This window comes from Phyllopteryx taeniolatus, chromosome 18, assembly GCF_024500385.1.
Source record: "Phyllopteryx taeniolatus isolate TA_2022b chromosome 18, UOR_Ptae_1.2, whole genome shotgun sequence".
NCBI lineage: Eukaryota > Metazoa > Chordata > Actinopteri > Syngnathiformes > Syngnathidae > Phyllopteryx > Phyllopteryx taeniolatus.
The window spans coordinates 5028580-5100668 of record NC_084519.1 but is presented as its reverse complement, the minus strand read 5'-3'; positions in this window follow the sequence as shown (position 1 = coordinate 5100668).

The following is a 72089-nucleotide window of genomic DNA, read 5'->3' as shown; positions in this document are numbered from 1 at the left end:
GTGGCTAGGACTTGCATTTGACAACTTTTTTTATTGGCCGATTGCCCTATGAATTTTGCCTAGCAACCAGTTGCGGTGTGACTTCAACTGGTTACTTTAAATTGCATTTCAGTTGTGAATCAGAAATATGTGTACCGTCTGTGTGGTTTATAACATGGCTGCGTGAAGTGAACAAAATATTTAATATGTAACCATATCCATCCATCCATTTTATCCATTTGTTGTCGTTATGGTCGTGGGTGAGCCAGAGCTTAACCCTACTGACTTTGGCTGAGAGGCGGGCACACCCTGGACTGCTTGCCAGCCAGTTGCAGGGCACAGAAAGACTCACTCACATTCGCAAATATGGACAATTTAGTCTTCAATTAACCTCAGAATCATATTTTTGGAATGTCGGAGGAAGCCTGAGTACCCAGAGAAAATCCATGCAAGGACATGGGGGGGGAAAAAAAAAAAAAAAAAACATACATTCCAGACATTCCAACAGCTTCCTCCCTCTTGCCATTAACCTCTTAAACAGTTAACTTACAATTCCATTGCAACATGCTGCCAGTTATGATAATCACACCTCAGAAGGGTGGGGCAGGTGTGCCAACCGTTAGTACACCGTGCTGCCGCAATCTGAACTACAGAGCAAGAGACAAGGATATCCAAAATGTTTATTCTCTTAACTTGGTACAGTAACCCATACAATGTTGGTACAAATTCAGATTAGCTGCTGACTGGCCAAACCTCTCATCCGTTACGTATTTAAACCCACCAACTCATATGTAAGAGATACTTAACTCTTGAATGCAAATCTGCTACTTTAAACGACACACCCATCAGTTTATCTGCTTAATCGTTTTCTGCCTTGCTCTATGGACCTCGGTACGACACATACACACTTAACAACCGTCCATTAAATGGCACACTTAGTCATTGCTCGCCCACACACTTCCATAAACACACATAAAGACTATCAGCACAGCACACACAACCCGCCTCACCGCCAATCCATTTCTCATCGTCCCCACTCAACACGGGAATATTGGACTAATGGGTCTGATAGCACGCCCACCGCCAGTGCAAGAATCAACGAGTGTAGTGGAATAAAGGATGATGTGCATGTGAGGAGAGCAGATGAAAACGCTGGTTCAGAAAGACAAGAAGAGCGACTGATGAAAGTAACGCTGAGAGCTCCGTGAGAGAGGCTGGATGACGAGAAAAGGATCGGGAGAACCTAAACCATCTCATTGTAGTCACGCAGCGCCGGTTAGTTGTCAGCACTCCTGATGTACAATCAAAACATCAGCAGCCTTTGATTTGGACTTTTTTCAATCTCTTCATGCCTTTTGTTTGAGCTCAAAGTAAGTGCTGAAGGATGGAATGAAAGCAGCTGAGAGAAACTTTAAAATATAGTCTCGACACTTGAAGTAAAACAAAAAAAAAACACTTGTCTGGATGGATTTTAATGCTAAAAAGTGTAAATCTCTAGCGTGTGAGAGATTTATCTACATTTCACCCGTGTGCAGGTCAGATATGAAAAAAAATGCCTTGGAAAAGAAAAGTTTCTCACTGAGGCCAGAGATATTTTTCCTTCAAAATTCCTACAAAAGGATTATTCAGTTGAGCTCATGTAATATGCACTATGGGCCATAATCGTTCATGTACATAAGAGGGAAAAGGCAGACAGTTTCGCATTTCTCTGGATGCGCAGATTCTCCCATCCACTTAAGTCTGTCATGTACTCACCGTCATGCCAAATATGCATTCTGGGTGGAGCAACCCTAAAATGTTCCCTGTCAGATCTGACCTTATGTGTATTCTCCCGTTGACTTAAACACTTTTCCTCCTCCGTGTTTCAGAGGTTGTACTAAGTCGAGGACCGGAGAAGGTGTAACATCAGATGGCACTTGAAGTTTAGATGCAGTTACAATGTATGCCATACGTACTAATAATATTGTAAAAGAGAGCTATCAAATGTATTTGAACTGCTGTTTGAGTTCAAGTTCTTAAATTTTTTTTCAGTCTTACGCAGTTTGCCAAGGTTGGCATACACCTAAGGCTCAGCTCTCCAGCTTGACCAATCACCCCCTTTTTTAATTGTGATATTTATTGACTGAGAATATCTGCGAGGAGCGATTTTGCTTCAAACGTTCTCGGCCGGCATTAAAAGATAAGCCTTTGGAGTTTTTTAGATGGAACCGGCTCGTTGAACAAGTGCAGAGCACCCAATAATAACTACATTCATCGTAATGGGAGAATGATGAGTTGAATATTTAACCATTTCTTTTTATTTGTTTCTATGCTGGTTCAAAATAAATGGAATTCTGACGACTAAACTCTGCATGGCTGGGTCTGATAGAGGTGACAATGTAGATAACATTTGATGTAGCATTTTTTGTAACAGATGCCTGGACGTTTTTGTGTTAAACTTGTGTGGTATTTGGAAGTAAATAAGACTCGCGTTATTCAAGACCAAATTCCAGCATCTGAATGATGGGCTTAACTGTGTTAAATAGTAGAGCTTGAAATATTACCCATCTTTCTATTTTGAACTGCTTATCCTGTTCAAGGTCGAAAATGACCTGACTATTGGCGAGAGGTGGGCAACACCCTGAATTGGTCACCAGACAATCAAATGATACGTATAGTCTGGATTTACACTGCAGGTTATTTACATTTTATATTTCAAGTGACCCACATTCGATATGCCTGCGTGTTAAAACATTCCCTGAACACATGAAATATCCCGCAGGTGCAGATGTCCCAAATGCAACTACACAAGTAAACATTAGGCAAATACTGCATTATTCACTAACTAGAACTAACAAAAATACAATATTATTAATTATTACATACTGTCTGTTTGGCGTACCCCATTAGTTTGAATGACTTTATCAGAAATCATTTGTGGGCTGCCATCCATAATTATTTTCCTTATTTAATGTTTGATACACCTCTAATGTATCATATTTAATAGTCTGTGGCTTCGATGAAGTATAGATTTACAGTAGGTGTTTATTCATGTAGTTTGGGCACACACAGGTGTGTGTGTATGCGTGCGATTGCAGTATTTTGACGATGTTTCCAGAATGATAACATTAAAAAATGTCATAATTTTGAGCAGACTCAATTCAAAATTTATTTGTCATGTTTGTTTCTGATGATGTCTTCTACTCCATGTTTCAGTGAAAAATGTCCCTGTTTCTGATTAATTAGAGATCTTTTATAACTGCATGGAGCCAACCCAAATGGAATATTGACTGTGCTTTTTACATGCATTAAAATGTATTTATACGCAAATGAAAAACAAATAAAGAAACAAACCAAATTCAAACTGGTGCAAGCACCTTTATCCGCTTGTGTAGTTGATGTGGAAAGGTTTTTCAAAAGAACATGCATCACAACAGTGAAACACATTAACTTAACTCCAACAGCTGAATTACAAACAAATGCTCTTCATGGATGAATTATGTTTGTATGCTTGACTTGATTGCTGAGGGCCAAACAATACACAATTTTCCCTTCTGTCTCATTTGGATATGCGCATGTTCTTTTTCCAGCATAGAAACGTCCATAATAGTTTAATCTTTATGGCTGTTTGATGCTTTAATATACAATAATTAGACCTAAACTTCTGAACAATTTACAATCCCACTATCAAATATTATTGCTTTGCAATTGTAAAGAAAGGTTTATGGACAGGAACATTGTACTTCTATCAGTGTATTTACTTATATTACAGTACTTACATTACAATGGCTTTATTTTGTGGCTCGCTTGATGTAGGACAAATTCTGCATTGTCAAATTAGTTTCTCACATTTTCAGATTATGTGGACATTCCATATAATAGATTCAAAGGTTAGCTTGCTGCACAGCTTGCTCCACTTGAGACTCTTCTTTAAATTGCTGGTATTCATCAACTTAAGTGATAAGTCTGCATGATGAATAGTCGCCCATTAATATCATTATGCTATTAGGTTGCATCTCGCTCACTCCGCTCTATCAAGACTGTCTTGGTAATAGATTCATTTTCTATTTTTTCGCGTGCACTTTTTTCGCTGAAGATATTAGTCTCTCATTGTGTATTACACTGTATCCTGGCAGTTGACACATTTTTAATCGATTCCACACTTTCTTTGAGTGTACATACAGTCTAGTGTCGTCCATTCCAGAAAACTTGTTGACCACCAATTTGTTCAGATTTTGAATTTTTTTTTCTTCTTAGGAAGTAATGGAGACTGATGTGTGGCAGAACAAATATAAATACAGTTGTGGCTTGACATACGAGTGACTTGATTCCTGTTTTTTTTTTTTTTTCTTCAATGCCCTCATTTGGATTATTTGTTTGTTTTGACTTGCAAGCGCAGACTTAAAATACAAGGGCTCTATGGTGGCAGTGAATCTAACACATTTTCCAATGCAGGTAAGCAGCACTTTGCCAAATAGTTAACAATTCTTCAAAAAGGAGGCTTGAAGCTGTTTATTGCCATTCCCAGTTAAAGCTTACTGACAAATAAAACAAAACAAAGAAAATTAAATCTTGTGTATTTAAGACAACCAGATAGCTAAGCCTTTCAGTCCGCGAGCTTAATGCTAACGCGAAATAGTATCTACGTTGCAATGCAATAACCCTTGAAGCAATGGATTGAACATAAACAGTGCAGCAACACACATAGACATAAATATATATTGCCAGATGCATTGCCAAAACAACTATAGAAACATCTGCAACTTACCACAAGGTGTTTTCTCAAGTTAGAAGTGGGCTGAAATTTCCAGGTTTGTGCAGTCACAATTTAAGAGCTGCATGACAAAGCTGTTGTTTTTCAGAGTCTGTAAACACTTACACGGCTGTTTTTTCTCTCTATGATTAGTCATTTGATTGGCCTGCGAAGGGTTTGTGTGCCGTCATGTGACTGCCTTGTGCTGTCTAATTGGTGAATTGGAGTCAAATGACACTAGTCATCACGTTGGATTGGCGTTACGGTGCCCTCTGCGGAAGTCGAAGACGAAGTCTAAAAATAGATTGTGCATGCAATAATGGATGAATAAAAGTAGCGAGCGGCATGTCGAGCTTTGTAACAGAGTACAAGTATCGATTCTTCTTCTCATAAATCCATCCATCCATTTTCTGAGCCGCTTCTCCTCACTAGGGTCGCGGGCGTGCTGGAGCCTATCCCAGCTGTCAGCGGGCAGGAGGCGGGGTACACCCTGAACTGGTTGCCAGCCAACCGCAGGGCACATAGAAACTAACAACCATTCGCACTCACAGTCATGCCTACGGGCAATTTAGAGTCTCCAATTAATGCATGTTTTTGGGATGTGGGAGGAAACCGGAGTGCCCGGAGAAAACCCACGCAGGCACGGGGAGAACATGCAAACTCCACACAGGCGGGGACGGGGATTGAACCCCGCACCTCAGAACTGTGAGGCTGACGCTCTAACCAGTCGGCCACCGTGCCGCCCTTCTCATAAATACTCAAGTAAAAAGTATGGTGCATTCAAATTACTCTGACAAGTACAATTTATCCCAAATGTTGCTCAGGGTCATTGCTTGACAACCTGACACAGAGGATATGTATATAACTGGATGTAAAAAAAAGTTGAATGGCTGCTGAGAACAGCGGTGACATTTTTACAGTATACCCCCGGCTGATTATATTCAAGTGGAAAACTCACGGTTTTTAGTTTTCGTTTGAACTTTTGTGACACCAGATCTGTAACTTTTATGACACACTTCATATATTTTATTTTATTTTTTTCATCTTTTGCATGTAAAATGTAACTCAATACAATTTTAAAAAGTCTTTGTAATGTAAACACTCTTTACAGATTAGCCAGATAAGGTCACACTGTATTCTGAGTAAGCAGTAACATTATTTCAGTAACAACAAATTTTTGTTGGTTTATTGTAAATACAAAATTAGAGTTTTAGTTTTAGTAGCATATTGCAACATTACTTTAGTTGCTCAAGCCAAGATGACTCCAAAGAGAACCTTTGATTTAAGGACCTTAAGTGGGCTTAACAATGTTCTGCAATATCTAAACAGTGAGTTGAATATGATTTTACATATTCATTTTATTTAGGGGCGGCACGGTGGCCGACTGGTTAGAGCCTCAGCCTCACAGTTCTGAGGACCCGGGTTCAATCCCCGCCCCCACCTGTGTGGAGTTTGCATGTTCTCCCCGTGCCTGCGTGGGTTTTCTCCGGGCACTCCGGTTTCCTCCCTCATCCCAAAAACATGCATTAATTGGAGACTCTAAATTACCCGTAGGCATGACTGTGATTGCGAATGGTTGCTTGTTCCTATGTGCCCTGCGATTGGTTGGCAACCAGTTCAGGGTGTACCCCGCCTCCTGCCCGATGACAGCTGGGATAGGCTCCAGCACGCCTGCGACCCTAGTGAGGAGAAGCGGCTCAGAAAATGGATGGATGGATCTTATTTAGGTGAACAGTTCAGTTGTTTCTGTAAAGGTAATCTAGACAGTATACATGCAGAAAGACATTGCTGATTGACTAAATATGATAAAATTCACAATTTGCTTTTCACAGCTTTTTCTTGTGTTATGTTTTTGTGTATTTCATATTCTGAGTTAAAAATTATAAGCTTTTACAGAACATGGCAAAATGTTAAGAGCCTACAAACCCAAAGCCCTAAAGTAGCCTGGCATTTCAAAGAATGACTATTACAGCGAAAAGGAACATTGTGTATCACTGATGATCAATATGGCTTGCAATACGGGTTGGAAAGATGGAAGATAGAGCAAATCATATAGGGAATGTATAATGGATGTAATGCTCTTAGTAATAGTCCTGGAAAAGATAGCCTTTCTTCTGAAAATAGAAGCTGTGAGTTGCGTATGTGAGGTGTTAAGGACCAGGGCTCAAAAACCTTCAAAACTATGATGTGATTTTTAACATAACCAGGTAGAAATGGGAAAACTGATCTACAACTTTATTTTGGAAAATAGAAATGGAGGTTGCAGATGGTTTTGGGCCACAATGGCAATTCTCTCGCGATAAACACTGAATACGTTCTGTCTGAATCCAGTCTGGTCTTTAATAACCGAGCATTGCTTCAATGCCGCCCCATCGCTTTCCCCTCATCTAATATTCTGACTGTGGTTGTTTGACATTCCTCAGGGCATGTGGCTGACATTTGGAAGTAGACTCCTATAGATAGAGTAATAATGTCAGAAGGGCTCTGGGAGTAGTTTTGTCTGAAAACCCTAGTTTAACAACAGATGGACATTATCTAATGCGGTGAATGATTAAATCTGCAGAGGCAAGACAGGCAGAGACGGAAATAACCTCAGACTTTATTGATTTCTCTTCCCACCTTTATTGCGTAATACTATGCATATATTAACAGCAAAAGTCATCTGCAAAATGTGGACTGGAATAATAATCATTCTATAAAAGCCAAGTTAATTTTAACATTTCTTTCTTCATTTCTTAGTTTACTGTCAGACTGTTAAGTAATTCTTCTGAGCTTAACGCAATCCCCTATAAAGCGACACATGTATATACCATGTGATTTGTACGCTACACATCATTATGACAACGTGGATTAATTCTAATTTAGCTACAGACCACCAAAAACCAAATGACACATTATGTTGGGATCTACGTGGGTCGTACTAATTTTTATAAAGAATAATGCTAATGTGAATGGACAGACATATTACGTGCCTTTCATCCAGACAGAGAAGGCGGGGTATACCCTGAACCGGTCGCCAGCCAATCGCAGGGCACATAGAAACAAACAACCATTCGCACTCACATTCACAATGCAAACTAAAACTAGCAGACATTCCTACAGCTTCTTCCCTCTTGCCATTAACTTCTTAAACAGTTAACTTACAATTCCTTTGCAACGTGCTGCCATTTTTTTGTCTTGAGTTTGTTTTTTGTTTTTTCTCAATGTCTTTATGTCTCAAAAGTACTCTCTGTCAATTGACTGTCTGTTGTCGTACTAAAGTGGCTCCAACTACCGGAGACAAATTCCTTGTGTTTTTGACATACTTGGCAAAATAAAGATGATTTTGATTGTGTATAGACATTTAAATGGCAATAAGTATGTAGCTAAATGGCCAGACAGATGTTTACACTATGTATGCATATTAAAGCAGAGCTCCCCAATGACCGGGCCGGGATCATTTAATAGGGCTTGGAAACGTGTCTCCATGCCGCATTGCATCATGGGCATAATCGCCATTTCGATGGCAATGGTCTCTTTTTTTTAACAACTGAAGACGTGCTCACTACCTCACTCTTTGTATTTTGTCATTCGAATTTAAGTATGGTGAGATGTTGCTGTGTTACAGGGTGCAGCACCTCGTCACATGATCGCAAAGGGGGAAAAATCGACAATGGACTATCTTTTTACAGCTTTCTTGCTTGGCGGCAAGAAAGAGGCAAGTACTTTCAGAGCTCACAAAGAAAGGTCGGATGGCTTTGATGTCAGCCGTAAGATGAAAAAAAAAATCTAACCATCCACAATATCACGACAGCAAAAAGAGCGTGCTCCTTACATTTTCATTACGGTAAGTGAAGTAATATATAATATCTGCACCATGTTTTTACATGCAAAACAGAGTGTGAGATGTGTTGTTATCTGATAACTGCCTTTATTGACATCTGAATCATTCATTCGCAGGATTAATGATTAATATCTGAGAACGTTTTTATATATATAAATATATATATATATATACAGTGACGACATATATACAGTGTGACAAAGTATACAGTGGCTACAATCTCGTAGCCAACAAAATAGCCACTACAACCCACAATGCAAAGCGGTTACCAAGCCTGATACTGTGCCACAGAGAAAATAGAGTCAAAATGTAAATTCAATAACACACAGCACATTAGCCAAAAATTTTAATTTGAAAAATTACTTGTCTCACCCGTCAGCTAAACAGAACAAAATGACCAAAAATAAAAAAAATAAAATAGAAGGGAGCTTCTACGAAAAGAGGGATTGTAAGCTTAGTGTCTTTCGGATTCACATGTTCCATGTCTGCTCTGTTTGAAGTGGTGTCTGGCTTTCGGGTGTGACCTATGACCTCCACATTGGACCGTCATGTAGGGTTCTCACTTCTCACTGATTCTGGATGAGGATGAGTTGTATTATAGTCAGGGGTGCAGATATTAACATTGGTCTGTTTTTCAAAGATTTGTTTGTTTGAACAAGTCATTTGCGAATGGCACAACACTAATTGAGGCCTGTCTATACTGCTCTGCTCTCAAATAAAAAAAGCCCTACAAAATGCTTGGTACGCAAATGTGCATTGACACACTTGAACCAGGTGCACTTTTAATATTTTCAGTCTGCATGCACCACTTATGTACAGCCCTGATTATAGTAATTATACTGTATCATTGCTGTTTATTACAAACAGCTGTCATTAGACTCACTGTACAATATTTAGCAGAGATATGGTCGACAGTATGTTTTCACAGCCATCGCTGTAGGTTTCTTCTTTTCCTACACATTTTCCCACTAAACTGCAGGGTTGACTGCCCTCGTCTTTATCTTGAAGACATCATAATTTATAATTGTAGCAACGGTTTTCTGGTTGGACGCCCTTCCTGACACGGACCACACTTTCACCCTATGGCCTTGGGAATTCCTAACCCCACACATGAGCTTCCCTTCTCTGTCTGGATGAAGTTCAAAGTCATACCCAGGCTCACTGTGTATTTTGCGTGCATATTACAATTATTATTATTATTATTATATGTTCATTTCCCATGTCTGTGTAATCTCTATGACAAAACAGATATTGTATGTTGCTGTCAAATTGTTTTTATTGGTTTGACCTCTTTTAACAGTACCCTAGAATGTAATCATGTTGAGTTGAGGTTCAAAATCATAAAATGCAGAGAATTTCATTGGGTTTTCACATATTGTTTTTGTGTAATCCAAGTGACATAAACTGTATTTAAATGAAGCTATAAAAATCTACATTTGGATTATGATAATTAAGTCATATACAGTGGAATGTGTTTTGTTGTTTAGTGCATGGGTTTAAAGGCACACACTCACCCCACCAAATCACACACACACAGACACACACACACACACCCACACACACACACGCAGGTCTGTACAATTATTTGTGTGTGTGTTAATAATCCACAGTGCAAGAAAGATCCTAGAACCCTACGCGAAAGAACCGATAGATGTTTATATTAAGTATATGAATAGACTAAAAAATATTACGTGTGAATGTCAATGGACAGATGTTGACATTATGTTTATGTGTGTTTAACGAGGTATGCCAAGTTAGTTTGTCATTCAGTCTGTGTGCATTGCATCCAACAATTTTTCTGTCAAAGCTCTTTTGGGAAATAAATCAATTCTCCATGTTTCACTGTGAATAAATCAACACTCCAACTGTTTCACTTTTAATGCATTCCTTTCCATACATTAGATTGAATGGGGCAGAAAGCATTGTATTTTCAACAACTTTCTCCTCAGGACAACCCAAAAAAATAATTTCGTCATCTCAAGTTTGCGTAAGCCTTGTTCTTCTACTCTTGAATGTCGTGTTTAAAAAATCTGCTGCCGTGATGTTTGAAGATAGCTACGCCTTGGTACACATACCAGATACACTTAACACAAGTTAACTGTCTATTAAACACGGCGGCACGTTATTCAGCCTGTAGCTCACAGTACAGACATTTGAACACATATTGAATGAATGTATTTGATTGTATTTGATTGAGTGAATGTTGAGTGGGTCGTGTTTTCAGCGGAATCACAGCGACCACAGCGACCTATTTTTCACCATTTTGGAGCCTCGTTTCATATACTTGGTAATTTTTTTATTATACAAATTCGGCAGGCTTGTTAGGAACACTCTTCTCTGTGATGTGGTAAATTTGACAAGTGACTTTAAAAACCTTTTTGTGCGCCACGTCTGGCTTTGCAGGTCTGTGTGGGTTTCCTCAAGAATATTTTGTGTGCGTGTGTCTTTGTGTCTGTGTGTATGTGTGTATGTGTGCATGTGCATACGTGCGTGCGTGTGTGCATGTGTGCGTATGTCTCTGATAACGTACCTGGTAAAAATGTGCATATGTTGCTGTCAGCGTTGGTTGATGGCTAGGGTGAAAATATCATTTATTGACATAACGTCTACATTTCAATCAGATACAATGCCCTTCTACAGCTGTAGATATGACCATCCACACACACGCACGCACACACACACACACACACACATACCTGATGAATGCTTTTATACATTTTCTCCCAATAGGCATGACCTTCATCCATTCACTCACTGGCTTTTAACCTAAAAGAATACATGTACGTCTTTCAAAAGGACACTGCCCTATCAGAGTCTGGAGAGAACATAAAATGCCAAGAAAATGTCCTGTTGTGATTGGAATACTAGAGAAGGTTATCAGTCTTCTTGTGGCCTTTCCATTAAAGCAAAAGCCTCAGTTTAAAAAAAAGAAGGGAAACGATGGAATACGCTTAATACTGAAATGCTCGTGTGTAGCCATTCAACCCCACCAACCCCAACTATTTTGTGTCAAATAAAATTCCAAACTGTAACGTTCTTGCTTTGACACATGGAATATTAATCCCTGGAAGTAAGTTGTACTATGTTTCCACTTGTGTCAGAATTTTGATATTCACTCACTTCAAGTTACACCGTATTTTTTTTACTATTAAAGCTTTGTGTGTAATGTCAATGTGGCCCTAAGACCCCTTCCTAATATGGCATCATTGATACTGACATTACAAGGTGCTTCACTTGTAGTCTTCTATAAACATATACAGTACATGTACAGAATGGATCAACATACTGTACGTGCACACTTACCCACACACACACACACACACACATTTTTTCCATGGTCCTTTTACTTGAAAAAAATGTGTTCATTGTGTAGGAATGAATGTGTGTGTGTGTTTGATGTTGGGGCTACAGACCTCTGTTCGATTTTAATAGTCTAACAGCTTCCGGAAAGACGCTGTTCCTCAGCCTGCTAGTCCTGCATCAGATGCTCTGTAGCCTCCTGCTCGAGGGGAGCAATTGGAAAAGAGGGTGTGCGGGATGGGTTGAGTCTTTTATGATGCAGGGAGCCCAGTTTGGCACGTCACAGCTTCTGGAGGAAGCAGAGATGTTTGTGTACCTTCTTCAGCAGACAGGAAGTGTTTCAGCTCCAGGTGTCCTCGGAAAGGTATATACAGTATGATATCGCTTTTTCACCCACCCTTGTGGTATCTCCTTCAAGCATGGGTCCTCTAACAGAGAGCTTGAGGGTTCTGCGCAGGATCTTAGCTGTTCCCAGTATTGTGCTCTTCTGGACGGAGACATCGGATGTTGTTCCTGGTATCACCATTCACATTTTCTGTCGTTCTTCCTAGGTATTTCTCTAGCCTTTGTGTCAGCGTATTAGGGTCGCCTGCTGAGAGAAAAAACAACAGACATGATTTAAAGTTGTCATGACGACATTTAAAGTCTTAAAGATGAAACTTTCAGTCATAATGATGAGATTTTAAGTCATCAATTGACCAGAGGATCCCGGTTAACATAGAGTTAACACACAACCTCAACAACTGACGACTGGCGGTTACGTAGGACTCTGTTAACTGGGATCCTCACATAAATTGTTGACTTTAAATCTAATCACGAGGACTTTACATTTAATCTTGACATCTTTATATATTATTGTGATTACTTTATATCTTATCAATTTATAATAATACATCTATACAGTATATAATGTTTGATGGACAAGGTCAGAGAGGTATTCATTCAACATAAAAGGAGGACCAAGTCCTATTCACAATTGCAGTGTTTTTCTTGGCTCAGTGCAGCTCTTGGTTTAATTCCCCACGACTTACCTGAAAGCCTGTGTTAAACCCAGCATTAACCTTGACAAGTCCACTTTCTTTGAGCACAATAAACTCAAATATAAACCAGAGTAACGTCAAATTCAGAGTTGTCTCTAACTATAACCAACCTCCACTCTTCTGGGAAGACTTTAGACAGGATTTTGGCTGTCTGATTTTGCGTGTCTTAGGGAAAAAGTCAGAGAGCACTGTTGTTGGTCAAGAGGCCCTGTCGCAATGTCTGTTGTAGTTCAAACCACAGGTGTTTGACTGGGTGGAGGTCAGGGCTGAGTTCTAACACAAAACCTATCCAACCATGCATTTAGGGACCTTGCATTGAACAAAGCGGCATATCTATACACAGAAAAAAGCACACAAACACACACACACACACACGTGACAATATACTGTATGATAGCTCTTTCTTCAGTTTTGAAGAACACTAGAAAGGCCATTAACTGGTTGGTGTACGCTGACTATACTATTAGATTGTTTTTGTTAAGCATGAACTTTAATGTACCTTGACATATACAACACAAACAATTAGAGAATGCTTAGTGGTATCTTGTGGTCATCCACAATTAAGCATTTCTAATCAGGGGAAATATGGGGTTTAGCCCAAACCCTGATTGATGAATTAACCCACTGAGATGTATTCCTCCAAATTTTTTGCCCTTGTTACAGTGGGCCTTTTTTCACTCATATCTTTGCTGTGATTTCCTTTGGCTCTCTACAGTATCTCCATGTCTGCTGTCTCGCAGCACACACACACACTCTAAAACAGCCAAGAATTGTTTCACCACAATAAACCGACGAATAATTCCAGCAAAGCAGAAGGACTGTTGCCTTGCAAGCTTGCTTTTTTTTATCAGGATATCAGGTGAATCATTTATCACAGAACTTTGGCAGTACGCATATTAAAATATGGACCACACTTTTACTACAGCCCTCCCCCCTCCCTTATTCCAAAAGGCTTGTCTTGATGATCTGCAATCATGTGATTGTGAAGCATGCCACAGCAACGATGGAATACATTTTTCTGCTTGCTCCGGGAGGAGAAAAATGGAGGCAAATGAGGGAATGAGGCAATGACTGTGGAGGAAATAGGAAGGAGCTGGAGGTCCAAACAGGACATCAGGTTGTAGTAGACGTCCCGTTTGGGCCTCCAGCTTTCGTCCTCGCCACATTAGGGCTAATATGAGGCTGGTGGCACAGGGATATGGTACTGTCTGGGGATCTCAATGGCGTAATGATGAGGGGCCTGTGGCCAAGGGACCCAAGGGGGAGGTTTGTCGGGGTTGATTCCTTGCTACTTATGTAGACGCCACAGAGGTCATACACACCCATACACACCCACACTTCTTTCTTGATGCACTGTTTGGGAGGACAAATGGAGACGGAAAGGAGCAAATAGCAGGGAGTATTTGCGCAGGCACACTCCAAACCCCATCCATCTCCAAGTCTATCCCCAAACCCACCTACCCCCCTCCAACAATACTTGCATCTCCCTCTTGCCACAAAGACACAATCATTTCTTCCTTCACTCTGTGCCTCAGTTCTTCCTTCTTCCTCCTCGGGTGTATTGGTCCAGTCTCAGTTCAGTGCAGATATAATCCTTTAACGCCTTTAAATGATCCAGAGGTTGAGTGCTCCTCCTGGATGCCAATGGGACCTGCTGGGCTCACACCTGCTGAAGCAGGTTAAGATAAATGCCAGTGGCCATTCGGGCATCTGGCCCTGCATTAATATTTAACAGTCCAACTCTCATGTCTTCCATGTGAAAGGTGGGAAGGTGCCAAACCCTTAAGACATATCGCAGCTTAATATGGATTTGTGCAAAGAGGAAAGGACATGGAAGAGTGGTGATCGCATAGCGAGAAACAGACTGCATGTTAAGTTTATGGCTGTCAAGATGTACTAAGGTGAACTTCATTTTTGGAAAAAAGAGTGAAAGAGCAGGGCGGGGTAAATATCTTTGCTTAGACAGTGGCAATAAGTACCATTTACCCAAATACAGTGGAAACTCTAAGAGAAAAGCCATGAGGCTGTATTTAGAAATCACCTAAATTTTGCAGGAAAAAATATGCATGCAGATGCACAAAACTCAAAAATGTCCAACAGTCATCATTGTCACGGACGGCAATGCCGTAAGGGCAGATCCCAAAAAAGAGACTCCAGGAAAGAGGACTCAATTTTAATTCAATGACAGAGCATGTGATGGCGAGACATACGAAAATAAAAGGACTCACCAACAGAGAGAATCAAAAAACAGGTAACGCAGGGAGACACGACAAAAGGTCCGTGTGGTATAATCATATAGAACCTAACTTTTGACAGCGGTCAGAACGGCGGCAAACACGGGGCAAAACGAGGGAATATTCCGACGCCCACACACTGTCACGGTGCCCCCTAAAAAGGCTGATGATTACAATGGATGACAGGTGCGTCACCGATGTCAACGCCCACCTTTGCTCACACAGACACTGCAACACAAAGAAACACAATTTGAAACACAGGACCATGACAGTATCCCCCCCTCAAAGGGCCAAATGCAAATCTCGTGTGGACAACCAGACCTTCTCACCAGGACAGTAGGGGGGAGCTGAGATCCGATGACGATCAGCTAATTGCCGGTTGCGAGGCTCAGTACGGGACAAGGCCGACTTTGCATCCCGCCACACCCGATGAGCCCTTCGGAGATGGACCTGTACAGACGGGATGACCACCTCCCTCTCCTGAGAAGGGAACAACGGCGGCTGATAACCGTATGCAGTCATGAACGGCGACCGTCCAGTGGCAGAGCAAACGAGGGTGTTATGCGCATATTCCACCCAAGGCAGGTGAGAAGACCACGAGGAGGGATGCTGATGGCAAACAGAGCGAAGAGCAGCCTCCACATCTTGATTCGCCCTCTCAGCCTGGCCGTTGGTCTGCGGGTGGAAACCGGATGAACGACTGGATGAAGCCCCCAGCGCTTTGCAGAACAACCTCCAGACCCGAGAGACGAACTGCGGCCCCCTGTCAGACACGAGATCAGCAGGAATACCATGAACTCGGAAGACATGGTCGACAAGGAGATTAGCAGTCTCAAAGGAGGACGGCAGCTTCGGCAGAGCAACGAAATGTGCCATCTTGGAGAATCTGTCGACAACACTCAGGATGACCGAGTTCCCTCCGGACAGCAGCGGAAGGCTCGTGATGAAGTCCAAGGCGATGTAGGACCAGGGGCGGGAAGGAATGGGCAGTGGACGAAGAAGACCAGTTGGAGGACGATGGGACATCTTGCTACGGGCACACACTGAGCATGCTGAAACATATTCCTTAACGTCCCTGCGCAGTCCCTGCCACCAGAACTGTTGGGAAATTAGGAAAAATGTCCGACTGACCCCAGGATGGCAAACGACTCTAGAAGTGTGTCCCCACCTCAACACCTCTGGACGTAAACCAACCGGAACAAACAAGTTGCCATCAGGAACACCTCCCGGAGCCTGGATGTCCCTCCGCGACTCCACCACCTTCTTCTCAACCTCCCACTGAAGCGCTCCCACCACCCGGGTCCCAGATAGAATGGTCTCCACAACAGGCTGAACAGCAGACGGGCCATGCAGCTAAGACAAGGCATCAGGTTTGCCGTTCTTCAACCCAGGGCAGTAAGTGATGATGCAATCGAAATGGGTAAGGAACAGGGCCCAACGTGCTTGACGGGGGTTGAGTCTCTTAGCAGTCCGGAGGTAAGACAGGTTCTTGTGGTCGGTGAAAACTTGAAAAGGTTCCCTAGTACCCTCCAGCCAGTGCCTCCACTCCTGGAGCGCCAGGACAATAGCCAGCAGCTCTCTATTTCCCACATCGTAATTGGCCTCTGCTGGGCTCAGGCGCCTAGAGAAGAAGGCGCAGGAGTGCAGCCTCTGGTCGACCGGGGACCTCTGGGACAGGACCGCCCCCACACCTGAATCAGATGCGTCCACCTCGACAACAAAAGGAAGGTCAGATTAGGATGATGTAACACAGGAGCCTTCACAAACAATTGTTTAATATGATCAAAAGTCGCATCTGCCTTAGGGGTCCATACAAATGGTATTTTATTGGAAGTAACTCTAGTTAGAGGTCCCACCTTAAGGCCGTAATCACGTATAAATCACCTATAAAAATTAGCAAAACCCAAAAACCTCTGCAACTGCTTCCTAGATGTTGGAGTTGGCCAATCAACCACAGCTTGGATCTCGACTGGATCGGCCCGAAGCTGGCGCCTCTCCACGATGAACCCCAAAAACTGTACCGACTCCGCATGGAACTCACACTTCTCAGCCTTGATGTAAAGACGGTTTTCCATAAAGCGCTGCAACACCATGCTGACATGTTGGCGATGTTCATGTAGATCACGGGAAAAGATTAAGATGTCGTCCAGGTACACAAAACAGAATACATTTAACATGTCCCGGAGCACATCATTAATAAGACACTGAAACACAGCGGGTGCATTCGTGAGTCCAAAAGGCATGACTAAATACTCAAAATGACCTAATGGAGTGTTGAACACAGTCTTCCACTCATCTCCCTCCTTCATCCTCACCAGGTGATAGGCATTGCACAAATCTAATTTTGTGAACACCTTTGCATACTGCAAAGGGGCAAACGCCAAGTCCAACAGTGGGAGAGGATACTTATTCTTTATTGTGATGTCGTTGAGACCACGGAAATCGACACAGGGTCGCAGGGTCCCGTCCTTTTTTTCGATAAAGAAAAATCCGGGACGAGGGACGAATCAACCCGGCAGCTAGCGAAGTCGAAATATAAGTCTTTAATGCCTGTTGCTCTGGCTTGGAAATCTGATACAGCCTCGCACATGGTAGTGGAGCCTCAGGAATCAACTCTATGGAACAGTCGTATGGACGATGCGGAGGCAAAGACTGGGCGCGATCCTTACTGAACACTAGTTGCAAATCATGGTACTCAGCCGGTACATTAGCCAAATCGATGTGCTCATCTTGAACACAGGGGGTAGTAGTCAACATGGCAGACTGCAGACAATGAGAATGACAAAATAGGCTCCAATTGACAATCAGTAGGTGATCCCAATTAATATCTGGATTGTGAAGGTGTAACCATGTTAATCCCAGCACAACTGGAGCAGATCGACAGGGCATTACAAAAAATCGCCGCGATTCAATGTGGTTACCCGAAAGCTTTAAACACAGTGGAGCCGTAATATGTGTTGTAACCGCCAGGAGACGCCCATCCAAATCAAGAACTTTTCTCTGTTTGCTAAGTCTGTACAGTGGACAATTTAGAGTCTCTATCACACAGGAGTCCACAAAACACTCATCAGCTCTGGAGTCAATTAACGCGGAAACCTTCACACTGCCGCCAAATCCCGAAACTTCGCCCGGCAATTGATTGTTGTTGTTCGATCCAGTTCTTAATTCACTAGGTACCATGTCTTCATTAAAATACTCACACGATGAGACGTTCTTTCCGGAGGCAGAAGGCGCTGTCACCACCACCTGGCCGCTCTGCTTGGAACGCGTAGAGTCACTTCCCCGTGAAGGTCTCGCCATGCAGGTGGATACCTTGTGTCCAGGTCGGCCGCAGTACAGACACGTCCCCGCTCTCATGCGTCTCCGATGTTCCGTCTCCGTCAGTCGGCCCCCGCCGAGTTGCATCGGCTCCTCCACGGGCAGGCCCGCTCGCGCTGCCGTTCCCTCAGTCGATTGTCCAGTCTAATGGCTAGTCCGATCAACTCCTCCAAATTAGTGGTCTCGTCCCAGGCCGCCAACCCATCTTTGACGGCAGGACAGAGTCCCCGACAAAAAATGCCGCTCAACGCAACATCGTCGAATCCACTCTCTGCTGCCAGGATGCATAATGAAATGGAGTATTCGGCTACTGACAAGTCCCCCTGGGAATGGCGCCCTCTTGGCCGATTGTCAATGGGGTGTGGCGGAGATTTTGGTTTGTGTTCAATATAGCAATTGCAAGTTTATGCGCCCTGTGCACCTCCCTACGATTGCGCACCCCTGGCCCATCGTCAAAGGGGAGCTAATGCTGCCTCCCACTGGATGTCATGCTGGTGGGGCGGCTGCCCGTATCGCCCGTGATCAAAGGATTAAGCCAGGGCTCATGTTTTGTTCGTTTTTTTTTGTGTGTTTGTGTGAAACGCACATGTAACAGTTAAGGATGTTAAAAAGAGAACATCTGCAACTTACCTAGGGATCTTGTTTGATGTCCGTCCCGCATCTGAGACGCACACAAATGATCAGAGATGAATCAAGCATGCTGAATCTGCGTCCACAGATGCACAGCATTGCTTACCTACGTATATGTGCATGGCTCCAATTAGTGGTCTCGCATCGCAGTTTGCTGCACATTTTGCGAATTTTACTGCCTAGACAGTTGCGAAGACAGAAGCAAGCAGGGACATGCGTATCAGAATCAGAATCAGAATTATCTTTATTTGCCAAGTATGTCAAAAACACAAGGAATTTGTCTCCGGCAGTTGGAGCCTCTTTAGTACAATAAAGCCGTTGGACAGAAAATACTTTTGAGACATAAAAACACAGTATGGGAGTCACTGAGCAATGAAAGGGTACCAGTCATGTGGTAATGCCGATACTTTCTTTTTTCCTTTTGACAATGTTGCAAAGGATGCAGAGTCCTCTATTAATTTGGAGCAGTTTGAAATGACTACTAGAGCAATAGTGACCATTGTGCAAATGGCGCAGACTTCAATAAATTTAAGCATCTTAAAGTGACTAACAGTGCGATAATCTGGAACAATGTCCATTGTGCAAATGGTGCAGATGCTACTCAAGCACATGAGTGGCCAGTATTGGTCAACAACAGATATGCAAATCTGCAAAATGTTTAAATCTTAGCATGTTACAATTAATTAAGGTAGGTGTTTATGGTGGCAGTTTGACCCTGCAACTAACAGGGATGGATGGATGGATGGATGGATGGACGGACGGACGGATCGATCGATCCTATTTCATTAGCTTACTGATGATCAAAGATTGATTTCTGACTGGTTTGTCATGATGTGCTGAGCTTCATCTTCATAGAGTTATTTTATGCATTATGGAGTTATTGACTGTCAGTCTTCAAAGGGGAACAAAAAAGATGCCAAGCATATATAAGCATAAAATGGACTATGTTAAGAATCCAGTCTGACAGTTTCAACTTTCTGGAGGTCAGCTTGTCTCTTTGAAACACCATGTTGCCTGATGTAGCTAATTGCCAGGAGAGGCAAGAGGGATTTTAACCTCCCTAACAGGGTTAAATGATTCACATATTTACTTCTGAAGATCTCAGAGAACCATCTGTAACAAGGATCAGGTGTTGTTGACCTGTAAAGCTAACCCTTATGAATGCAAGTCAACCACAGGAAAGAACATGTTCCACCTGTTTAACATACGTATATTTGTCACATTTGACAACTGAAACCGGAGATTGCCATTATTCCTATAACCATTATAAGAGCATTTGAAACAATGCCCATAGGAATATTTTCTGGTGGAATAGTGCAGCTAGAGTGTAGATTCCACAAAGCTATTACTGTTTAGGAATGGGGGGAAATGGAATCTGTACAGGTAGCTGAAGTAACCTGTTTAATCTTTAAGGTAAAAGCACGTTTTGGCATAAACAGACTATCGTCGTCTGCCCGTGGATGTCCCCACAGTGAAGGAAGTACAGAGTCTCCTTGATTTCTGACACAACACACCAATGTGGTTGTTTGGTACACATGTAGCAACAAAACGTAGTATCAGCAGAAAACGCACCCTGCAGTACAGTTAAGCACGGTGGAGGATTCATTTTGTTGTTGGGCTCTTTTGCCTCCTCAGGCTGTCTAGGCTTTGAATGTATCGAAGGAACTTTGAGGACTACAAAGGAATTCTAGGTTTAATATATTGGGTTATTTAGAGGCATAAAGCCCATGCACCAAAGTACACAAACTTGGTTGAGAATTAATATAGAATGTTTCTAATCTCAATCCCATAGTAAATCGTTAGAAAAAGATTAAGTCTGCAATTTGGAGTCTAATAAAACATGCAAGCATTCAACAACTTGAAACAAGAAAGAATGGGGAAAACTAGCTATGAGAAAAGTTTTTATACCGTCATTCTATTGTTGCCAAGGAGTATACAGATAAACCGCAGTCCAAGCAGTATTCCTTGCTTAATTTTAAGCAACAAAATATTATGCAGGGGTGCATTTACTGTATGACTGTCCAAATTTTTCTAGTTTGTGTTTAAAATGACTACATTAAACTATAAATATTTTTAATTAGTGTAATGTGACAAATTTGGCAGAATTGTATTTATTCTAGAAGATATTACTTAATTGGATATATTGTACAAATTGACTATTCCACCTCTTTTCTATAATGACAGTGATTGTAATCAAATAACTGTGTACAGAATATGCCACCTGCCTTTTCCTTTCTCAACCACAATCGACTGATAAAAGTGGATACTTAGTGAATTTGGATAATATGATCTTCATAGGGGTGTCTGGACTGATTGATTTATCTTGTTTCCTTTATGAGGCCACTATGTTCATAAGTAAAGAAATGAGGCAGTTGCATTTCCAGCAGGCTAAAAGTGGATGCAGCGGGCTAGCTGTGGAGTCTGATTAGACACCATCATACCTCACTACAGGGATCAGAGCATAAGAACTGGGCAAAACATCATAAGGTCAAACTGCCCTCACATAATTTCCCAAACCCATTTTCAAGCTGAGAGTTTGTTTTTCAACACACTTCATCGTGACCTTGATCTTAGAAAGGGTTAAAGATAAGCCTGTTGTAAACCCTTTAAGCTCTAGTTAAAAAAAGAGGGAAAAAAAACATGAGTAGGTTGCTGATATTTTCACAGATTAATGCACAAAGATCAAATTTTTTTTTATCTCCTCCAAGTAATAGCTTCAGATTGTTCATTTTAAGCTAATAGTGCAAACCTCAGGGGTGCCTTTTAGTGCCACTGTCTCCTTCCTCTGATGGTCTGTGGCCTGTCATGCAACAGCAATATCAGTTCATCCCATGGTAATGGCTAAGCGCCTTGGAGACAGCTCAGATTGAGATCACTTTGAATTATTTATACTCATTCTCCACAAAGGGCCAGGCAGGGCACGGCTCGCACTCGTCAACACAGCCCAGTGTCCAGACTGTCACAGAGCCAGTGTCAACAGTCGGTGTCTTCCAGACACATGCGCAGATTCAGAGTGTGCATGCGTAACCTTCAATAGTAAAATAAGGACGCCAAGAATGCAATTACAATGAGCCTGATATGTGTTCTTAAAACCTCTCACAAGGATATCAGTGATGATGATAAGGAAGTCTCACAGCAACATGGAAATAATGCCATAATCAATAGTAAATCCATTATATCATGTTGGAGGGTTGACGAGAGGTAAACATCAGTTTTAATTGCCCATTATAATGCTGTCATTTACAAGATGAGGACCACCAAAAGTTCTTTGGCAATTTATTTTTTTTCTCCTGCCTGAGATGACCAAAAACCTCCCCGATAAAGCAGATGGTATAGAAAACTGACTTTTTCATTTCTTAAAAAAAATGATCTATGGAGTGCGTGCCCACCCTTCATGCAATAAATTTCACAAACAGGTAAATATTTTGTTATCTTCCATAAATGTGTCTGAGAATTAGCCGTTCAGAATTTTGCTCACTGTGACATAACGGCGGGACAGAACCTTCGCCCGAGAGGTGACTAGAATTTAGACTGGGTGAAGATCCGTCTCTAACATGGCGGCTCGCCTGTGTACCGCCTTTCGCACTTTTTTAGACTCAGGACTCAACATAGTAGCCCCATAGTAATGAAAGTCATATACTCTGGTCTCACAGTAAATTTGGTGGGGTGAGTAGTAGTTTATTTGCATAATACTGGATGCAAAAAAATAAGTATAATATTTAATCCTTTGGCTAGTCTGACTAGTCACAGAAATGTTATCAAGACACCTGGGAAATGTTTGAAATTTTGACAGAAAGCATAACATGTCTACTTTAAACGACATTTCAAACTAGCATATTGTATCAACATATGTAAATCCTTCAGAATTCTGATCACCAAATTGTCATGAATGTTGACACTTCATTCCTTTTCAACTGCTGCAAAATAATAGCAAAGTAACACAGTTTTTTGGATGAATTTTGTGTTTTTTTTCTTGTCACTCTACATGTATGGGCGAGTTTAGCTATGTAAGGTACAATACAGGGAGCATGGGTTGCACAGCATGAGTAAAAAGTTGTTAAATGCAAATACTGACAACAGAAATGGCTCAGTTCTAGGACAACCATTTTTTTAAATATACTCTAACTTTCTAAGTTCATTTACTTAATGTACTGCAAATCCTTGAAAAGTACTGGATCTTCGCAGTTGAATAAGCATCTAACATTGTGTGTATTCTGTGTTGTATGGGTTTATGGTGAATTGAAGAGTTGCTAGGTCAGGATGTGTCCCGAGGGATGAGGTCAACACTTTTTCAATATGATGGCACAAACAGATGAATGCCGACATCTTAACATCAACAGGAAACACCGTCCAATGTTTTTTTTTTTTCCTGCATTAATGTGACATCAACAAGCTGCAGTTAAACCTTGCTTCATCTCCCAAGAAAAACACAGTTGCTTCAATGAAGGCCAATAGCATTTAGATGAACCTGGGCCTCCAGAAAGAAACTTTATTTAGCTAAGCACTCAATACTGTGGATGATTCAGCCCTTTTACATAGAAATACTGTATGATACAAATGTTGGCTTGAGATGGAAACCAAAATGCCATGATCTTTGCCAAAGAATACCTGGATGACGCGCAGTCCATCTGGGGAAAATCTACAGACAGGCGTAAGCAAATTAAGTTTGTCAATGCGTACCAATGCGCGCCAATGATATAATCATAGCAACAAAATTAGCCCAATAAGGAAAGTAAGACCCAAACTACAGTTATGCATGGTGGAAGATCCATTTGTTGTGGCCCTTTAGCTTGATTAGATACATTTAGAAATCGGTGGCACGGTGGAGCGTGAAAATGGTTGTCGGTTTCTAGATTTTCCCAGTGGTTGACTGATATATATCTTTTGGCCTCTCGCCAAAGATAATGTAAGCAAGCCACACATTTTGATAAATTTATGCATTTGTTTTATTCCTAGATTATTTTTGTTTCTTTTGATAAAACACATTTAGCATCAGTGGTATAGTATACATTTCTACAAGTCCTTCATTTCATAGTTGCATTCTTGCATTCTGCAAATGCTAACTAGTGTATTTACTTACAAATTTTAAACAAACGTATTTGTAAATACTGGCTCTGTTGAACATGTGCTTTTCAACGAGGATTCAAGAGCCTGCTCCACATCACTGCCATGTTTTCTACACAGTACCCTCCTGTGCAAACCCAGACTATGGCACTTCCTCATGCCAGCATGCAGATGTCATGACTCAGTGTCCTCCCCAAATGAGCCTTGCTATTGTCTCAATGAAAGCCCGCTGTGTCTATATCATGTATGACAGCATGTTTTCCCAATGCGGCACCTTCGTCAGCAACTACGGAGGACAGCACGAGTTGAGTCTGGCTGCTGACACTCCCTCTTGGGACAGCGTCAATATCTTCACCTGCCAGGCAGCAATATGCTATACACTCAGCTGTCCATCAATCATCAATCCTGGCACACCAGATGGTGCCCACTGTGATGTGGCTCAAAGATTACCTGGAAAATTACTAGAAGGGAATGAAAGAATGTTATTTTTTTTAATCTACTAGAGCTTTTGTAGACATAGCCCTAACAGCTGTGAAAGCCTTTCTGAGCAGATGCTCATTGTAATAGTGTGGGTGGTAATGAATTAAAACACTGTGTTTTCTCCTGTAGGTTAATTGTGCTGATTTAAGTGAACAAGGGCAACCATTTTTTAGTGGTGCACAAGAGCATGCAATACTTCTATTGCTGCTATATTTTCCAGAACATTAATTCAGTGGGTTATTATTATTATTATTATTATTATTATTATTATTATTTCAGTATAACACGGAAGCAGAGCAGTAGTGTGCTGTGTGAAAGTCATTTGCTAATGCAAGCTCATAAATAACCTAAATGGCAAGGACCAATGTGATTTTGGGTTGAGGGTACATTTACATAGCTAGGTCATGGCAGGAAATTGTTTTCCCCACAAAGTCATTTTGACTCTTTGATTTTTACAGCTGCCTCTGTTTTTATAGTACCAGTTTTGGGGGTTTACATTTCATCATTATCCAGCAATAAATAACTTGATTTAGTAGTTTCCATTGCTTTTGGAGACTACCTGGAAAGCACATTTAAAATTTATTTCAGGGGGGAAAATAGGCACTCAGATAAAACCTTTCTAGGATTGAGAGTGAGCACAGATGGATTCTACTGTATAGGCATGTGTCATGCACGGCAGTAATAGTAATAAGAACATCACATGGATGTGGGGTCTAAAAAAAAAACAAAAAAAAAAGGATGCCTGAAGCATTTTTAGTATAAACAGGCCATGCAACAAATATATGGGAGTTCACAGGCAGACCTGGGAACGTGTGTCAAATCGCACGGAGAGTGTGTCACAAACAGAGTTGAACGCACTGCAAAAAGAGATAAGGTCAAAGGTGCATATGAGTCACGAGCACATGCTGGTGTAAATTCACAGACTTTGTTGAAAGTGGGACAAACTGAGGAGTCTCTCACTTGTGATTCCATTCCAATAAATACAACTATTCCCGCAATAGCCAGATATCTAGTCTTACTGAAGACCTAAATAGAAGATTACTCATTCAGGATTGGCAAAAAATAAAAGGGGAGTGTCCAGAATTACATCCTATCGTGTATATAAACTTGTGTTTTCTGGCTGTAATTTTGTAAAAGTTGTCTCTCCAGGGGTGGCCCGGGTTGTTATATAATAAACTATGTGCTGAACTTTTCCTGCACCCCTCTTTGCCATTTTTCCAACAGCAAGATTTATGACGTAAAAAGAACTTAGCCAATTATTCAACACCCAAGGACAATTTTAATACAGGACGAATTAGCCTATTTTTACTTCAGCTCAAGAGTCTCAATTGGAAATTTCAGCACCAGAGGACCTTTTTGAACTTAGCCGATTTGTCCACAAAGAAAAACCTTTTAATAATAAAAAAGGACATTTTTTTCACATTGAAAAACTTAAATCAGCAAACAATGGTGCTTCCCGATGGAACTACATTCGTTGACGAGGAGGCTGTGGGTGAGTGCTGGCAGACTTTTTGTCTGATAGAAATATATTCGTCAAAGGTGGTGTTCAATGCCCAACCAAAACGGTTTGGATGTCCCCCGTGTTAGATGTCTGCGGCCACCGGCCCTTGCGCCCCTTTTGCACGCCACTGTTCACCATGCTGCCTTATTGATGAATAGTCCATTTGTAATCATATTTTCAAGTTACAGTAAGGCAATATTATGACACATTATTTCCTCACATCGTATGCCAATCTCCCCAAAATAAACTATCCATTCCTCAAAAAACTGAGAAAAGCCGTTTCTCCCTCAGCCCTTGTTCTTTTGTATTCATATTGTCCTAGACAGACAGGAGATAAGACATTATCTTTCTAACAGCCATTAAACTGCAATTTAAACCTTGTCAACATCATTGTCAATCATTTAGTGTTTGTAGTTGAGATGGTATCCGTAAGCATATCAGGGATCAAACAATTTCCGCTCAGCAAGACACTTCCCTGAAAACAGTGGGTGCCATGCCTGCATAGGTCGTGTTGTGTTTGGCATCAATGAAACTTCAAAGTTGTGATCACTGCTCAGGTATTTCCCCGGAGAGGTAATTAAACCCACCCTTACGTAGTGGTAAGATGATGCAGGGGCATTGAAAAGCATCCAAGCCTTAAGAATGCTATAAATGGCTTGTTTTGAACAGACACATTATATTGTGTTATATTATGGCTCTCATTTCTTAAATTCCGCTATAATGACATTGAACACTCCTGCAGCACTTAACATGCATTTCATCTTTTTCAGCTCTTAGGCTTGTATACCGCTGACAAAGTATATCACTATATATTTGGGACACCTCACAGATTTTTTTCTGCTTCACACTGATGCGAGCAAGACAATGAGCAGTTATGTTGTGCACAGTGGTAAGAAAGAGCAGTTTTGTCTGCGGTTGCAATAATTCAAGATTTCCATATGAGCTGACCACAAGAGCTCATTGCATTACTTCAAAACAAATACAGAAAACAAATCAAGTATGAGAACAGCTTTAGCAGCATGACAAATAACTAGCAAGCATTTATTTACATTATCTATGTTGTCTTTAAATTATTGTTATTTCATTTTAAATAAAAGCAGTAACCACATGAGAAGCAACACGTGTAAATGGTTCGACAGTATTTATTGGTTCATGAAATTGCAAAAAATATATAAACATTTACCGGAAGATGGCATATCTACGTATATGTACTCGTGATGTCTGAGTTGTCTCTCTCTTTTTTTTTTAAACAAATGATGTAGTAAAAAATAAATTACATACCGTAAGTAGAAACTATGTTTTTTTTGTTCAGAGGCCGGGAAAAAACAGATATGAAACATGATACAATGTGGCCTGACCTCAGTTGACCTCACTCAACTCACTTATTTTTCTTTTTTCTTTGGCATTTTTGAATGTGTATCCCCTATCACCAATGTATTAGTCATAAGGCAAGTTTAGAGCTTTTCGTGCTTGCCACCACTGAAAGGTATGAAACTAAATCATACAAGAAAAAAATGGCACCCCAAACATTAATACTTGGTGATGGAGCTGTCAAGGATGTGAAACGTTTTTGCAGTGAGAAGAACACCAAAATACTGTGCTTTACCAATGACATGGTGTCTGATATCTCTAAAAAAAATTCCCGGAGATCACTAATCAGCACCCAACTGTGAAATATGTCATTATATACACAGGGGCCCTGTATGTTCTCAACCAGCAATCAGAGGTACTGAAGCGAGATTTCATTGATCTCCTAACAAAAGTGCAATGTTTGAATGCTGAGGTTTTTATTAGTGGACCTCTCCCACTTGTACGATTTGGAGGTGAACATTTCTCTAGGCTCAGTCAATTAAATAAGTGGCTCAAAGAAGTGTGTACTGCACTATCTGTGAGTCTCATTGACAATTTCTGCGGTTTTTTTTTTTGGGAGCACAGACATCTTTACAAGGCAATCGGTTTCTGTCTAAATAGACGAGGGATTAAATTATTGGCTGCCAACATTTTTTACTGTGTACGTCATTTAGCGGCCCGAAAAGAAAACACTGGCCTTGGTGACACGGCTGAAGGACGAAAAATGCAGTTGTTGCCAAACAATCGGAGGAACAGGAGATAAGGCGACACGAGGCGCAGACGGATTCATCAGGGTCATCCAAACAATCGGAGGAGCGAATGACAAATGAGATGAGCCAGCACGTTGAATATTCCACACCCCTCCCTGCCCCGTAGGAGCAAAGCCCAACGGAAAACTCACTCTCTACTAGCCTAAATTCTCTGCTACGTGTGACGGACAGGATGAAAACTATGGTCATTATTGGAATCCAACGCACACTACGCCAAGATCTTCCTCCCATCCCCCCTCGCCAGAAACCACCGTCCATTAAGATGCGAAGGGCCCCTCCTCCACCCATGAACAACCTTATCTGCGATTCTGACTGATATCTGCGGGGTCTTTTCCAGAATAGGTCAGACCCCTATGGAGATCAGGCATTTTTGATCCCTGTAATTAAAAGGGACAGAAAGTTGGTCAAAGAAATATGGCAGAAAAAAAGGAGAACTACAAACTTAGTGAAAAAATGTGAATCTATCAAACCATTGTCTCCAGTTATCTCTGCGAGACTAGCTCTTTTCAATATCAAGTCACTAGGTAATAAATCAATGTTGATTAATGACATCATTACAACCTATGATCTGGACTTTTTGTTGCAAAATGAAACATGGTTAACAGAAAGTAGCTCTTATACCATTTTAAATGAGGTAACACCAGCAAATTTTAATTTTATGAACAAGTATCGAATAGGGAAAAAAGGCGGTGGTATTGCTGTTATTTTTAAGTCATTATTTCATCCATCCATTTTCTGAGCCACTTATCCTCACAAGGGTCACGGGAGTGCTGAAGCCTATCCCAGCTATCATCGGGCAGGAGGCGGGGTACACCCTGAACTAGTTGCCAGCCAATCGCAGGGCACATACAAACAAACAACCATCCGCACTCACATTCACACCTATGGGCAATTTAGAGAAAACCCACGCAGGCACGGGGACAACATGTAAACTCCACACAGGCGGGGTAGGAGATTGAACCCCGGTCCTCAGAACTGTGAGGCAGACGCTCTAACCAGTCGTTCACCGCTCATTATTTCAGTGTAAAGAAATGATACTGGATTATTTTAGCTCTTTTGAATATCTCTGTTTTTGTAGTTAAAGGTGACCCAAAGGTTATTATTTTAATAATTTATAGGCCTCCAAGATACAATAGAAAATTTATGGAGGACTTTTCAGAACTGCTGTCAGTTATTTGTACTGACGACAACTATTTTGTCATAACGGGAGACTTTAACATTCATGTTGACAATAACATGGGGAAAAAAATCTAAAGAACTCTCTGCTATACTTGATCTCTCTCAACATATTAAGAGTCCAACCCACACTCAATGTCACATCTTAGACCTGGTCATCTCTAAGGCTGTTGAAATTCTATCAATTGACATTAAGGATATGGCTATTTCTGACCATTTTTGTGTATTCTTTCAAATACACATTCTTCCAAAGGTTCAGACGACCTCGATGTCCGTTAAGAAAAGGTACATAAATGAGAGTAGCGCTCCTAAGTTTATGGAGACCATTGCTGTGCCATAAATTGTGAATGCTGAGACAGTTGATGAACTTTTGGAAAATTTCACCTGTAAAATCTTAAATGTCATGAATGCTGTCGCTCCTATTAAAACAAAGACAATCCTGAGGTGACCTAGAACACCGTGGAGGAGCACAATGATGGTAACGACCTCTAAATGAAAGTGTAGGAAAGCAGAACGTAAGTGAAGAAACACGAAACTCCAAATTAACTATGACCTCTACAGACAAAGTCTTTTTAACCAAGAGTTAGTCAGGGCTAGACAACGACACTTTTCTGAACTCATCAGTAAGAACTTCAACAACACTTGCACAATGTTTGCTGTGGTTGACAAGCTCACAACCCCCCGAATCAGATAGCTCCCGAACTCCTAACAGCAGATAAATGCAATGAATTTGCTTGTTATTTTAGTGAAAAAAATACAATACATCAGGTTAAATATTAGCACTAATCAGCAAAGTGATAAAATGATACTGCATCTGAAGCCACCCAGGAAAAACTCTATTACCATGTCATAATTTTATACAGTTGACCAAAAAACTGTAAAGAAAATGGCGCAGCAGCTGAAACCATCAATGAGCTGTCTTGACTCAATATCATCTGACTTTTTCAAAGCTATTGCGAAGTCTTTTAGTTTGTAACCATTGGAAGTGTTCAATCTCATCGAATGGCAATGACCTATGGGGTCCCTCAAGGGTCAGTTCTTGGACCCCTCCTGTTGAGCCTGTATATGCTACCCTTGGGTCAAATTCTTCAGAACTTTAATTTTGACTATCATAGCTATGCAGATGACACGCAGTTATATCTAGCAGTGTCTCCAGATGGCTACAGTTCTATTGAGGTGTTGTGTCACTGTCTAAAACAGATAAATAACTGGAGGAGCCAAAATATGTCTTCAATTAAACCACAACAAAAGTGAGACAATTGTTTCAGCCAGTAAAGAAAAGAGGATTGCTGTTAGTAAATACCTGGAGTCACTCTCTTTAAAAACCAAGTCCGAAACCTTGGTGTTCTGATAGATTCCGACAGTCATATCAAATCAATTACTAAAACTAATATTCTCCCATCTGAAGAACAGAGTGAAGGCCTGCATGTGTCAAGCAGACCAGGAGAAGCTCATCCATGCTTTTATCTCAAGTAGACTTGACTATTGTAATGTTCTTCTGACTGGACTCCCTAAAAAGAACATTGAACAGCTGCAGCTCATTCAGAATGCTGCAGCTCTGGTTCTGACAAGATCAAAGAGGTCAGAGCATATTACTCCAATTCTAACTGGCTTCCAGTAAGCTTTAGAATAGATTTTAAAGTTCTGCTACTGGTCTATAAATCACTAAATGATTAAGGTCCTGAATACATGAATGAAATGCTAATGGAATATAAACCCAGTAGGGCTCTGAGATCGACAGACTCAGGTCAAATAGTGGAGCACAGAGTCCAAAGCAAACATGGTGAAGCAACATTTAGCTATTATGCTGCACACAAATGGAATACGTTGCCAACAGAAGTGACATCAGCCCCAAGTGTGCATGTTTTTAAGTGCAAGTTAAAAACTTTTTTCCCATGCTTTTTAGAACATTTCCACTTTTAAATGATATTTCTTGCACTGTATGCTGTTTTAAGTGTATTTTTAAAAAAAATTCTCTTTGTTTTAAATGTTTATATGCTGTTTTTTTTCTTTGTTTATAAATGCTTTTAATCATGTAAAGCACATTGAGTTACCTTGTGTATGAAATGCGTTATATAAATAAATTTGCTTTCCTTTCCTTCGCTTTGCTTCTGTCCCTGTGTGATGTATTTAGACAGATTATTATTATTATTTTTTTATTTCAAAAGTCCAAAGTGTTCACTGTGATGTATTTGGATCTTATTTTAACATCTGCTGTGGTTATTATGCTGCAGGTGTATACCCACTTAGTTTTGTTATTTTAATATTTTTGATTAATGTAATTAATGTCAAACGTATTGCCATTACTACACAGTATGTTAAAATGTCACTTGAAATTATTACATGAATAGTACTCATACGTTTCATGGTGAGAGTTTGACTTCTGGAGCAGACATGCTTTTTGCATTATTTCTTGGGGGCAAATTAATAAAAAAGTAAAAAGAAAAAAATTGGAGGGTCAAAAAGCCTCCTGGAATAGATCGTGTTTGACTTTTGACAGTCCACTGTGCAACTCTTTGGGACAAAGAAAACCTCCTGGTCCTATGTGGGGAAATAGCTTGAAGAGAAGCAGATGGGTGGATGAGTTCATTGGAAAATTAGATGGTGTCCCCTTGAGCAGAAAGGAAATCAAAGTATTTTTCAGCATCATCCACAAACTGAGCAGATCTCGGGTTTTGGGGTTGTGCGCTAGCATGATTCCAGAAACACAGCCCTGGTAATGTACAAACAGTGCTTTGCGCTTCTTGAGTCAAACCGTTCACTTTATATATATATATATATATATATATATATAGTCTACCGACAAACTTTGTTTTCAATGTCTACTTATTTTATCATTTCATGTCATCTGGTATGGAAGTGTGTCAGGTTACGGCTGCTAAAAATGCAATGTTTCCTGATGGTGCTCCTTAATGTGGCCCTGTAGTGATGGAAATACTGATCCCTCCCTGCTGTCTTGTGCTGTGCTGGCCTTAGCAAACCAAGCAAAGCCAGCACATATGTGTGGAAACTAATCCTATGTCTCCCATGCCACATAAATCTGGGGACCATGGAAATATCGGAAAGGACCCGGGTTGAAGTAAACGCACTGGCAAATAACTAAACTGCTTCTCACCGCTCTGTTTATTCTCTTACGTTTGAAGGTCGTCTTTGGAGTAACATGAGCACAAGTGATATATCACGTCTCCCTCCGAGATAATGTACACAGTGAACAGGTTGTCCATGTAACCTTGTAAAGGAGCTATAGAACATGTAGGTGCAGAATAAGCCACATGCATGAGCAGAAACTTACCGTCAGCTGTAAGATTTGTGAGCATTCTATGTTCTGAGCACAACCAAAAAAGCTAATATAGGTACAATATTCATAATCATTCATTCATAATCATTTCACTTTTATTATATATATCCTATATCCTATATATATATATATATATATATATACAATTTTATTTTATTTATTTATTTATTTTTGGAACGTGTTGCAGCCATAAAATTCGAAGTTAATTATTATTTGCGAAAAACAAAGTTTATCAGTTTGAACAATAAATAGCTTCTCTTTGTAGTGTATTCAATTAAATATAGGTCGAACATGATTTGCAAATCATTGTATTCTGTTTTTATTTATATGTTTAACACAACGGGCGGCACGGTGGACGACTGGTTAGCGCGTCAGCCTCACAATTCTGAGGACCGGGGTTCAATCCCCCTTGCAGCCTGTGTGGAGTTTGCATGTTCTCCCCGTGCCTGCGTGGGTTTTCTCCGGGCACTCCGGTTTCCTCCCACATCCCAAAAACATGCATTAATGGGAGACTCTAAATTGCCCGTGGGTGTGAATGTGAGTGTGAATGGTTGTTTGTTTGTATGTGCCCTGCGATTGGCTGGCAACCAGTTCGTGGTGTACCCCGCCTCCTGCCCGATGATAGCTGGGATAGGCTCCAGCACAGCCGTGACCCTAGTGAGGAGAAATGGATGGATGGATGTTTAATACAACGTCCCAATTTCATTGGAATTGAGGTTGTACATGGGAGTAAATAAAGGAATATGGTGGTACGTCAACTTACGAGTTTTTCGAAAGACAAGCCGTCGCTTGGCCGATTTTTTTCGTCTTGTGTTGTGAGCAAAAACTTTTATTTGATTTATTTTTATGGTGACAATGAACTTCAAAACAAGCAGCAGTTTGGCAGATAGTGAACAATTCTTTAAAAAGGCCATGTGCATGCTTACTTCAAGTTGTTACCGGTTGTTGCCACTCCCAGTATACTAGTTTACTTTAGACCTGAGCATGAAACAAAGAGAAAAACATGTATTTAAACAAACCCCAAGAATGATAGTTTAATGCTAATACACAATGCAAAATACAAATGGCGGGCTAATGAAACTAGCATCAATGTCGTAATAATTATAAACCTTTAAACAATTTATATTAGAACACAAACTGTAGCAATACCCACAGACAGAGCATACAACAATACTCACAGGCATATATTCTTTAACCTGTGTGAAAAATATTGCAATTGACTACAGCTGACATACATAGTAGCACTTGCTAAGCTAATGTAGCACTGAACTTAGCACATAACAGCTCGGTACCACACGGACGTAACTTTGACAACTTAACAATTGTACACACACGAAACGGCATCATGAGCTTCTCACAGGCAAACACTCTGGGAGAAGAAACTGTAACTGTTATCGGTAATATGTGAAATACTGCTTGCTCCGTAACATCATTATTCATTTTCTTAGAAATTATAATGCAACTAATTGGGAAATGTGATTAATGTCCTATCTATTGTATTTATTTATACTCAAATAGTGGCACCCACAATAATAGTACCTCAATGAATTGTCAGATCTGTCGTAAACAGTTGAACTCAAGTTGACCAAATAATCTGTCTTGGCTACAATATGACAAAATAGAATGTTCATATTATTCTGGTTGGGGCCTAAACATCCCCAAAAAGCAGAGCCACAGGTACATAAAGGCATGATTGGAAAAACTTGAGAGCCCGACTCAAACTCCATCAAACGTCTTTGGGATCAACAGGATAAGAGAGCCTGAACCAGGTCGTCTTGTCCAACTTCATTGACCTTACAAATGTTCTCCTGGATGCATGTACAAAAAAAATCATTGCCTCCAACAACTCACAAGGATCTAATTTAAGAATCAGGGGAAAAAGCCACAGTCATAAACTCCAAAGGTGATAAGAGGCACATGGTTCTGACACGGTTTTGGTGCTCGTGGGCAAGTCACACCCTTAAAACAAAGAAATTAGCTTTCAATGAGACCAACCAAAGCGCATAGCAGCCATTCATTCTGCTTGCCCCCAATGAGGGTTTGTCTGTCACCACCTGTCTGTCTCATATCTCATGTCCTCAGACACCTCAATGATAAAACGCTCTTGTCCTCACTGTCTACTGTTACACGTCTTTGTGAGGAGAGGGGATGGATGGATGGATGGATGGATGGATGGGTGCATGTTTTGGGTATTCTTTTCAGCCAGCGAGATCACACTTTAAAAAGTGGCATTTCAGCAAGATACTTGATCAGCCAAATATCATTATGAGCTTTCTCCCTCATCCATAATTCACCTGCAAGGGAGTCAGCTAAGAATAGCTGGCTGACTGTGCCACAGAAAGAAAGACAAAGTGACAGAAGGAAGAGCGATGGCAAGACTTGTACAAACCTAGTGTAGTGTGGTGTATTTGGAACACATAGCAGCCTGTCATTATTCTTAATTACCCCACAAAGGCAGTGGGTAGGTCATGCTTTCCGTTTTAAATAGACAAGAGAGTGTGCCAAGCTGCAGCCTTCTCCACCCTCTTTCCCGTTTCATTGTTTCATTTTGCAGCCTTATCGCTCAGGAAGCTAACAGTTTGTCAGATACAGATGAGTCAACCTCATTTTTTTTGTGTTGGTCTTATAGCATTGTTCTGTCTTTCCCCCCATATCGCTCAGCCCGGCCGATGTCTTCTTACTCTCATCAGGCAAACCTCATGCACACGTCCATCTGCAGGATGTTTAGTACACGCTCAAGTGTACAGAGGGACTGTTTATCTGCACAAATGTGTATCGTATCAAAAGGCCATGACACTCATGCACACACACACACACACGAGCACACACTAAGGCTGGAAGGATGAAACAGGGAAACAGTTTTGTCCCTCTGGGTCATTCTTTTGTCTACACAGATGGTCCTTTTTCCTGGGCAACAATAAGGACTTATTTTGCCATTTGAGAGATCAGCCTCACCATGATTCGTACTCCATTTAGAGAAAATGTTTTAAGCCTCACACATATTTTTTGTTGCTCAACTGAGACGCCTTTCGGCACGAATATAAGCAACTCTTGTCATTAGTGTGACAATGTTTCTTGATGAGTCACTTATTGTAGACTTGTAAATCATCATCTTACAATGTTGGAATCAGCACAGAAAGTCTCCCACTGTTATTCTCACATTCCAACAGCAGAGCAGTAAAAGTGTCAGATTGTTCCCTATGGTAATGAGATGGTAGGAGGACAGGAAACTCTTTTCCTGATGGAATAAAGATAAGAACAAAACAAATTTTGTGACTGTTTTTGGAGAAAATTAGGTCAATGTGTCAGAGCTTAATTCATGCTTACCGGGGACATAATGCAACAGTAATGCAATTTTGCGTGGGCCAAATGCCCAGTGGGACTTATCTAGCAGTTAGTCTTGATTTGTCTCCTTAGCCCTCATTTTGAGGGCACCATGCATTACAGAGGCCTTCTACATACCTCACCAGCTTGGAGGACGGTGATGCCATTATTAGATGTGACTGCATGATAATGAAATGGCATAATGCGATGTCAGAGCGGTTGACACAACACAAAAGGCTAAGGCTGGCGAAATTCCTAATCAGCTCAAAATGTCATGGGCCTTACCTTGGTCTGAATCACAGCCTGGAGGCAGATTAGTCCTCAAAGTTCACATGAAGCTTCAAGGATGTATTTTCTCTTTGGCCCAAAGTCTCGCCGACGCTGGACTTACTCGCTTCTTTAGTGCCTGCTCGCTCTCTTTGACATTCTAATCTGCTGAGCTCCAAGGATTAAGACATATAATGGGGGAGATAGCTGATAAAGCAGTCAACACATTATTTTGATTTCACAGTATTTTCAGTGATTAGTGCTTTTGCTTTGATATGGCATGTCATTGACAGGTATTCGATTATGGTCTGGGTCCTGTTATAGACCACTGATTCCAAACTAGGATGCTATGGCACACTACTGTGCCGTGAATTGTCCTCAGGGGTGCCACAGGAAAATTATCCAATTACATTGAATTTGTCAGAAAACTATTATTTATTAATTACAAATGGTGTATATCTTTTTTCATCTATTTATGCCAGGAACATATAGTGACAGGCAGAACAATTAAATTATCTTCCTTTAGATGGGAGGTACGATAAACCCATGTATCCACCTATTGTCATTTATATAATAGATTAAGGCATGGATTCCTGCCATTAAATCAGTTGCTTTGTTCAATTCAGTGGGTCCAGATTTTAGACTGATTAAGTAAATTTGTGAGTACATTGCATCAAGGTCATTATTGTTTCAGTATTAATGCTTTTTTGTGACATTAGGTTAATTGAAGATTCTAAATTGCCTGTAGGTATGAAAGTGAGTGTGAATGGTTGTTAAATGTGCCCCATCGATTGGCTGAAGACCAGTTCTGGGTGTGCCCCACCTTTCGCCCAAAAATAGCTGGGATAGGCTCCAGCACGCCCGCGACCCTCGTGAAGATAAGCGGTACGGAAAATGGATGGATCGATAGTTGTGCCGTCAGGTTTTGATGTAAAATGGGTGCATGGCTCAAAAAAGGTTGGGGAAGTAATGGAGCAATAATACGTTAATTGGTACAGGTTGCTTGGCTGAGGAGGTGGCAGTTTGCTTGATGAACTTTACCAAGGTCCATTTCCGTAAAAACTACTTGCTCAGGCACTACTTTCAAAGAACACTGATAACATATTTCTTATAGTACAGTACAGGTAGATTGAATGTGGTTAGCACTGGACTGTAATCTAGTTTAGTTTACTTACAAAATGAAAATACTTACTATATGATGTTATTTTGAGAATAATTTAACTTGCTTTCTTTAACCATGAATGTATTTTAGTCATTGGTGTTCACATTACAGATGCATGTCTGACAAAGAAACCATGTTGAAGTTATTCAATATTGATTCATAATACTTTTTACATTTTGCAATTTACAGTAGTTTGCTTTTTTATACATGTGTATGATTGTTAATGTTAGAAGGTTCCATTAAAATCTATTATGTTGGCAAATGCTATAATGGGTAATGTTGGTGTGTAAAACTCAATGGATGCACTAATTGAGTGTAATGTCACTCAATTAATACAGTAGTTTGGTAAAATCATATGGTTTGGGAATTTAGAAGTAATTTACTGTTTTCTGCTATATTTTGGTTGGCATAGTTACTAATTAGTATATAGTGAGATAGTCTACATACCAGTCACTGCACCAATTTACCATTCAAAATGGTGAAGGTTATACATGAAGCCCATTCAAACTGTTTCATGAATGAAAGATTTACACCAATTTTCAGAGGATGAAACATTCATACTGACCAAAGCCAATGAGGAATAGCTATTAATTGCATGGTTGTAAAGAGGAACCAGAGACAGTCAGTGGGTCAGATGTAAAAAATATAAAATCTCAATAGCTCTTCTGCATTACTACTATGTTTACTTGGGTAAGAAATTTGCTTTCCCCTCCTGCCTCACTTCCAGTACCAACAGAACCAACTTGGAGAAAAAGTAGTCTTATGAAGTGGTAATACAAGATATTTGAGACAATTCGACTTATGTAATAAACAGAAAATTCAGTAGGTAGAAGCCAATACAATACCGATTCCACCCTGAGTGATTCAAACCCTTTCCTCCTTACGCGTATACACTCAGTATATACTAATCCTGAGTCAAGCCATGTGAAAACTGATAACTGAGACTGAGAATAGTTTAGTAATTAAGGGTTGAGATATAGTGTGTTAAACTCTATTTCACCAATTCAGTTGTCCAGATTTTTGGGGTGTGGCTAAAACTAAACCCAAGTCCCCGCTTTCTGGCATGAGTCGACCCTGCGCCACTGTACAAGTGCTGAGCACCTTCATTCCATGAGTGGTATCCAGCGGAATTGCGATTTACAAAAACAAACAAAAACAAGACAAGAAAATTGTTGTTTTAGTGATTGAACTGTTACACAATGCTGGATGGGCTCTTCTCATTGTTCTGACAGGTGATGTGATGTTCCTTTTTCTATTCTTGTGTGTTTTTGTTATGCAGTTTTTGGGGTGAGCAACGTTAGGCGCAGCTTCCCTCGTCAAACCTGCTGCGAGTTGCAATTTACGTGCTTAATAAGCGCAGCTGTAGCAGAAAGGAGACGCTGGATTATTTCGTTGCACACTGTCGTTGGACTTGCTGTAGTAATATTCGTTGTAGTCTGTAAACCCATTATTTATTATTCGGTCCTTATTTGCTTCTCCTTTCCACCATGGCTCCGTCCACCTACCTTAGTTATGTAGTTTTTTCGTATATTTTTTCACGATGGCCTTTTGTCATCTTTATTTTTTGTTCCCTCATTATTGCATTACTCATGTATTTCGTGCCCTCTGTGTTTTCATAAATAAATTGCATTTTCATTATATTGCGATCTTGGTTGCTTTGGGATCCTGTATTCAGCTGTACAGGCTATCTCATAATAACAAAAGCAACTGTGACTTGCCCTCATTGGTAAAGCTGTCGCAGGCTTACTTGAACTCCTATTTCCCTTCTTTCAGTCTGTGCTCAGTTTGAACCAGAATCCTCCTGAAGACAGAGAGAGCAACACTGAGCTCAAATAAATGTCCGTCATTTCACAAAAGCCTTTGTGTATACTGTATTTCTGTAGTTTTTGCATCTCTCTCTCTCTCTCTCACACACACTCACACACACAGCAGCATGTGTTTCGGCTTACAGTCCTACAGTCCTTTCTCTCACCCAGATTTGCTGCCAGAGCATCATATCTCTTTGCAACTGCTGGCATTTGTGCAGTATCCCGTGAAGCCACAACGCATGGCCTGCGATATAGCTTCCCATGCCTGTCCATAGGTATGTCTATTTGTCGGTCTAAGGAAGCGAGATCGTTAACAGATGTTAATGTAATAAGATGACATCTTGACCCTATAGAGTAGCTGCCAAGCAATGTAGTCTTCACGCTGGATGATATGTTAAGTGTGTCCTAGACAGCTTGTCAACAAACACATAAGAGAAGCCAATAAAGGGTCTACGCTGTGGTTGTTTTAACCCCAGCAGGGCAAAGCACATTAATCACAGTTAAAGCAGAGACAATGATGAGGTGTTACGTGGTTAGCTCCAAAAAACAATGATGCTCTGCCTTACTGTGCTGGCTCTGACTTGAAAGCACAACATACTGTCACATTAGTGGTGACACTGTACTGCCTTGAACTAAACACTAATATCCTTGCATACTCTGCACAATTTCGACATTAAAATACATTACAAGGGCAAAATACATTACCCTCACATGTACATCTTTTATTTCCAGCTCCTATAAATGATCTGATTCAGTGATCTCCGAGAAGCATTCCGGTATTATTGACCTGTTACACCGCCTACCTACACATGAAGGCATATTAATCGGCATAGATTTTAATAAGTCAATTTCTAGGTTACCTGCTTATTCATTTAAATAACTCCAGTGACAGTTACAAGATCCATCCATCCCTTCTCTGAACCACTTATCCTCACGGATGTGCTGGGAGGTATCCCGGCTGACTTTTAGCGTGAGGCGGGGTACATACACCCTGAACTGGGTGCCAGCCAATTGCAGGGCACATCTAAACAACCATTGACACTCATACTCACATCTACGGACAATTTGGAATCTTCAGTGAAACTTCCATGGTGGGTAGCACGGTTTTGGAATGTGGGAGGAAACCTGGGGAGAACATACAATCATAGGAATGTCAGCTTTGAACCCGGGATCTCTAACCAGTCACTCACCTTGCCACCATTTACATTATTTTTATTTTCTTTAAGCATCATCCAAAAAAATAATGAGCCGAGGCCAATGAGCTCAACAAAGTGAATGCTAAACTAGTTTTATGATACTATAGTCAGTAAGCATAGATATACAGTCAAGGTGAATAGTTGGAGTACTCTATTGTGACCAGTATGAATGCAATGCAATGTGGCAGTATTCCTTCCTTCGGGCTTATTTTTTTGTTTGTTTGTTTTGTTTTGTATTTTTAAGCAGTGGAGCTTTTCCATTTGAAATCACAGCAATACAAGTTTGTTGCGAGTAGGTAGTAGTACCAGCATCACCTTTCGTGTAGTAGAGAAGCACTGTTGCACACCACAAAAAGAACCAAATATTGACACATTATTCTGATGATAAGAAATTCTATTCATGGTGATTTCAGTCAGACTATAATGTTGACGCTGTAATTATTTTATTATCCCTAGTATCATGTAAATGTGAGAGCAGCAAAAAATATTCTCACCATCATAAAATTGTTTAAAATGTATTTATTCTTTTAATGAAGAAATATTGTTTGGTTATGAAAAAACATAATTTTTCTGGGTGCAGCCAGTGTTATAATGTTCGAGGATTTTCACACTTTTTTCAAATGTGCATGTATTTCGTTTCTGTCTCCTTATGGGGGCTAACGGTGACGCCATTTTTGCCTGGCCTCAATATAAAACTTTGCTGAAATGTTTTTCACCCCCAACACAAATGTACTGTATGCGCTTGCTCATCCATGTTTGCTAGATTACCAGATGTGACTTTAAAAAAGCAGATCAAAATCCCAGGCATGTCTAGCATTTACTGTCCCCTGTGAGAAGTGTCAAGATAATGTACAGTGGAACATAAAAGGGACATTCTTATAAAAATGTGGGTAAAACTTCTGCGAGTCTCAAAAGGCAACATCAACACGGGTCGGCGTTGGCTTCCCATGTTCAACATTCAATGCAAGCTATAGACTTGCTTACTAGGCAGAGCAGATCCACTGCAAGGTCGCCGCACGTGGGCGATCATTTTCACTGTGAATACCAAATGTAAAGCGTGTTCAGAACTTGGGAGATGAGATGGTACATTAAAGTTTCAGTCCCTAAAGACAGGTGGAAGAGGAGCTAGTGGGACAGAAACAGGTGGCAGTGCTTCAAAGCAAAGGGATTTTATGAATAATGGGAGATAATGTGACTGCTGCCTCCTGCAGGGGGTCCCACTGGCATCGGGTATCATTCTTTATGGACAGCACAACATATTTTTTTCCCCCCTTTTCCTCCTTTCTGAGGCAATAAATAAAACAAAACTGTGCACTATCTGAAGGGTAAAAGCACTGTCTTCCTGAATTTTTTGGAGATTACTTCCCTTAACCATAATCTTAAATTATGTACCATATATATATATATATTTAGTTTGAGCACCCTATATATATATATATATATATATATATATATATATATATATATATGGGGTGCTCAAACTAGAGATACGAGCGCTGAATGTTTGGCAGTGAACTCAAGTCAAGTTATTTCACAAAAGCAGCACTTTGGCCATTCTTCAAAAAAGATGCTTTTAGCTGTTTAATGACACTTTCATTTGAGGTTTACTGTCAAACTAAAAATTAAACAGAGAATTACACTTTGTCTATTTAAAACAACCATAGCCTAGCCTATAAATCTGATAGCTTAATGTTTATGCTAATTAGCATCTATATTGCAGTACTTTCATGCTTTAAGCAATGGATGGAAAACAAATGGTGCAACATGTACACTGACATTATAACAGTACTCACATTAATAGATCCTTTATCCTTTGTACAGAAAGACTAATATTAGTGCTGTACTGATGAGTTGGGGCGGATTTGAGCAGGAGAGTTCCCGCTGTAATATGATTGGCTGCTGCATCCAGGCAGGATCGCATGCAGCAGCCAATCATATTGCAGCTAGGCTTGTCCTAGCTTAAACTCAAGCGGGATTCATAATAATGCCTCACTGAACAGTACACCCGTATATCTTATACTGCTTCATATGGCAAAGCAACCAGCAACCAACAACAACATACAATTGACGTAAACAAAAAATGTTTAATTATTTTTTCGTTCTAGTTAATTGTCAGTTATGTTATGTTTTTGTACAGGACAATATTAGGGAGTATGGTAGCTTAATTGAATACTCTAAATTGCCCGTAAGTGTGAACGTAAGTGTGAATGGTTGTTTGTTTATATGTGCACTGCGATTGACTGGCGACCAGTGGGGTCTCTCGCCCAGAGTCAGCTGGGAAGCAGTACGGAAAATGAATGACTGAATGAATATTAAGGAGTGCTACTTCCCTCATTAAAATACACATTATAACACTTTTTGGGGGAGTGCTGGAACAGATGAATGGCATTTCCATTCATTTTAATGAGAAAAGATTATTTGAGATACAAGTGTTTTGAGTTGTGTGCGTGGTTAAACAACAAACAACAAACAGTAGCAAATTAAATTCCTATCTCAAGACACCATTGTATTATGCAATGTGATTTGTGCGTGTCATATGCACTGTAGATGAGGTCTCCATGGATGCAGGCCTGAGGTGTTGAAATAGTGTGCTTAACAGTACAGACTGACAGTGAATCTAATGGTTGTAGCCAAATGCGCACATAATGCATTCCATTTTGCATCAGTCTCTTCAAGACAAGATACGTCAATTTTGAATTCCACACAATCTACAGAAACCTTTCAAATCAATAACTGATCATGCTGATCCGAAGTTTTTAGGCCCACATTTTGTCTTGAACAGGATTGCAATTTCTCTTGCCAAAAGGACGATTCCACATTTTGGCAGTGACCATTATCTGTATCTGACAATATATGTATAGACCTAAATTCATCACCTGAAACATGAAAACATGCAACATGTCAGTTATCACTGGCAAAAACATAGGGAAATGTAAGACAGTGTTCTGCATGATTTTCTTTTTCTCTCTAGTTGACATCATATGACATGGATGTCTATGTCTTAATGTTTTTGTCTCAAACTCAGGAATTTATAAAACACTGTCCTCATATTGGTAATCTATTCTTGGTCCTTGAATTGAGTCAACTATCCAATTACAAGGTTTTGACTTAATAATGGATTAATGATTATTCCATCCACTCCAATACACACATTCCTTCTCGTACGTACTTGAAGACGGCATGCATCAAATTAACTGGAAGTGCAGGATCATTTTAAAAGGGTAGGATAGTGAGGATAAGCGGTAAAGAAAATGGATGGATGGATTTAAGTAAACATATACTTTATTTTGTCCAGGAAGCACCAAGATTTGTTGAAAGCTGGATCATATTCTCACTGTCATGTAATTCCCCAGGATTTTTCAACAGCAGTCAGAGTTTTGACAGACTTTTGCAGAAACCGTTCTAGTGTTGATCTGGCTGTCGAAATGCAAGAGGCCCATTCCTCATATGTGGATTTTGGCAATCTTTGCAGGTTCTCTGAAAGAAAAAAAAAGAGGGCCATTTTTTGTTTTTTTCAATTTTTTATGACAATTCATATTTCCTTGCCTCATCACAAGTCTCCAGTCTAGTCTTCTGCTGCAAAACCTCTCCACAGCATGACACTGCCACCACCATGCATCACAGGAGGGGTGCTATTAGATGGCTAATGAGCTGTGCCCACTTTCCGTCTGACAGCGAGCCTTTTTTTATGGCTGAGTTACAATGTTTTATTTATATTTTTTTCCCACCTTATGTTGTCTTTGAGAAGGTTGTCGTGTGTCTTGATTTCCTTCTGCCTGCCTTAGCTTGAAAAGCATCTCTCAAGCCAACACTAGAATTCTTCTCCAAGTGTCAAATAAGGCCTCCCCGATCAAGGTCTCTTTTGGCTTATTTATAATTCTTGGATGCGTGATCTGCAGCAATTTAAGCAATTTAGTGGTTTTCATTTGTAAATGTCGAATATTGTTGGTTATTGGAAGCTTCTACAGAGACTGAAAAAAATACTTCAGTCATTTATTGTGGCACTCTTGGTTTTCTGGTCATGGCCAGTGTTTGAGCTTTGGCCATGTAGCTTAGACTTAATTAAATCCATTTAATATACTCCTCGGCGCCACGGTGGACGACTGGTTAGAGCGTCAGCCTCACAGTTCTGAGGACCGGGGTTCAATCCCCGGCCCCACCTGTGTGGAGTTTGCATGTTCTTCCCGTGCCTGCGTGGGTTTTCTCCGGGCACTCCGGTTTCCTTCCACATCCCAAAAACATGCATGGTAGGTTAATTGGCAACTCTAAATTGCCTATAGGTATGAATGTGAGTGTGAATGGTTGTTTGTTTATATGTGCCCTGCGATTAGCTGGCAACCAGTTCAGGGTGTACCCCGCCTCCTGCCCGATGACAGCTGGGATAGGCTCTAGCACGCCCGTGACCCTAGTGAGGAGAAGCGGCTCGGAAAATGGATGGATGGATGATATAGTCCTTGAGGTGATTGAATATTCAGTAGCACAGGTTTGCTTCTTACTTCCTGAAAGGTTTAAGATTACCTAAGCATGGGAGCTCAATGAAGGCTACTCTGAGCTACTACAATTTGGAGGAAAAAGGATGACCACTGACGAAGACTCAGGGAGTATTGCTACCTACACAAATGCCTGATCACTTGTTTCCAACACCAGCAAACATGAAAATGACTAGATAACTTGGATAGGAAGCTGTACCATTTCTAATGTAAATGGCATTCTCTTTTGTTGCTTTGCACATACTCAAAGTACTTATGTAACCACATTCATATATGTTATACATTCCTCTGCCTTTTGGATTGAACAATGCCCCCGCATATGATATGTTCAGCGACATGACCAACCATTTTGAGTTTGTTCATTTTGATGATAGATCCTGTACATGTCTGCCCGGTTCTCCAATGTCTCCTTATTTGGATACATCATTGCCCAAGGGGAAGTGCCAATGGACCCCACTTAGTTGTTTACAGTTATAGAATAGATGGCTGCCTATGGTTAGGGTTAGGGTTATTCAAGACATGAGCAGTGATTCCTAGGTTTTGGGAACTTTTATTGGCAATTCATTAGGAAGAACAGCTGCACTATTGTGCCACTCATTTCCCTGACTGCCACTTATCCAACTTTCTGCTGGACTCATGAGGCTGATGCTGCTTTCAGGAACCTCCAAACTATCCTACCACCCTGGTATGACCTGCAACCTCACCATCCTGCAACCTCCCTGTGGATCCTTGTGGATGCAGACACTTCGGCTCTCGTCTCTGCCTGCTCCGTCCGTGCCCGCACACCAGTGTGATTCAACTCACTTTTCTTCCTGGAATCCTGGGTGCAAGGTTTTGTTCTTCTAACATTCAATAATACTGCCTCTGCAACAAAGTCTTTTTCATGCATTTTTCTCATTTTCAGAAGTGAAAATTGTCAGGTGGACTTATCAGCTTATTGAATTATCATTGGACAGCAGCAAAAGAGGGGAAAAGAAAGTTAATGGAGCAGTCAAACAAAATGACTCTTAAGGATCATCTCGGATTCAATAACTTGAATACTTCATTAGGGCCACAAAGGGAGTGGGGATTGAACCGACAACCTTCAGGCTGAGACATGAGCATTGTACTATGATCTAAGCCTCACTCAATTTTGCTGCCTTCAAATGTAATCACAATGTCTATCTGGGATTCATTCTTGTGTAGAGTTATAGTTATGTACACTATAACCTGGCTACATTGCACTCTTCCCCATTGGGTGTTCGCTGTTCCTTCCATTTAATTGAAAGAATTGTGTTCAACCTAAGTGATGTCGGCTGCATTCCATCATGGCTGCTGTTTCCTTTTAATATGCTTATTCAGAGATCTCGAACATGCACTTCCTCTTTTCCTTGAGGAGTGATGAGAAGTTTAATTACAAAAATCGAGAGACCATGAAGAACAAGACCACTAGAGCACATGCACATATGTTGTTTAATATGCGATTGTGCCTGTGGAGCCAAAGTTCACCAAGCATGGTCAAGGTAGGAGTTGACTACTCAAGTTTGGATCAGTCTGATGTGTGAGAAACATTTTGACCAGCTTGTGAGTTACAGGTGTGATTTCACTTATCCTGTCACAGGCCTGGAATATCACTTCAGACGTAGTTCTTTTTTTTTTTTTTTTTTACCACCCACTGGTTTACGATTCTGCGAGCTCCCCTCCCAGTGGAGTGTCAATGTGCAATATATCATCTGTGCCATGTACTTCCATCATCCTATATCAGTTTGTAGTTCTTTTTATATTACACCCTGAGTTTAATGTGCTAGAATATGTTTTTCTGTGTTCTTCACATGGCCAAAGACAAATTTTGTTTCTCTCTATGCAGGCGTACTTGGACAAATACAAAGGTGTTTGCTCACACACACGTCCATTAGTGTGGGGAAACCACAGAGGGAGGCTGCAGAGCTTTTACAAGGTCGGCGTCCCACAGAGCGGAACAGTTTGAGGGCGATAATAATAGCCAGGTCAAGATTCAATTATTTGCCTAGGGATTAACCTTATGGGGTATTTCACACAGGTCAAAGGTTTTAGGCCTCTGAACAGAAGCCCGCTATAAAGCATTTCATTAAAGATTAAGGCCCCTGAATAAAAAGCGATTGAAAGTGTCACTGCAGGACCTAGCAAAGATAATGCAAGTCAAATTGTTTGTTGATATACATTCTACAAATGGTATAAAAGGCTTTCTTTAGAGTACACGACTGCTTCATTCTGGGATTTTATGCCCATCTTCAACTGGACAAAAACATATGCTGTAATTTGTTGAGAGGAAAACTGTTTTTGAAAACATTTTAAAATATGACATTTTTTTAAATTAAACAATTATGTCTTTATGAGCACTGACGGTGTAGCGGTACACTCGCCTGACTTTGGTGCAGGCAGCGTGGGTTCAGTTCCAACTCAGTGATGGTGTGAATGTGAGTGTGAATGGTTGTCCGTGTCAATATGTGCACTGTGACTGACTGGCGACCAGTTCAGGGTGTAGTCCGCCTTTCGCCCGAAGTCAGCTGGGATAGGCTCCCGCGACCCTAACCAGGATAAGCGGTGTTGAAAATGAATGGATGGAGGTCTTTATGAGCACTGAATATCAGAGATCAGCACATGCATGTTTAACTTTATCAGAATAATCACATACAGTATAGAACCACGATTTTGGAGGGATGTGCATGAGTTAAAGAAATTATATGAAAAATTAGGCTGTATTGTTTCAACTTTTTCAAGTCCTGTGTTCAATGACGAAGCCATTTAAAACACATTCCCAAAAAGTCAGTGACAGTATCTTCTTTATGGAAAATCATTTTTGTAATATTTATCAATTTTAAAACTGTATGAAACCCCTGAGCAATTTAGGGCACAGCAATGCTTAGGAATAAAACTAGCATTTCTACATAAGACAAATTTACATTTTACCCTCTGGCTACGAGATATATTTCAAATATTAAAAAAATATCTGTTTTCTATTAATTGCAGTGCATTGCTCTTCTTCCAAATATTTCTTCTTTCAAATATTTCACATATTTTGTTAGCAGTTAGTGGATTCATATCCAGTTTTTACTGTGTTGTGTCACCAACCTTAAAAGGTATTGGTCAAATTTGTCTATCCAGATGTCTAATATCAGATTCAGGAGGAGCAGTGTGGCTTTCATCCCGGCCATGGAACAGTGGACCAGCTCTACACCCTCAGCAGGGTCCTGGAGGGTGCATGGGAGTACGCCCAACCAGTCTTCATGTACTTTGTGGACTTGGAGAAGCCATTAGACCATCTCCTCCAGGTGTCTTCTGGGAAGCGCTCCAGGAGTATCTGATACCACAACTCCTAATACGTGCTGTTCGGTTAATATACAACGGTGTCAGAGTTTGGTCTACATTGCAGGCAGTAAGTCAAGCTCATTTCCAGTGAGGGTTGGACTCGCTTTTCACTGATTCTGCTCATAACCTTTAGGGACAGAATTTCTAGGTTTGGGAACATCAGTTTTACCTCTCTGCTTTTTGCAGATGATGTGGTTCTGTTGGTGTCATCAAGCCGTGATCTTCAGCTATCGCTGGAGCTTTTCACAGCCGAGTGTGAAGCGGTTGGGATGAGAATCACCACCTCCAAATATGAGGCCATGGTCCTCAGTCAGGAAATGATGGAGTTCCCTCTCCTGGTCGACGAGAACATCCTGCCCCAGGCGGAGGAGTTCAAGTATCTTGGGGTCTTTTTCACGAGTGAGAGGAGAATAGAGTGGAAGATCGATAGGCGTATCGGTGAAGCATCAGCAGTGATGCGGACTCTGCACTGGTCAGTCATAGTAAAGAAGGAGCTTAGGCAAAAGGCAAAGCTCTTAAATTACCAGTTTGTCACTCACCTATGGTCACGAGCTGTGGGTCATGACAGAAAGAACAAGATCACTGATATCACTGATATGGTTAGGATGCCCCTGGATGCCTCCCTGGTACGGTGTTCTGGGCACATCCCACTGGCAGGAGGCCCTCGGGATGACCCAGATGATGCCGGAGAGACTATGTCTCCCGGATGGCCTGCGAACACTTCGGCATCCCCCCAGAAGTGCTGGATGAAGTGGCTGGGGAGAGGGATGTCTGGGCTGCTGCCCCTGCCGCCCAACCCTGAATGAGATGAAGAAAATGGATGGAAGACATTCAACCCAACCTTGAGCTGCAGTGGCTAGCAACCAAATGCAGATTTTGTGTTAGTGCCTTGTCATCAAGCAGCATAACTAAGCTTTAATTACCTTCCATGGCAACAATGTGTAGCCCACTAAGTAGCTTTAAAATGTTTCATAACCATGGCTCACTTACCCACAGCTTATTTAAAACAACCCCTCACCATTTAAATTAAGTATTTTTACACACACTAAGACAATGTACCAACTCCAATTCATCCCTCACCTTAATCTGTGCAGGGTCATGGGAACGAACTAGAAACCTATCCTGGCTGACATTTGGCAAGATCACCAGTCAGTCAGACAAACGGACAAGGCTAAAACTATACACAGTTTATATGAAACCCACAAAAACCCACATGCATTTTCACTTGGTAGTTGATTTGACAGTTAGCAGTGAAATCAAGCATTTCTGCTACATACATTAACATGTGCATTTGCCAAGTGTGCTGTCAGGATCAACCCAAAACTCACATTCTCACTGTCAACTGCACCCTTGCACCCTGCTGGCATTACAGCACAGTTTTGGGAGATGAAAGATGAGACAGAAAGGGAGCTTTACAAGAGAATATAAATTGAGGTTGAATTGTGTGAATAAATCATTAGTGACTATCCACAGAGCTCATAGAGGAACTCATGCAGCATGAGGATAGAAATGAATGTGTTGATGAGCAATGTCCTAGATATGTAACAGGCCCAAATCCAGGACTGGAGGCTGTTCGACTACCTGCGTCTAAGGCAGCCTCACATCATGTTTGTTTTTTTCTTTCTGTTTCTGTTTGCTTCCTGTCTCTCCAGCTTTCCTTCTCACTCATCCGGTGGAAGTTTTGGCTGAGGGATGAAAAGAAAACGCAATACCTTTTGATCCAGCTGCTGTGTGTTGTTGTTCTGTCAAAGAGCATTTTCCTAATAACTCAACCAAAAATTGCTGCATAGAATCAAAGCCAGATTTGTAACATTTAACACAAAGTCTATTAATGTCCAAGCGCAAAGTCTGGACACAATAACCCAATAGCCACAACAACACTGCTGCTGCCAAGTCTCTCTCTCGTTTTGTTTTCCCTCTCTGACATTTCCTTTCTTCACATTTCCCAAAACAGCTTTTTCGGTTAGCTATCTTTGATCAAACACATGCTTTATGGTTGAGAGTAACACCGTTTCATGTCCAACATCCCTCTTAAAGGGAAGGGAGATATCACCATTCTGTTATTGAGGGCCGCAGAAAGAAATATGACAGACCTTTGAAACTATGAACAATTAATTGACTTTACTTTCAAAAGTAATTTGCCTTCTTTAAAATCGTGTTGGCGCTAACATACGAGTGTCGTCAAAGAGCTAATATTATTGACTATATTTTATCATAAAAACTATCACACAAAAGCAGAATGAGCTCCAGGGATTTCATTTTGCTTGTAAAGTGCAGTTGTTCATTGTTCACCTTTGTTATGATTCACAAAGGAGTAAATGCCTTTGTCAAAACTAAGGCACAAAAAGTGCCCACAATACTAGTTTCACTATTTTACACTTGAGCTACACTTGAATGAATGCACTGCTTAGACGATTTTTTTTACAAGTGATGAGTGAAGTAGCTTTGGGGGTGAAGAAAAATGCAGAGGTGAAGTGGAACTCTGTTTCAAGTGTGTGTGGCAAGTAGCACATTGTATTGGTTTGCAAGTCCTTACCGGTTTTTTTTGTGTTTTTTATTTGAAGATTTGGATGGTACTTTTGAGAGATTGTTGCACTTAACCATGCATGAATCCAATCATGCTTCTAAAAGACACAAGTGAACTACAATGTATTAAAAAAGGATGACATACCTTTGTTAGATTTTGATTTTGAACATTGATGTACAGTATTTACTATCTAATGTGAAATACCTGCACAATTCATTTGAAAAACAAATGGCAAGCTTTGAAGGAAAACATGGTTACGTAAATGAAAAGGACTTTAACAGTTTGGATGCACGGATGGATGGATGGATGGATGGATGGATGCTCCTAATGCGAACATTCACCTCTGCTCCAACGCAGCATCAGGTTTGTGTCATTTACAGAATGCTTTTAACACTATACAATTCAAATTTCGGGATTAAAAATTGTTTTTAAATTCTGAGAAAACTAAACTGCTGTTTAGTAACTCAAAGACTAAACCACTGGACTTGTCTTCTATAATTACATCTCAAAGGGGACGTGATTGAGTGTGTGACATCTTGTAAATATTTAGGTTTTTTTAATTGATGATACGCTGTCATTAAACTTCACATTCAGCAGCTTGTCAAGAAACTGAAAGTGAGTCTGGGTTTTTATTTCAGAAGTATGGCCAAAAAAAAAAAAAAACACACAAGGAATTTGTCTCCGGTAGTTGGAGCCGCTCTAGTACGACAACAGACAGTCAATTGCAAAAAAAATGTTTTGCCCCTGATTGAATATGGTGATGTTTTGTACATGCATGCATCTTCACAGTGTCTTTGTTCTTTGGATACTGGATATCGGGAGCTTTGAGATTTATTATTATAGTCTAAAGGCTCTAACACATCAATGTGACCTGTATTCTCGTGTTGCCTGGCCTGCGTTGTCTCTTCGAAGACATACCATTAGCATATTTTTTATTTCTAAAGCACATCTTAATTCATCTGCCATTTCACATTTGTGTTTTTATTCGTTCTGTTACTCATTCACGAGACCCGTTTTTGCTGTCTGTTCTTAAAGTACGTCTTGAAATGGGGGAAAAGAAGTTTTAGACACGTGGCTCCTGCATTGTGGGACTTCTTGCAGGAAAAATTGGGCTGAAGGGAGCAGGCCTCTTTAAAGGTTTTTGAAAGTAAATCTTATTTTGTTGTGCCCTATGTGTTATTTTGTATTGTTTATGTTGGTCTCTATGTTGCTTCCATGACTACTAGGTCACTACTAGGTCATGGTCTAGGACCAGGAAACTCTTGTAAAGGGGATTTTTAATCTCAATGAGGCTTTTCTGGTTAAATAATTTCAAATCATGAATAAATAAATAAATAAAATAGATGAATGGTGAATCGTAGTGGTTAGCACTACTATCACTATTGTGAGCCATTTTATTCTCCCAAGTTGCACAGTGCTTGGACAATCTTTTTTTGCACACTAAAATGATCGAACCATGTTTATTAAAAGACATTAGGGTTATGACAGGCAAGTTATTTTAGTAAACAGTGTACATTTATTTTTAGTAATGGTTTGGAAATTGTTTAAAAAACAGTGTTAGTAAGGTTGCTACCAAAAAATGCCAAATCACAGAAACACCAATACTGTAAACCTTGTGTTCTGTTCCAAAAAAATATTAAGAACTTTAAAAACGTTCAAATTTAAAGTTAAAAAAAAAAAGATGACAGACCACGCAGCACTGTGATAGTAGTCTCTCAGTCATCTTCAAGTACTTTAAAACGAAAAAGAGGGTTTGAAACTTTACTTTGTGGAATGCTGACACCCACTGTGGCTGTCGTTAATGTCTTCTTGCTTCTCCAGCGGTAAAAGGAAATCTGCGTAAAAATCATGCTTCATCTGTTACATTTTCATAGCTTTCGTCAACAGGCGACTAGGTTGTCACAAGCCAAATGGTAAAGATGTCAATTTGGGGTAGTAAGCCCTCAGTGTACTTGAACCAGTGATGTGGCTGCACTTTGTTGAAACTATAAAATGCCCTATAATCGTGTAATTTATGGTCAGCAATAATCATATATCTTGAAAACGCTGTGGAAGAAGTGACTCCTCCCAACCAGCATACATTCCGCTTCCTGTCTGTTACCAAGCCCAACAAGACCACATAAAAGTTCTTTAGTGTCTCACAGGAACACTACACAGCTCATCAGCCTCTTTCCTGTTTGACAAAGACGACGACTATGTGAGCTCAGGGAGCGCACATTTAAATGCTGGTACAATTAAATGACATAAGTCTTTTTAATTTCGTAACCCCCGCTCACCTCACGATGACGGACAAATATGTCTGCTGTTAATTGCAATTAAAGATTTAATGAAAACATCGTTCACCTGAATAATGTTTCATGGGCACCATGGCCACTGAGTGGAAGACACTTTAAATGCCTGCCACTTCCCTAGTTAGTGACGGTCCACAGTCTTTTCCGAGGTAGCCACATTAAATATTATTCGGCACAGTTTACATTAAATATACATTTGAAACTTAATTAACTGTCACTGTTTTGAAAGTATTTTTTATTATGTTGCAAACACATACAAATGAACAATCTGACACATTTGATTATGTATTTTGTTTGCCTCAAAGGGTCTACACTGCAGCTAAACAAAGAATGAGGATAAGAATTTAAAAACAAATCCCAGCTGTCTTTGTTTGAGAGGCAGACTGGTCAATAGCACACACACACACGCGTAAAGTATCCATCTATCCATTTATTTTCTATGCCGCTTATCACCATAGGGTCACGGTTCAACTGGAGTGAATCCCAGCTGAATTTGAGCGAGAGCAGGGTACACCCTGGACTGATCCCCAGCCAATCACAGGGTACATATAGACAACCAAACATTCACACCTATGGACACTTCGGAGTCCTCAGTGAACCTAACATGTATGCAAGCACATGAACGTCCACACAGGAGAAGGGCTAATCAAAGAACCTCTCAACTGTAAGTCAGACGTATAAACCACATTCAAAACCGGTTGAGAAAAAAATCTGATAAATAAACAAACCGAGTGGATGAATTGTTTGTGCCGCATAAACTCAACAGCAAAAATGTACAATAAGCTTGAAGCCACAGCTCTAAAGTGATTAACTTTGTGACTTTCAAATATAACAAAAGCGATCTGTGCTGAAAAAATTGAAAATGGTGTTAACTTTGGCATGTCATTTTATTGAACAAAAATGTTAGATTTACTCACATGGTAGTCATTTGATGATGTGGTTTTGGGGAAAAAATGCTTCCTATTACTTATTGTCAGAAGTATTTCTTTATTCACAAGCTTAAACTGTTTCCATGTTTAACGTGTTTTTTTTTTCCCCCACACAAATGAGGCCATTAGCAATTTATGCCAGACTATAATACCATGGTTCAACCACCTCTGTTAAACAGACTTATCGGGTTTTCGGCTTGTTGTTCACTGCTGAGTTAGACACTCTCCCACTCAATGTTTCCCAGCTGCTAAATTATCAGTCGGTGCAGTTATATTTCTTCAGCTAATATCTGCTGGAGGATTTTTATATTTGATACCAACCGCGTCCTAATTCTTTCAGCAGATGATGGCCACGGCTTTTGGCAGAATTATTTTCGTGTCGGCTTATCCTTACCTTTTTTTATTTTTTTATAAAACTCACATTGATTTTAGAATTTTGTCCTCGCCTGTTGTTGAATTTTATAGTTATAGTATGTCCTTTAATCTGAGCAGCACGGTGGTCGACTGGTTAGAGCGTCTGCCTCACACTTCTGAGGACCGGGATTCAATCCCCGGCGCCGCCTGTGTGGAGTTTGCATCTTCTCCCCCTGCCTGCGTGGGTTTTCTCCGGGTACTACGGTTTCCTCCCACGTGCCAAAAACATGCATGGTAGGTTAATTGGAGACTCTAAATTGCCCGTAGGTGTGAATGTGAGTGCGAATGGTTGTTTGTTTGTATGTGGCCTGCGATTGGCTGGCAACCAGTTCAGGGTGTATCCCGCCTCCTGCCCGATGACAGCTGGGATAGGCTCCAGCACGCCCGCGACCCTAGTGAGGAGAAGCGGCTCAAAAAATGGATGGTGGATGGATATGGCCTTTAATCTGTAATCATTTTCAACAATTAAGTGAACCCATGTTTGCAAATATTACAAATTTATTTGCATTAATATATTGCCTACATACAATGCTCTGTAATTGTAAACACTAATCAGTCAGCAGCGTTGGAAGTAGCATGTTACAAAAGTAGGCTATTACAGTAATTATTTTTTACTATAATACAGGAAATATGTAAAATTTTAACACATTTAAAAATTGTTTACCTTTACCGATCACATATACTGGACAGTTGTGGCAAATTGCCAAACAAGTATTACTTCTATTTTTATTGTATTTTTATGGTTAGCTGTTGAATCTAAGGAATTATTATTTGGGGATTAAAAAAAAACACCTTTTTGAAGTTGGCCATAGTAAAGCATATCTTTCTTCATATTTCTCTGACTGTTATTGACATAAATGTCTTTACTTTTATATTGAGTCAGCATCAGTAATTAACAAATTTTATCCAATCTTATGAACGTTATAAGAGTTTGTGATTGACGTTACATAAAGTATATTGGCACAAATCGTTTGTGGGGTCATTTCCCACCAGGGTGCTTAAACATTTTACATTTATAGTTTAAGCACCCTGGTGGCAAATGACCCCATGAATGGGTTGCACTGTCACTGGGCCAAATAAAACGAACAGCTCTCATTACAGTCATTTTGTAATAGCAGTCAGTCAGTCATTTATCCACTTTCCTACAGTATACTTGGTAGCATATACTGTAATTCAATCTTTATACATTCTTTTCACCTGCAGAGTTCACACATCCACTCTGGGGTCATGCAACAGGAAGAGTTGGAATGGCATTGTGAGCTGCCTGACATGTCATTACCAACTTTGTCGCTGCTCTCATTAAGGAGATCAAGCCGTTATCCAGCTGCTTTGCTGGATCTTGAAGGTTGTGATAATAATTGTTTGTGAGTTTTGTATGTATTTGGGCGGCACGGTGGCCGACTAGTTAGATTGTCTGCCTCATGGTTCTGAGGTCCGGGGTTCATATCATGCCTGCGTGGGTTTTCTCCGGGCACTCCGGTTTCCTCCGACATCCCAAAAACATGCATGGTAGGTTGATTGAAGACTCTCAATTGCCCGTAGGTGTGATTGTGATCGTGAGTGCGAATGGTTGTTTGTTTGTATGTGCCCTGCGATTGGCTGGCAACCAGTTCAAGGTGTACCCCGCCTCCTGCCCGATGATAGCTGGGATAGGCTCATGCACTCCAGCGACCCTCGTGAGTAGAAGCGGCTCAGAAAATGGATGGATGGATGGATGTATTTGTGGTCGGGTGTGTGAGGGGAAAAAAAGAAGGCCAGAAAAGATAGTTTTACTCCAAGGCTAGTTTCATTTAATATAAAGTTAAAGAAATACTCCCCAAAATAAGCAAAATATTTGGGCATTATATATCATCAAAGTGGCAGATGCATACCTATCAAACTACTCTGGATCATTTCAAGGTCAAAGTGGATTTTCGTGGGAGATGTTCCAGGGCTCTGTTTAATATCATGGTCATATCATGCTGAGTTAGCCTTTAAAGTCAACCGCCTTGACTTTCGCAGGACGGCTGATGAGAGACCACAGTCAAAAGCTTACGGAATGGCCGTGTCAGCTGAAGTCAGTCTTTCCCGTTATAGCTTCATATACGATATAATTTAAATCTTGCATAAACAATCATTATCTCCACCCAGAGAGATTACCCTGCTTCTGGAAATGTGAGTGCCTTTGAGGCAAAAGCAGCTTTTCCTACTGGCGTACCTCGCAATCTTTACAGGAAAATGATTAATGCTAATTGGTTTGGGTGTCCCTGCTGTCTTTGTGTGTGTGTTTTTTTTCTTTTCTTTTTAACATTAATGAACACACAACAATGCTGTTCTCAATGAGTTTCGACATCCAGAAACCCCTTGCTTAACTGTAACAATTCATCTATGATAATGGATACAAATAGCGGAAACTCTAACGTCAAACACGAACCCTTCTGGGACGCTGATTGATCTCTGTCATTCACGGGACATATTTTTTACCAACGGCATTATATGACCACTGTAGTGATATATTGTATATAAAAGCAACATAGCTACATCCTTTACTTCCTTTCCAGTTCCAGTTCCATTTCTCTTTTCTTATCAAAACAGCAGCAGCTAGTCTTTCTTAGGCTTGAAGGATTATGAACAGGAGAGGCCTTATTGAGTAAATCCTGAGCATGGAACAGGTTTAGCAACAGAAAAGAAGGCCTAAAGCTTCTTAATTAACTTGCCAAAGCTTATTTGTTTACGTCCTTAGTGCACTTCAGCAAACGATTTCTTTCCCCTTTATTCATAAACTCGTGAGTGAAAGCTTTTCCAATGCCTGGTAATTCATTTTCCAACTTTGCTCAGAACTTGATTTATCTTGTTATTCTTTACAAGCGCAAGTATTTGGTTTAAAAAGTGCAACTTTTTTTTTTCTTTCTCAGGGCATTTGCTATCATCGGAATGGAAAAGGAGTTTGTGGGACAACTACAGTAGATTGAGTATTGTCGTTAACCTTTAGATGTAATGTGATGCAGAGTGCAGTATATATTTTTTGAAAATGTGAAGGTCACAACATTGGCAGTTGGTGCTTTATGTTTTCGCTTTATAGACAGAGTTCTTGAAAAAGCTGCTGAGCAAGAATCTTTGACTAAAAGGTCCCTAAATTGCAAAACACACCACATTAAACACACATGAAGTCAAGTGAAGTGAATTTCATTCATATAGCACCAATTCAAAACAAAAAATGATCTCAATGCAATATACAGGAGAGGAGCCTGGTAGCTCAGGGCTCTACCTTTTACCTCCCTTATTCACAAAAAAAAATAAAAAATTGGGAACCACAAGTACATGTCTGCTCTGGGAGCGTTGCGTTCTACTCAGTTGATAAGGCACCACAATCTCTTTAAGGTACGATGGTGCCTGGCAATTTTGTGCTTTGCATGAGCAGGATTTTAAATTCAACTCTGAATTTTATAGGAAGTCAGTGGAGCTAAACTGGAATAGGAGAAGTCAAGTATTATCTCTTCTCCTGGTTTCTTAGTGCACTATAGTGCAACCATGTTCTGGACCAGCTGGAGGGTCTTTACAGACTTGCTCGGGCAGTCTGTTAGCAAAGAGTTGCAATTATCCATAGTATTTTTATTACTAGTGCATTATTACCATTTATAAAGTTAGGCGTGATTATTATTTTTTTTCCTTTGCTGGATGTTTTAGTGGTCTTCAACAACCAATTACAAGGGACAATTGCATGAGTTGGGACAAAAATTCTGAGCGCTTTTCTCAGTCTGAATTAATGAAGCTTTGACATTTTACACTCTAATAGAATTCAATTACAACCAGAAAAAGGCTTTGCATTTGACTACCTATATGGAGCGATTCTTGGGAACAGTTCAAAACACTGTCACAATTAATACAATAAAAAAAAAAGTATAAACATGAAGTAGAGAGTGGAGATAATCATCCAGGCATTTACAAAGGTTATTTTTAAGTAGCCATTCTCTTAGCGTATCTTCATTTGTGTGAGTAATTATTGCATGAAAGAGAGCAGTTTTGCGCCCGAACAAGTTCATCGGAGGATTGTTCATGGTCTCGTTCGTCCTTTGGGTGAATTGAACATATTGTATTTTCGCCTGATGAACGTTGTTGTGAAAGCGTTCATTCTGGCATTTGTGAACAGCGCTCTCTCACAGTTTAACTTTATTCAAGAGTGTGCCAGATTTTCATAGAGGCTTCCAGGTGAAAACCCGGGTAAAACACACAATGAACAGGCAACTGGTAAGACCAGCCACCACAGTTGCACCTGATCGTGCATCATCAAAATGCAAAGCATGGAGGCAAAAACAAACGAAGGCAGCAGCACTACCTCAGACTCTGCCTCCACGATTAATACTACATATTCGCATGATTACTTAAATCTTAAGAAAAGGTCTGTGCTGATCAAGGAAAGACAAATCTTTCCTTTCTGTGTAAACTTTGCCCGTCAGGTTTCAATAAGTAACATCTACAATGCCAACAGCAAACCTTGACAACCTGGTTTTGCGGTATATTGTTGTCAACACATCCTCTGGATGTATGTAGAACAGTATAATGCAGTTTAGAATGGTCTTCTTGTGCATTTTACTATTTTAAATTGAAATTTGTTTGTAGAACCTGCCCGGTATATTTTTCCAGTATTGCTTTCTTTAGTTTCCTTTTTTTCTTTGTATGGACTAAAATGGAATTTGTTGTGAATTGTTTCCAGATTTGAAAAATGATGGAAATGGCAAAAACCTTCACGCCTTAAGGACTACTGTACTGTTTGTGTTTTAGCAATTCCTCATAAAAAAAAAAAACACAGCAAGATTTTCCTCCTGTTTTAAGACTATCCTGTACAAGTGAAAGCTGCAGTTTGCTACGAGTGTGGACTCAATGGGTGGCAACGATGGAGGTAAGCCCGTATTCCGAGGCTAATCGCTTGCAGCAACATGTAAGAAAAATAACTATGAACTAGTTCATTTTTAGAACTGTGACCTTAGTTCAAGATTTTGGATTAGGAACTATGAGCTGAACTAGTTGATTTTAAAATGTTTAAACTGAACTTTAAAGTAGTTCACGTAGAAAGTGAACTTTCCCAACACTGATAGACTATTTAAAACTACATTCACTTGTTATATATAACGAAAAAATCCGTGGAGTGGGATTCATTTGTTTTTCAAATATCTTGGACAATTTTTTGTCTCCATATAATTTAGGCAATTCATTTTATGTATGACTTCCTGTTTGTGCTGTGCTTGTCAATGACCTATTAATCATTTGGCCTCATCCAGCAGTTTTTATTGTACGAAAAACTAGCCTTATACAGTACATTACAACTTGTATCATGAAGAAAATGTCTTCTAAATGCTTAGACCAGAATATATGGACTACACACTATGACAACCACTGAAGAAGAAGAATATTACTGAATGCCTATGAATGGTTATGTCTTTTTGCGTTGTGTCACGATGGCTTGATAAGTGCGGAATGTGGTGTAACAGGCCATCGTTTCACTCTCTCCTCCTCTGTTTCAATGGGGCTCATTAAGGGCTTCACACAGTGATGGCGGACGAAGCAGGCAAGACCAATGTGGCGCTGGATGACGATTGATTTCAGAGACCATCTTTGTTTCATCCCCGTCTTTGATACCCTATCTGTCTGTGTGTCAGCCTTCATAGAGCCACGTGAGATCAAGACACCAGACACAGAGCTGTGCTTTGAATTCAGGGTGATGGGCCTTTCAATCACACACCGGATAGAAAGAATGCCCTTGTGGAGTGCTAAGACTCGTCAGCAATATTTATCCCCTTGAAGCTGCTATGCAAACTTTTTTGTTGTTGTAAGAAACTCTAAAGATCACAGTCTTGGCTGCCTTTGTAGTTTCTACTAAAGAGTATTAGCTGAAAACACATTCAAGTCGAGATAGAGAACATAACTCCTAAATGTCACTAAAGTGAGTTCGGAGTTGAGGAATTGAATTTCTTCCTACTTAAAATGCACAATAGACAACGGAATCGCTGACAATGAATTGGAAAACCACTTACATCAAAGTTTGAACCAGTTCAATTTAAATAAGCATTCCACATGCATTTGTTGCAAACAGACACACCATTATTCAATGACAGGACTAATTGGAGTTTAAATGCTGAAACAACATATATCAAAAAAAAAGAAGGAAACCTGTTTCTTTCAGTTTGCATAGTTTTAGGAGATGACAGTTGAGTCTCACTCTCCTCTGCAACTTTGGAGTCCCGCCATGAATACTTGCCCTCATGTTTAGTCACACTGCAGCGAAATATTGCAGAATTATTGAGTACTGGTGTCTTAACTTTCAGAGACATTTGGAATCACAGAGCCACACTAGCAGCCGCCACCCGTCTAATGCGAGGCCATGGCTGGAAATCTTTGAAATGGTAATAAGGTCGAGGCCAAGCGAGTGGAGGTTTTCCTGAGCAACACTCTGGGTCACAAAGATGTCGCGATGGGCTGCAAAGAGCAGGGAGGGTTTTGCTGGAGGATTTCGTCTTTCCTCAAAATGAGCACGGCTCACCGAGACCAATCTTTCAATCCCTGCAGAGCAGATTTGTTCCCGCTGCCAATATAAAAACAGGGAGAAAGCGTGTTTTTTTTGTTGTTGTTTTTTTTATACAAGAAACGCACGCAGTGAGATGGTCTTATTGTGTGTGTGTGTGTGTGTGTGTGTGTGTTTGTTCAATACTCCAAACCAAGGAAAAGCAAATGATGCCATAATGTCCAAGTTCAAGTTATGTGGGAGCCAATATGCAACAAAGCACACCGGGGCTCTCATAAAAACAGCAACTCCAATGATTTTGGCACTTGATCTTCAAGTGTGTGATCTTTGCCATGAGAGTTCAGATTCTAAAACTACAAAAGCAGTTGTGCGTAGATATATATATATATATATATATATATATATATATATATATATACATATATATATATATATATATATACATATATATATATATATATATATATATATATATATACATATATATATATATATATATATATATATATATATATATATATATATACATACGCACCAAAATAATTGCAGCCCATTGACAATGTTGCTGCTGTTGTAGTTGGGGCAGTCACAAGTGTGCGCGTACACAGAGGCAGAAATATAGTCCATCATCTGGAATGCAAATGTTGCTGGTGTAATGTCATAAATTTGCAAATTCGAGTTAAAGGAGGGACACACCAACAGGGCTGGAAGCCGGAAAAGCACTCTTCAATCATTTATTGCAAACAATATACAAGACGTGAAAAAGCAATGAGAAAATAAAAGAAGTGGTCTCAGTGTCCTTTATTTCTGTGTGTAGAGTTGGTAGCACTAGGTGAGCACTCATAGGGGGCTGACGGGCTTTAGCAGTCTACTTAACCATTAGAAACACAGGAAACACGAGCCTGAATCTTTTTGAAAGTGGAGGCCTCTGTATAAATGGGTCTAAAAGGGTGTCATAAAAAAATGTAAATAAAATCTAACATAAAAGAAAAAAAAAGACTAACCATCCTGATGAAAAAAAAAAAGTCTAAACTAGTTTTGAAGAGAACAGGATAGTTTTCCAGGGGCAGCTTACACAACTCAGTTCTTAACCTGAAATATACATATTTAAAATTTATTTATTTTTTAAAATTTTCTAGCACAACATTTGTGGAGCCTCATAAAACAAAGGGGAAAACAGGTTTTAAGGTGAAATGAAGAAAAAAAAATGTGTAGGAACTGAAATGGTTGGTAAAAGCAGACAGCATGTTAAGAATTTAGTTGTGAAAGTATGCAATATATTGACCATCAGACCCTGATAGATGTCAAAGTCTAAGCCCACATGTATAGTAGCTATAGGTAAGAATAGATACTTCAAACGCAGCTTCCAGATGGGACCGATGTACTTGGTGCTCATGTTTGTAGTTTGTTTACAAATTGACATTGCCAACTAATGGCCTGGCATGCATACTATGGTATTTTCTTCTTGTTTTAAAAACCTTTTCATTTTGTACGTTTTCCAGTTTAAGAACACAAAAATTAAACAGAAGACGAAGAAAAATAGAATACAGTTTGTGGGAGATTATATTAAGAAAGACATTTTTGTCTTTTCAGCAATTGCCTTCCTCAAAAAGTAAAATGTTTTTAAAAAAAACATTCCTGAGAGAGAAGTATCTTGAAAATAAAAAAGTAAATTGAAAATTCACCAAGCTCTCTCTCCTTGGGATGAGGACCGATCAAGATGATGACTTATGTTTAACATGATGGCTGAACCCCTTCTACTTTTCCCGTACTCACGCCGTTAGAATCTGGAAGTCATCAGTGCACCTCTATATCTCCCTGTGGTTAGATATGAAGTGAGCTCACGTTCTAAACATCCCCCATCCCACTTGATAGCCCCTCAAATAAGTCACACTGTTCAAACAAGCAAAGTGCGCTGCTCCACTGCCTCCAATTGTCTGGCTCTGAGCTATTGACGCTACACTTGACGATTTATTATAGGCACCTTTCCCCGAGTGACCGATAAGCATTGTGATGGATGCATGATTTTTACCGTGCCAAAATAGCTTTATCTCTCCCCTCCAAGCTACTATCTCCACCGAGCTGATGAGCTGTGCTTATTCTCTCTTCTCTGACTTTTTCTTTTTTTCCCCCCTGCTTCTCTCGGATGGCAACTGCTCTGAGCCCTTTCCTCGGAAGAGCCAATTTCAGCAGGAACAAATGTATTCCATTATTTACTGACTTCGTTTTCTATGCGCTTTTTTGGATTATATCATTCTTGCCACTTTGTTTGTGGATGTATATCTGGATGCGTCTCCAGCGTTTGTCAACACTTGCATGTACATTTAGATTTAGACAAAAAGTAATAATAGCATTTGTGTATTAATTTTTCTAGAAACCCAAACAAAAACAAACAATCTTTCTACAAAATGGCGCATTGCTTGTGCAAAATCCGCCTTCAACCTGATTTTACAGACTAAAGTATGAATATGTTTAGTTATCTGGAAAGTTAGACTTGCTTGCATGGAAATCCCGCAATGGTTTTTGCAGACATGTGAGTAAATGTAGATTTGAAGATGAGGAAGCTGCCATGGCGGCACAGTGCCCAACTGGTTATCACATCCGCCTCACATTTCTGAGGACCTGGGTTCAAATCTGTCCTCGCCTGTGTGGAGTTTGGATGTTCTCCCTGTTCCTGCGTGGGTTTTTTCCAGGTACTCCGGTTTCCTCCCACATCCCAAAACATGCACGGTAGGTCAATTGAAGACGCTAGATTGCCCGTAGGTATGAATGTGAGAACAAATGGTACATTTTTTTACGTGTGCCCTGCGATTGGCTGGCAACCAGTTCAGGGTGTACCCCGCATCTCCCCCACAGTCAGCTGGGATAGGCTCCAGCATACCTGCAACCCTAGTGAGGATAAGCGGTGTAGAAAATGGAAATGGAGACTGTCATGAAATATTTACTTTATATATAATTAAAGATGAAAGGCAGAGTGATGTCTTTTCCATTCCGCTTGAAATTGAATTCATGTAATGTTTCTCTTTTATATATATATTAAATATACCGAGTCGACTCTGTTTTATATTTTGTAAATGTACACAAAATAGCATATAAAGAAAAAACATCAGGCATATTGGAGGTTCTCGTTTTACTTCTGGTTGTTATGCCTTTTCGTTATCCAGTTTGCAAATATCAAATGGTTGTGAAAAGATCAACAAATGCATAACTGTGTCTCTGAATAAATCCAAGTTGTGCCCCACATTTTTTTGACAGATTGTCCACTTCACTCATCGTGAAGTGCACAACCGAGTCTAAATGTAGCTAGGAAGTCCCTGTGTTGGCTCTGATGTAATCTCCTCAAAGTTGAACTATCCTGATGATTACATGCATGGTGCTTCCGGTTGAATCGCATGACAGCAGAAGAAATTCTGTTGCAACTATTGTTACAAGGAGCACTCAAGCATTCACTTAGTTAATTGTCCACGTTCCACATAACATGCTATATAGTACATCCATAATCACATATGCACATTCAGTACAGCAGGGATGGTCATTTCTCATGATCGCAAGGCTCACCATTATTTCACTTATTCTTATAATTTATGGAGACTACTTATGGGGAAGTCACTGACGGTGTAACAGTTCACTCGCTTGACTTCCGAAAAGGCAGCGTGGGTTTAGATCCGACTTACTACAGTGTCACCATGAATGGTTGTTTGCCCTGTGATTGTGTGGCGACCCGTCCAGGGTGTCGCCTGCCTTGTGGCCGAAGTCAGCTGGGATAGGCACCAACTTCTCGCCAGCCTGAACATGATACGCGATATAAAAAAGGGAAGGACACACTCATGGATTAAAAAAAAGGCTACATTTTAAGTTCTGTGTAGGGCACATTCTGGTCTCAAAAACAAAGTCTGGGCAGACTGAGATACTCACACCAGAAATACTGTAAGTGTTATTCAAGTTAGCTAACATTGCAGTGGAGTACAATACAATGAATGAGCACAAAATAAAATCAGATTTGAATGTTTCTTATTCTATTAAACATCACCACCAATGTTTATCATGAACATCCTGAACTCAGAATGAGTGTAATAATGGAGAGAACCTCAGACATGTGTTGAAGCTTGTTATTTTTCAGAAACAGAATATACAGTTGATGAAAATATTCTTTTGTGTTTGATGCTCTTGAGATTAGGGTTCTGTGAACATTTTTCCACATGAAACATCCAAGCATGTTTTTTTCAGACTTTACTTTGTGCACTGCATAACAGAAAGGAGCCAATTTCAAAAGTTCCATTACAAGTATACATCCATCCATCCATCCATTTTCCGTACCGCTTATCCTCACTATGGTCGCGGGGGCCTGGAGCCTATCCCAGCTATCTTTGGGCGAGAGGCGGGGTACACCCTGAACTGGTCACCAGCCAATCGCAGGGCACATATAAAGAAAGAACCATTCACACTCACATTCACACCTATGGGCAATTTTGAGTCTTCAATTAACCTACCATGCATGCTTTGGGGATGTGGAAGGAAACCTGGAGTACTCGGAGAAAACCCACACTGACACAGGGAAAACATGCAAACTCCACACAGGCGAGGCCGGATTTGAACCCGGGCCCTCAGAACAGACAGATGTACTAACCAGTTGGCTAGCATGCCGCCCAGAAGTATACAATTGGTGAAAAATATTTTGGTAAGGTGAGGAATTAAGATTCTGGAGGAAATAAATTGTGTACTCCAACTCATGATTTATTAATTGACAGATTAAATGTCTCTGAATACTTTGTCTACATAGTGTACCTTCAGATATAGGGCTATTGTAATTTAACTTTACTCACTGGAGCCATATGTTGGTGGCACATATAAGGGATTGTATACGGATCTGGAACAAAAACAAAATAAAGACATTCCAGAATTTGGCTTTGCATCAAGATATATAAACAACTGTTTAAACAAACATTCTAATCTAGTGACCCTGTGCCCCCTGGAACCCACCGCCTGTGTAGTAATCCCTCCACATCCTTCTGTAGTTTCACATACACAATCATCAAACTCAATTTCAAAGTTTTTCTTCGGCCAAATCCAGATGGATTTTGCAGCTTTGATTTGGGATCATGCTGTGGTTTGGGGGGGGGGGGGGGGGGGTGGCGGTAAGAATTCTGTGTCAGTGGTGAATGGCAACAAACTAAGGTTATGTTTCAAAATGTGCCATCAGTCCCCAAAAATGTCAGTCCCATTTATTTGTCATTTGAAAAAAAACAGGCATGTTTTATTAAAATGTATGCATTTCATGACTTTTATAAGTTTTCTATTTGTCACCACTATAAATCTAGTTAACATTTTTTTTTTAGCACAATGATAAATCATAGTAACAGAGACTAGTCTTCCAATTTTCCTTCATAGCTGAGTATAATAAACTCTATTTGCTTGGATGGCTTATCTAAGAAAACTAAGCAAAGATAACACATAGTGTAATTCATAATATGTTAGATTTGGCTGGTATGCTTTCTTTCACTCGGTTACACTTCATCTACACCTTCAAATGAATGCTATTTAATCAGGAAACCACCTGCGTCACAGATTTCTAACCATGGTCAAACAGTGTTGTCATAATGATAAGAATTCTTACTGCCTATTTTATTCTCCCTTATTTCACTGTTTATTTATCTTGGAAATGAATACAGCAAGACTCCCTCTTGTTCAAGTCTGAGCTTTCCATACTCGAGGTTGCGAATGAGATGAGATTTCTAAATGCAGAATTACTCATGAAGGCAATATCAGTTTCACTACAGTGGAGTACACATGATGAAATATGTCAGCATATCGTGCAACTAACTCAGCAAATATTTCCATTTTTCCAAAATCATTACACTTATTGACATTAATGTTCATCTCCATTTCCATTACAACAAAACAAAACAAAACATCAATTTCAGCTAAACAAGGGCATTGGGAGTAATCAGTGAAAACAATTGCAAATTTGCTTGTGAATTGCCACTCTTGCATGTGAACTAACCAATGAGGTAATGTTTTATAGTGAATAAATACATCTCTGCCGTTGGAATAACTACAGCAGTCCATGTGCAGGATCAGCTGTTTTTAGACCATGAAGGAGACTGATGTTTTGTTCAGTTGTAGTTCAATAGCAATAGTTCCTTGCTTGCAGGTGAAATAAAAGTGCAACCATCGAGAAAATTATTGTTGTCATGCGGTCGAACAGCTTCGCATACATTTATATTCATAAGACAAAAAAAGCTTATAGTGCATCTCTGACGAAATGAGGGAATTGTTTGTGCGTGTCCCTGCCTAACTTCCTTTTAGATATACACCCACTTAAGCATGTCTACAGTACTGGAGTGTGTGGGTACGACAGCCCCTCGGTGTGTGGTACTGTGCGAGATAAACAGGACATGCTCCGAGAAGTGGGATGATGGCCAGTGGACACAGCTGAGGAGGCAGCTGTGAGGAGGACAAGCAGTGGTAGGAGGCGAAGATGAGAAACGGAGGGATGGGAGGAGAGCTGCACACTGTGGAGGGCAGAGTGCCCTGACAGCCCAGAGTGGGAGCTCTCCAGGCTTGACAGATGGACGGACAGAGCTACACCCCACTGACAGTCTCTGACTCTTGATGCCAGGTTGGGTGCAAGTTCTACTAATAAGCATAAATAGTTGCATTGGAGTTATAAATGGACATTGAGCCCTCGTTTCTGACATGCAGTCCAGTTTGCATCAGTACAGAATGCAGTTAGTTCTATTTGGTTTTATCATCAAAGGTTATAGACTGTACCAAAAGTATTCATCCATTGTCTGTACCGCTTTATCCTCACTAAGGTCGCGGACGTGCTGGAGCCTATCCCAGCTATCTTTGGGCAAGAGCTGGGGTACACCCCGAAATGTTACCAAAAGTGTCACACAACTATAATTTTTTGGCACACAACTATCGCCCCCTCCTTGAGCCGTCACCTTATCGTGGTGGAGGGGTTTGTGTGTCCCAATGATCCTAGGAGCTAAGTTGTCTGGGGCTTTATGCCCCTGGCAGGGTCACCCATGGCAAACAGGTCCTAGGTGAGGGACCAGACAAAGCATGGCTCAAAGACCCCTTATGATGATGACAAAAAATGGACTCAGGTTTCCCTTGCCCGGACGTGGGTCAACGGGGCCCCCCTCTGGAGCCAGGCCTGGAGGTGGTGCGAAGGTGAGCGCCGGGTGGCCGGGCCTGCACCCATGGGGCCCGGCCGGGCACAGCCCGAAAGGGTAACGTGGGTCCCCCTTCAAATGGGCTCACCACCTGTAGGAGAGGCCATAGGGGTAGGGTGCAGTGGACACTCGGGTGCGGAGAGGGGCGGAGCTGTCAACTGATCACCACCTGGTGGTGAGTTGGCTTCGATGGTGGGGGAAGATGCCGGTCCGACGTGGCAGGCCCAAACGTATTGTGGGGAACATCTGGCGGAATCCCCTGTCAAAAGGAGTTTCAACTCCCACCTCTGAGAGAACTTTGCTCATGTTCAGGGGAGGCGGGGGACATCGAGTCCGAGTGGACCATGTTCCGCGCCTCCATTGCTGAGGCGGCACGAGCCAGGACACGCTGGGGAGACTACATCCTTCGGTTGGCCTGGGAACGCCTCGGGATCCCCCCGGAAGAGCTGGATGAAGTGGCTGGGGAGAGGGAAGTCTGGGCGTCCATGCTAAAGCTAAGGTGATTCTTCTTCTTCTTCTTACCACGCATGTTTTTGAGATGTGTGAGGAAACCGGAGTACCCGGAGAAAACCCATGCAGGCACGAGGAGAACATGCAAACTCCACACAGGCGGGGCCGGGATTCGAACCCTAGTCCTCTGTGAGGCAGATGTGCTAACCAGTCGCTCACCATGCCACCAATCCAAACATGTAACACATTAAAAAAAACAATAATAATAAAACAATTCCGTTTGTTATAGGGTTAGGGTGTTCAATAATAAGTGCCCTAAAACACAGCCATCATCTGTTGAGTTTGTTGGAAATAGTCAATCCTTTATGCCTTGGACGGAGTACAAATACCTTCAAACATAAACGGCAGCTACTCGTTCGTTTTGCTGCAAGGCTAACGACAAGGATGGCTACCGACTAGCTAGGTGCTTCCTGCTGTGAAGCAGTCCGCCGTGTCTTACCCGTATGCAGCAGCCAATCATAATGCAGCAGGGCGTGTACTACAGCCAATCAGTGGGGTTCCGTTGGCTAACAGTATTAGCTTGTGATAACAGGCACAAACTCGATTGCTGGGTGAATTAAGTTATCACCACAGTGGCAGTGGAGGGCATTTGTGTCATTGATGTGTCCATGCACTACAAACACACAGTGTACTGTATGAAGTGCTGCCTCCACATAATAATGCTTGTATTGCCTTCATGGGCGCTCACTTTTTCCTGCACAAGCAAATGCCGCTCTAGTCACAATGCCAGGGTTCTGGCCCCGGTCGTCATGGTAACAAAAGACAGACTCAGCCCGACATGAGACAGGGCCCCTTCAATATGGATTGCCGTAATCTCAAAGAAATGTGGGGTGTAAGGTGTACTCTAATTCTTGATCATTGGAGTATTTTGACAAAAATGTCACATACATGTTAATAAGATGATGACCATACTAGTGTAAAAGAATGCAAGCCATTTTTATAGTTAATGTTAAAAACACATTTGGCACTCACCCTTACCTCTGATGATGAGATGGGAAAGTGCAGAGATACTGTAAGTAACTTGTTGTCGGTGAGTTGTTGCATATTCTGTTCTTTTGTTATTATTGTGTGAGGGAGGTTCAGATTAGACATTTCAAATTAAGGCTCTACTCTGTTTTGATTATTTTGATTTGAAAATTTCTCAACACAGCAAGAGTGGTAAAATCTTCATAACAACCAAACTTGTTATCCTTTTGGAATGTCTTTTTTTAAACATACTTGCTGAAACTGCAAATTGAGATGTAAAATCCAGTAAAACAGCATTGCCACCACCCACTGTCCTGCAGTGTAGCACAAGGGTGAGCAAGGAAAAGCTGTGAGACAGAGAGTGGGAGATGAAAAAGGAGGTGTGTGGGAAGGAAACAAAGAGAACTGGTGCAGTGATAGCATTTAAATTGATTCCATGACCAGTGGGACTGCATCCCATCACACTGTCATGCAGCTCCTGGCCTTCGCCATTCCCATGCGAGAGAACATCTGAGAAGACCCTCGACTTCTTTTTTTCCCTTCGGTTTCAAAGGAAGGTATTTTCATGGCAGCTTTTCCTTGCCCACCTCACTGTCTTATCTTCCACACTGTCACAACTATTCCGATGCCGGGGGCTTCAGCAAGGAACCTGAATTTACTTGTCTTTTCTAAACTGAAAACTGGTACTTGGTGCTCTGTCTTCTCTCCCATTTCAGACTGCATTCCCCCCACATCAACAGCTTCCATTTCACTTTTACCCCTGTTCACTTTCCATTAATGACTTCTGCTCCCCATCACCTCTTTCTGTCCCTCACCGTCTTTGTTCTTCCTCCCCACTCGCTTCCTCTTACTTGAGTGCCATTTGATGAGGCCTGGACTGAGAGCGTCTGCATATCGGTGCCGTGCAGCAGTGCGTACAGGAGTGGATGTCAGGGTAAGAGACAGGCCCCTTTCACATTAAATATCATCTGACACCTAATTTGCTCCACTTTCTGTGACTTTGATGGGAGGAAGAGGTGGAACCGTTCTCTTACTCACAAAAAACACTGACCTCCTCTTCTTCCTCCTCACACCCACACTTTTTGTATGAAGGGGAAAATGAAGTGTCATGTAATTAATAGATCAAGACAAAAGGCTGTTCTGAGCCTGTCGTTCTTTGAAAGCAGTGAAGTAATGTGGCCAGCCTTCAACAGCAGCCCCATAAGGAACAAAATCAACCAAGGGTGCAATTATGCCACTGACAATAACTGAAGAAAATGCCCCCCTCTCAAACCCATTCTGCCCCTCTGCCTGCTCTCTGTCGCTAAGTTGTCACTCCTCGGCTTTGTCTCAATACATCACATGGCTGATTTGGCAGCCAGATCACAGGTTCACAGTGGCGCTACAGGGCAGTGGCCAAGAAAATAGCACTTTTATGATTCAACAAAGGCTGGGGGCTGGCCCCAGTGCAGATGCAAATTGAAAAATGAACGAGAACAGACAAGTCTCGCCGGGAAATCAATCTCATTGAATTGGTTTCCAATATGGAAATGCTGGCGAGATGATCACCTGGAAATATGTGCAGCACACCTCCGATGTTTCATTTCTGAGCTAATAAATTGGTTTGTCCTTTGAGGTCTGGAAACTGCATGGTCATTATCAACAAAACCATTTTGAATCTACACTAGCTGTTAAAATTATTTTTATGCATCACGCCAAACTTTTCATGGTTGACATGTATTTTGCCAAAGACCTTACAAGTCTCAGCTGAGTAATTTGCATTCTCGCCATAGAGCACAATAATCCACAAAAATAGAAAAGATAGCCACAGGAATTTTGTTGGGCAAATGTACACAAAAGCCTGCACTGATATAAAAATATTTTCATATCCTCTGTTTGTAGCATTAATAACAGTAACTGTAACAGTATCTTTAACTATCTGACCTCAGGTGCATTTACGTATATCTATTATTCTTGCTTTGGAAGAAAACAACAATGAAGTTTCAAAAACATAGAAGTACAAGAGGGGAAATATTGATTTAATATTTGATTTGTTCTCATATTCTTATTTTTTTTGTATTGACAGCAAACAAGTTTTTTTTTTTTTTTTTTTAATAAAAAATTGATTCAACAATAGCTAGAGGTTTGAATTATATATAATTCATGCAAACTATAATTCATGCTGACTACTGACCCGAGCTACCAGCTTTCTTTGGTCTGATATTATAAGTGTTAGTAATAGTTTCATATTTTGGCTGGTGAAAAAAATGTTGTATTGCCATCTTCACACCGATATAATTTTTATCCAAAAAGAAGGTCACAGTTGGGTTCAAATCTTGGCTCAGGGCTTCATGTGTGGAGTTTGCATTTTATCCCGCATGCTTGCATGGGTTTTTACAGCTTCCTCCCACTTTCCAAAACATGCCTGGTATGTCAACTGAAAACTCTAAATTGCCCATATGTGTGAATGTCAGTCTGAATAGTTGTCGTGTCAGCCGTGATGAGGACAAGCTCAATACAAAAA